The 72089-nt window shown below is 34.6% G+C and overlaps 1 protein-coding gene across 1 annotated transcript; it reads left to right on the top strand.

The window, feature by feature from the left end:
• Positions 1 to 17576: 17576 nt before the first annotated feature.
• On the top strand, positions 17577 to 70665 carry SLCO1A2 (solute carrier organic anion transporter family member 1A2). The gene is made up of 15 exons (XM_015536192.2): positions 17577 to 17665; positions 18006 to 18125; positions 23064 to 23205; positions 27612 to 27744; positions 31272 to 31378; positions 33210 to 33356; positions 36334 to 36432; positions 37000 to 37221; positions 39592 to 39756; positions 40959 to 41154; positions 47242 to 47407; positions 48347 to 48519; positions 54405 to 54469; positions 55014 to 55131; positions 69965 to 70665. The coding sequence occupies exons 2-15, from the start codon at positions 18066 to 18068 to the stop codon at positions 70182 to 70184; spliced, it is 2013 nt and encodes a 670-aa protein (XP_015391678.1). The 5' UTR covers positions 17577 to 17665; positions 18006 to 18065; the 3' UTR covers positions 70185 to 70665.
• The last annotated feature ends 1424 nt before the right edge of the window (positions 70666 to 72089 follow it).

The raw sequence follows: 72089 nt of genomic DNA, 5'->3' as shown, positions 1-72089 counted from the left end.
AGTCTATGCATTGGCATGACATAACTTTACATTATAGTTACTTCTATAGACATTTTATTTAATAACCCATAGGCCTCATGTAGATAGAAACTGCATTTTCTAAAGCTACATGCATCTAGAAGAGTGTTCTGTATGTATTAGGTATATATGTTTACTAACCAAATCTGTACAAAGCAGGATGGGGAGAGCTATATAATCAAGTAAAGGAGAAATAATTGTTTCCCTTAATAAATAAAAATGCTAGCATAGAGAACATTAGACAAGATGGCAAATTGGACAAAGGTGGTGGCAAAGGAAATAAAATGGAATTGATTCAAGGACTAGTTAGAAGGGAAACAGATGGGATTAAATAAAGCTTTACTTATAAATCTTTTTAACAGTCTCCTCTACCATGGTGGCAGATCTCTAAACTAAGAGAAGTGCCTCATATTTTTATCTATCTCGTCTGCATTGGTATGAGTGGCACGAATACAAGTAAGATGTAGGTGCAATACTAAGTAAGAGACAGCTCCATAGTTTCAGACATAAGATATGAGATAGCCCATTCTTTAGCTTGTATCATATTTTCAGATTTCTGGCCTTGTAGGAGGGAAAATCAGATCAGCCAACATTCAGATATAGACAAAATGGACACACAGAAATTAGTTTATATCGTAACTCACCTTGGCATGTTTTCATTAGCCCCAAGGAAATATAATTCTCTCCTAACCAGAAAATTGTGCTGAACAATTTTTCTTACGCAAATTCTATTTATTATTATCTGACTTATTCCTATTGGTTGACTTCAAAATATTTAATAAAGAAAAATACTTAGTTAATAGTGCCTTTTTAAATGGTATTCAAGCATGTACTTTTTCTATAAATTGCACAATCATATTTGTTATGTGTATTGACATCATATTTAAGAAATCCCATGACAGCTTATTTAATTTATGCATCTTAAGCTCCAAGAAAATGTGTGATTCACACTGATCTGTAGTATTTTGAACTTAGAATGTTTGTTTCAAAATACATGATTTTAAAGTGCTATTTAATTTATGGAAAGGATTTACAGTTTGTTATTCAGTGAGTATTTATGAACTATTTATTAACAGAGCAACACTTGTCTAGGTGCTTTAGAGCTTTTTCTATAGCACACATAAAAAATAACTATTTGTATTGTATATCGGTACAAACAAAAGTGGCTGCTCCCAGCTAGAGGTGACAGTCTTAGGGACTCTGGCTGTTCCAGGCCCAGAATGGCCCTCTTTTGGCTGGGCTATTAGCATCTCACTACACCTTTAACCTGTTCACTAAATAAGTGACACATAGTCTGGGAAGGCTTTTTGTACAAGAAGCTCTTTTTTATGAGTAAAATGTTGTATCTTCCTTTAAAGAGATTGTAATCTGCCTGGAGATACACATACCTATGTATTTTATAATGCAGAAACTGATTCAGTGAAAAACAAAAAAAATTGTATGAAAGTAAATATTGATGAAGATGGGATGGGGGAGACTTCAAAGAATGGTACTTTTGGAGTTAGACCTTGAAGAATAAGAGGAATTGGCAGAGAAAGCAGAAAAATTTTCTATTAAGATGGAAGAACATAGTGGTAGGTGAGTTTGAAAAAGTAAGTAGCAGATACAGATAGCTGGAGCATAGGGTGAGTATAGAAATGAATATGGATCTGACAGTTAGGGCCATATGACTTTTCAGATCCTCTGGCTATGGGTGAATATACTCTGATCCCTGTCCCCCATCACTGACTTGGCCATTTGGCATGCTCTGGCCAGTAGAATACAAGCAGAGTATACTGTGTAGGTTTAGCACAAAGCACTAAGGAACTCTGCAATAGCATCTCCTGCTTGCTTCACTTGCACTCTTGTCATCTAATGTGAGAAGAATATGCTTAAAAATAAAACTGCCCTATGACCCAGCAATTGCACTACTAGATATTTATCCAAGGGATATAGTTATGCTGTTTCAAAGGGACACATGCACCCCAATATTTATAGCAGCACTGTCAACAATAGTCAAAATATGGAAAGAGCCCAAATGTCCATCGATGGCTGGATGGAAAAATAAGATGTGGTATATATATATATATATATATATATATATATATACACACACACACACACACACACACACACACACACAATGGAGTATTACTCAGAAATCAAAAAGAATGAAATCTTGCCATTTGCAACTACATGGATGGAACTGGAGGGTATTATGCTAAGTGAATTTAGTCAGTCAGAGAAAGACAAATGTCATACGACTTCACTCATATGAGAACATTATGATACAAATGAACATAATGGATGAACATAAGGGAAGGGAAACAAAAATAATAAAGAAACAGGGAGGGGAACAAAACATAAGAGACTCAAATATGGAGAACAAACAATAGGGTTACAGGAGGTGTTGTGGGAAGGGGGATGGGCTAAATGGGTAAGAGGCATTAAGGAATCTACTCCTGAAATCATTGTTGCACTATACGCTAACTAGTTTGGATGTAAATTAAAAAAAAAAATAAACAAATAAATAAAAGAAGAATATGCTTCAGGTAACCTGTATTTCTAAGTGAAAATATGTGGAATAGAAATAAACCATGACAGAAGCCTAGGCTCCAGCCTGTCTCAGCTAAGTACTGCCTATGTCCAACCCACAGCCAAACAACAGAGCTATAAATGTGAAAATACTTCTTGTTTTGATGCCACTGAGGTTTTTGAGGTTGTTATGCGGCATTATTGCACAACACTGTATACATACAGAAACTGGTACTAGAAATAGAGTTCTTCTGTAACAAAAACATGAAGTATGCGTCACTGGTTTTCGAATCAGATGGCAAAAACCTATAATATGATTTAGGAAAATGGTGACTCATGTTACATGGTGGTAAACCATTTAGTCAGTTTGCCTGCAATAGCCTAGAAAATGAAAAAAAGTACCTAATGAACTTGTGGCACAGGCAAGGAGGTTTTTGTGGCAGAAATGATAGCATGAGCTGGTTGTTGCTAACTGGAATTGATAATAGGCACTACAAAAGAGAGATGTGCTCAGACAATGGTGTGTTTCCCAGCAGAATTCAAAGGAATTATTTAGGGCCCAGTAATCTATGATTGTAAAATAAAATTCTTTCCATTGAAGATGTCTTGGCCATTAAGGCAGGTCCCCAGGGGGAAAACTTTATATACTAATTGTTCTTTAGGGACAACTGCATCAAATTCACATATTGAGCTTACCCATCTATTTATTTTTTGTCTCAAGCTTATATTTTTTGTCTCCTCTCTCAGCTGATACTAAGGGACGTTGCTGATAGTGTAGATATGATCTGATGGAGAGATGTAGGTGCAATACTAATCGATGACATGGAGTATGGTCTATCTGCTTGCGCATGCCCTCTGAACTTGCTTGTGCCTGATAACAAAGGCATTACTTTTATCTTGATTGATTGCTTGGCTCTTACCTCACTCCATAGCTTGGTGAGTCTGACAGAATCCAGCTCATCATGGGTGTCTCTGGTCACACAGTCACTTGATGTGTTCTAGGCAGTCAGTCGCTCTTTCATTTTCAGGGCCTGGTAGTTGCAGAGAGCAAGGCCTTGCTTTAGAAACACAGGGGGATCAGTGCACCTGGGTGACTCGGTCAGTTAAGCATCCAACCTCGGCTCAGGACATTATCTCACAGTTTGTGAGGTTGAGTCCTACGCACCAGGCTCTGCGTTAACAGCTCAGAGCCTTGATCCTGCTTTGGATTCTATGTCTCCCTCTCTCTCTGCCTCTCCCCTGCTTGTTCTCTCCCTCCCTCTCTCAAAATAAATAAACATTAAACATTTTTAAAAATAAATAAATATCCTAAGAAACTGAGGGGCAGGAGTGTCTCTATTGTGATTCTCATACCAGAGCTTGCCATTACCTCCACACATTGTCTTTTCCCATTACAGCTATCTCTGTAAATGTGAATGTAAATACAAATCATTTTTTCTCCCACACAAATATGAGCAACTTCTGGTTCTTTTTTTCTGATAAAGATAGAAAAGAATATATTTTACAGATGAATGGTTGCATAATATACATGTATAACATGTACCTGAGACCATGTTAATCTTCCCTAGAAAAAATAACACACTTTCACAGCAGCTGTAAATGGGATTACTGATAGTTTGAGTTTGTGATGATCTATTGTCATTCTCCAGAATTTGTCTATTTATTGCAGGGACAAGAGCAGTGTATAAATGGGGCATAGGAAAGGAATCCTGCACTTTTGGTCTTTTAAGGTGGCATTATTTTCTGCTGTTCTCCACAGATCACTATGATAGATCTTACCCCATAAGCCAAGGAACAAATGTGGGGGTTCTACCATTTACCAAGAATATCCATTCTAATTATTGATGATCAAAAAAAAACATGGCCATGAGTCTCTCTGTGGACCCACTGCAAGCTAGACCTGGACTAGAACTCCATTTATTGTCTGCCCACATGTGGCCCCAAACTAACAAGAAGCCTGTAATGACTATTATGATCTCTAGGTATCAATGTCAATTCAGATCCTACATACTAGTCCCTGAAATACTTGAGTATATCCCTTTCCCCAACATAAGAATACTCTAATAAATGTTTAAATAGCTCATTTAGGAAGGACTGGAGGAAACCATATATATGTGTTGAGATGTCACAATCTTTTCCTCTTGGGGACCTGGCCTCGCCTTCAATCAATAGTTTCCAGTCTGAAAAATGGCTCATTTGGGGAAAGTAAACAAGATATTATAACATTTTCTTAGGGATGGCTTCTTTCAACCTCTGGAGAATCTATCCTTGATTTCTTTTGATTGTGTAGGTTGAGTAACATTCATGTTGGTTACCATCTATCTTGCACCTATGGTTGTCATGTTCTGTTAACCATCCCCATAACTTTCTGCAGTTCAAATCCCACTGATTACTACTCCAATGTTGACACTACTTAAAGTTGTTGTACCAACTTTGCTTCTGATATTTAAATGTTACCATTTGGCCTCTACTGTTTTATGATTTTATCATCCTCTTTGTTCTTAGAGACCAATATTCTATAATAGCATCTCTTAATGTTATCCCAGGTAATCATCTCTGAATTTCTCAAAAAATGCTTACCAATGAATTCCATAATGCTTGGGCAAATACAATATCCTTTGGAGTCTCCTGTGTAACACAGCTGACTGGTGGGGTTTTTGGCCTTATGTGACATATCTACTTTAGCATGCTTGCTTCTTTGAGCTTTTTGATCCCTTCTCCTACCATCTCCATAGAAGTTCTGGAATGTCTATTTCGCTTATTGTAGGCTATCACTTTTCTAAGGTTCTAAGAGACATTATAGAAGCATACTAACTTAACCCTTGTCAACTATTAAACCTTAAAAAAACCTTTATATGTAAGGGGTGCATCAGGAAAGGAAAGGGGAAAATAGTTATAGATTGTTTTAAAATGTCAGCTAGGAGAATTTTTTTTAATGTTGGAAGAATCCATAACCTTGCCAAATACTAATTATAGATTTTACCAAAATTTTTAGAAACAGTGCATTTGAAAATTTTTTGATGTATTTGAGAACATTTTTGCTTAGCCTGGGAAAATTTCACATCCTGTATCAAGCATTCAAACCTTGGTGGTGTTTTTCTGAGTACTCTTCTGATATCTTGCACCAGGAAATGCATCTGAATTGTTTTCTTTAATAATAATATTTTATTTATCTAACTCTCTAACCTTTTAAATTAGTCAACTTTTCATCTGTCTCACGTTACTCATAACCTGACCCACCCTGTGGTTTCAGTCTGTTTCTTCCTTCCTTCTTCCCTTTCTTCTGTACTCAAACTTGGCTTTATGGTACATAATTTCAATTCTATACTTACTGGCCTCTTAACTTTCTTTACTCCCCTAACCAATTATTGAATCAAAATTGCCAATTCCAAATTCTAGATAAGCACATTTTTCTATTTATCTCCCTATTTTTCTATTTCTATTGAATATTTCTGGCACTAATTACACAATGGTATTTATGATCTTCTATAAAATTGTATCATCAAATCTTACTCAGTCTAGCAGTCAGTGCTATTCACCAATCTTTTTACTCACTTCCATTTCACCTTTTGTTTTTAACCTCAACAGTGACCATTTTTAACTTGTTTTATTCTACTGTGGTCTTCCAGCATGTCCCTGACCCATTTGCTTTCTACTGACAAACTTAATTCTCCTCACTGAGAATGTGGTAGTCATTCCACACATATTCTCTTAACTTCCTCTTACCTCAAAATTTCTTCAGATTTCAATCAACTGTGCTTTTTCTAATGTGCCCACATATCCTTCCTCATACAAAGAACACCCACATGAATAGACAAATACTTGTATAAATACGTGTAGGCAATGTCATTTAATAAGGAGAAAGAGTTAAACAGCAAAACCATCCATTGGTGTCTGTATCTGCTGAATGGAGTGAGAATGTGTTTGTCTTGGACTTAGTACAGAGGTTAAACTTCTAGCAAAAAGCAAATAAGAAAATAAAAAAAAAATTAGAAAACAAGAAAATACAAAAAATACAAAAACAAACAAAACAAAAACAACAACAACAAAATAAGTACAATAAAGACTTTTCCATTGCTTAAGCTCAGAAAACACAGAGGCAATCAGCCAGAGGACAGAGTGCTCAGAACAGATAAATGAGCAAAAAACAAGGCAAAAAAAAAAAAAAAAAAAAAAGAGAGAGAGAGAGATACTTGTCAGCCGGGGAAAATATTTAAAAAGTAGCAAGCTATTTTAGAAGTTTAGTTTTACTTTAAATTATTGAACTAAGTAAGGACATGAATTTATTGACAAATAAATCCAAAGACATGATATTATATTAGCTTTTGGAGTCAAGTATATTGAGGAAAAATAATGCCTTGTTATAAGAACTTGAGATAAAAAATTATCTGCAGTTAATAACAGAGAGGATGAATTTTTTTCCAAGAAGAAAAAAAATGATTATTTCAGTACAGATCAGTGTTGTCATCATGGAAAATGTTTTGGATTGGAATTGGAAGTATCAGTTTGAACCTGTGTTCAGTATCTATGCATTTTCCTATATCTATATTACCTATCTTTACTTGTTGATATAGACATCTATTTCCTGGGAGTACATATGTATATATCTCTATCTTGGTTTGTAAATATTATTTCCCCCTAAAGAAACTGGGGTTTCTTGGAGAAAAAGTTAACCCAAGAGCTGTGCCAGGGAGAATGAAAATGAGCCTAGAATATTTTCAAGAGCCAGAAAAAAAGGAAATGCCCAAACAATGATGGAGACATAGCCAAAAAATAGAGTAACCAGTTGGAAGGGATTTCTATTGGGAAATTTGAACATGAATATATATAATGAAGGCAATAGATTATAACTCATCAAATAAAATAAAACTCATGAGTCCATATTGAAGTAAATGAATAAATAAACATTGAGAGAAAAATGATAGCTCTTTTTTTTTTAATACCAGAATGCCTACTAATAAATTTAACAGGAATAAAGGGATTAGAAAACCATCAATGGATACTAAAACTAGAGGATCAAAATCTGAGGAGAAACAGGATATTTACACAGGTCTCAAAGTATCTCCACAGAAATTATTTATGAATTACAAAAGGAAAATAATAATTATATAGAAAAAATGGCAGCTATACTTTCACCAAGTGATCAAAGCTAAGGTTTGCAAAATTGCAACAAGCTGACATCATGTGCCTCAAGATTATATGCCCTGAGGAGGACACATCACTTCAGTGGTATTCCTATCTAAAATGTGTAACCAGAACTTAAGAAGAAACATCAGACAAACTCATTTTGAGAAATATTTTACAAAACAGCTAACTTATGCTCAAAAAAAAATTCAAGGTCAGGAAATACTTAAAAGAGGGAAAAAATGGAAAGAAAGAAAGAAAAAGGAAAAAACTGAATAACTAACTGTTTCTGATCAAAATAAACTAAGATATGACAATTAAATGCAGGGTATGGTGCTGGATTGGATCCTACGTTATTAAAACAGAAAAGTTATAAGACCTTATTAGGACAACTGATGCAACTTGAATACAAACTATGGATTAGATAAGAATATTGAACTAATGTTAAATTCTCAGGCTTTGATAATTGTGTTCTGGTTATATAAAAGAATATCTTTAAGAATATCTTTGTTTTTAGGAAATACACACAGATATCTTTAATAAGAAAGGATCACAGTATCTCCAAAGTATTCAAGCGGCTTAGGAGTGGGAAGGGAAGAACATATACACAAAGAGAATGAGAGAGAAAGAAGGGGGTAGAGGAAAAGGGAGAAAATGTGGAAGCAAATGATGCAAAATGTAACTAACAGGTGAATATGAGTAAAAAGTATATGGAAATTCTGTATATTCTTGCAACTTTTCTCTATGTTTGAAGTTATACCAAAATAAACACTGCTAAAACAATACTGCTGCTTAAAGGAGCAGATCCAATAAATGAAACTGTTCATAAAAGCTCTGCTTTAACAGCATTCATTTCTGGTGGGGAGTGTTAGATCATAGGAATAGGTAAAAAGATAGACCAGTAGGTTGACTATTATGATATGTTCTGGCTAAGAACCATGGACTTTGGCAATATTTTGGCTTTTAGTCAATCACTGTGTAAAAGTGTTTTATTAGGTATTTTGTGTGCATAGATACATATGATGTCTATTTCCATATTTTCCAAGTGAGAACTTGACTGGACCAGTGTTCATCCATCTCTTTTGGCTTATATAAGATTCTTATTCTCCTTCACGATAATGCATAATCTTTTGAAAATTCTTATAAATTAAAAAAAGCTTATTTAATAGTAGACAATTATACCTAAATGTTTAATTTAATTTTTTTATTTTATGTTTTAGAGCGAGGGAGAGAGCATGTGTGGGGAAGAAGGGCAGAGGGAAAGTGAGAGAGAATTTTGAGAAGGCTCCACACTCAGTGCAGAGCCCAACATGGGGCTTGATCCCACAACCCTAGGATCATGACCTAAGCTGAAACCAAGAGCTACCCAGGTGCCCCTAAATGTTTAATTTTAAATTGATATTGGTAGGCAATTATTAATTTTATTTAATTATGATATTTGGTAATATTAAGTATGAATGCAAATTTCTTGTCATGTACATCATATTAACAAAAGGTGTACACTCTTAATTTTAAACTAATATTGTGAGTAAATGTTTGATCTGTGAAGAAATAAATCCAAAAATGACATTATGTTGTCTTTGGCTGTGGGGAATCCCATATGAAAATGTAGATTTTTGTGTTTATTATATTTCTTAAGGTATTTAAAAAGCTGATATGATGTTAGGAATTTCTATGCTTAGATTGTTTAAAAATTTTTTAAAAATCAGACAAGTTAGTTTTATAATGCTTGACTTTTTTTCAAATTGAGGAAATAGGGGAATGGCTTTTAAGTTAATATTTGCAGATATGTCTCTGAGTGTGAAAAAAAAATCTAGGTTCAATTTTCCACCTATTATTCCTTTTCAAAATTGATTTTGGAACAATAAGGCCATAAGATAAGGTCCTAGGTAAAATTTTTGATTAGATGAATGAAACTTAATGATCCAATGAAACTAACCTTATGGGAAATTTATAACATTATTATTTTGGGGGGCACCTGGGTGACTTAGTCGATTGAGGGTCTGACTCTTGATTTTGGCTCAGGTCATGATCTCACAGTTCATGAGATCGAACACCACACTGGGCTCTGTGCTGATGGTGCAGAGACTCCTTGGGATTCTTTCTCCCTTTTTCTCTGTTCCTCCCCACTCTCTTTCTCTCTCTCAAAGTAAATAAATCAACTAAAAAAATTACTATTTTTTAATGCTCCTCATTAGGTTATATTTTAACATTAGTGCTTCTCAAGCTTCCTGTGGCCCATTCAGTGGCCCATTAGAAGTATAAATAAAAAAGCATACGGCCATGAATAAAGATAATTTAAAATTGTCTAATGACCCAAGCCACCATGCTGACAAATTCAGCTGAGGGGTAACTTGAAGGAGATGCTAGTCATGTGCACATTCATGTGACTGACACTAGCCCCCGAGCCTCTCTCTTGATATTTATTCAGGCCTCTAAACTGTTCCCTTTGTATAAAATTGTTTCACTTACTAATCCCAGAGTAGAAATAGGAATGGATACCTTCATGGCCTGTGCCAACATGCAGCCAGTGTGAAGTGCTAAGTAGTGAGCCCAGATACCTTCTAGCTCTTTCAGTGGCTTCAGTCAGGAAATTTATAAATGCATTGGGCTGAATAGCTAAAATAAATACCAAATAATCAAAGAGAAGGGAGAGAAAAGGAGACAAAATATATTAGTGAAAGCAAAATAATTAAAGAAACAAGAAAAAATAGAAGTAGTTAGGAATACAATATGAACATGAAGTAGAAGTGTGCTACATTCTTATTACATTAAAAAAAAATCAATTCCAAAGATGGGTGTTCTTTTTCTCTATTTTTTTTAAATAAAAAAAGTATAACCATTCTTGTGGAAAACAGCACAGAAATTTCCAAAGGAAAAACAAAACAAAATCAGCCATAACGCATCCAGAGAGAACTGCTTTTAAGATTCTGGTTTAGGTCTTTCAGTATTTTATCTAAATGAATACCACAATGAACACACACACACACACACATACATACCCCACATCCTAATGGAGAGGCAGCCTAGGTTAATAATCTCAAAGGCATACTGCTTGGATCTGAATCCTGGCTCTGACACAAGCTATATGTCCTTGCACACATTACTTGACCTCTCTGTGCTTTAATTCCACATCTTTAAAGTTGGGATGATATTATTGATGTCATAGAGTTTTAGGAAAATTAAATGGATTGACATTTATAAAGCTTCTAGAGAGGGCCTACAATATAAAAATTATGTACAAAGTTGATATTTTTTATTATCTCCAATTATATATAGTTTTACAAAAAATGGTATCATATTGTATATATAATAATAGATCTTGTGTTTTTCTAATCTGGTCATAGCCTTTTAGGAAAACTGCTTCTCCATGCTTTCTTTGTTTGTTGGGACCTTTGAGAGTGTCCAATAAATATCAATAAATACCAGATTTCCCCCATCCTAATTTGAGTCAATTGAAAAACAAGACAGAAAAGTATAACACACAGAGTCCAAAACATCACTTTTAGCACTTACCAAGCTGATAGGGAATGTAGCTTACTTCTGTTAGCACACTTTCTTACAGTTGACCTCCAAATAAATAGGCTTTCCCAAGTAGTCTTTCAATCATATCAGCCATCTCACATGGAGTAGGTGAGGTTACAGAGAGAGGATTTGGTTGTGAATTCTATCCACATAGAAGGAAATAATGAGAATAAGGAATAATAATAATGCTAGTCTTTTACCTTTTTCTTATTCCACCATTGAAAGGTTTACTTCTGACTGTACTTTTAAAAATCTGGTTGTTGAAACATTCTAACAAAGCACTTAGTGGTAACTAAGAGTATATAGCTCAGTTTTCTTTGGACATTTTTCCTACATATAACTTAAATAAGAAAGCTGGATATGTACCTTTCTATGTGAAGATTTGGTGACTGAAACTGTGTTTACATAATATAAAAATAATTGATTTATGTATGAGTCAGCTGAAAATCAGTTCATTTGATGACAAAGTCTCATGTCTTACTGGTTATCACATATAGATTGCAATGTCTACATATGTAAAGTTGAGAGCTGGCCAATTATGGAACTAGTTAAATCTCCTGAGTCTATTACTGAGAATTAAAAAGACATTGAGGGGGCACCTGGTGGCTCAGTCAGTTAAACATCTGACTCTTGATTTTGGCTCAGGTCATGATCTCATGGTTCATTAGTTTAAGCCCCTCATCAAGCTCTGCACGAATGGTGCAGAGCCTGCTTGGGATTCTCTCTCTCTCTCTCTCTCTCTCTCTCTCTCTTTCTCTCTCTCTCTCTCTCTCTGTAGCTGCCCCTCCCATATGCTCTCACTTTCTCTCTCTCTCTCAAAATAAATAAATAAACTTAAAAAAAAGAGTATTGAGGATTGAAAGTATATTATCCAATAATATAAATAGCAACCCTTCACTGCATGTTGATTATCCTCTAGCATCATATTACACTTTTATTACATATTATTTTAATTCTACTCCAACTGATTGTGGCTGTCTTGGTTATTTGTTTTTCTGCCTCCCATCCTCTGATCCTCTCTGTATCCCAAGAGACTGAATCTCCCAGGCACCCTTGCATCTGATTTCATGTTAGGTTGTCAGAGGCAAGTATTGGTGTGAGACTGGAAATGTTAAAATCAAAACAAACAAGATCAGCCTTGGAAATTCCTGAAGCAGAGAAAACCAGTTTACTCATTTAATTTAGTTTATTTTTTACAAGACTAACTGGATGTGGGTTATTTCTTGCTTGTGCTTCTGGAAATCATAAGCAAAACTTAAACTATTTCCCAAAGTTGATATGAAATAACCACTGACCAATTCACTATCACTTAAGAAAATTCTAATATTCTGACCAACCATTGTGAAAATAAAACAGTCACTGTTTTCTTACTATGCTTAGATGCTTTATAATAATATACTGCTGAGCCACATTCCATGTTTTCGTTTGTGTGATAAATAAGCCCACTGACCCAATCAACAGAGTAACACAGAGACTCAGAGCACAGTGAAGTGAGGATTTAATCAACATTCTTACAAGAGTGGGTGCCTGATGAACAAGCACACTTGGTACAGTTACACAGGCAATTTATCTCATAGCATGCAGTTCCCTCTCCTGATTCCTCATCGGCTGAGTACTATACAGGTTACAGCCTTACCTGGAAGTCACCTATGCCCGTGTAAGGCAAAAAGTAGTCTGATTGGAACAAATGTACATTCCTTGAGGTGATGCAGAGACTTCAGTTCTTTGCCGCATACTCATTGCAAAGCCCACGAAAAATAAGTGAAATGAAGAGGGGAAGAAGAACCAGGAAGTGAATTGTCTAAGGGTTTGGGTTCCATTGCAGGGGAGCGGTTCGTACATATTCCCAATAGGTTGTAAGCTTATTATTAACTACATAGCACAGCTTTTATTTGGTATTTCTGAAAATTAATCATCTCACTTCTCACAGTTTTAGTGCTCCTGGTTTTGCAAACTATCTTTTTTGGTCTGTGCACAGTAAACTTTTATTAATTACTACTCGAGTGATTCATTGGTCTTCTGTTATTTCTGAACTTTTGACAGGAGTGTAAAGAGAAAAAAACAGCCAGGGCATATCCACCCAGTTTAGGTAGAGCCTCTGACAGTGGCTGTGTGTCCTTGAAGGACACCAGCTCCTGCAGCGCAGTCTTTTTCCCTTTTTGATAACAGCGTTAGGCATGGGAATGACTTCCTACTGGTATATGGCTTTTTAACTCTTCTAATACCTTTATGACACTTTTTCATATTAAATTCCTTTACTGAACTACCTGTCATGAGCTCTGTTTTTCTGTCCGAACCTTGGCTGATACAAAGGTAGAGGCTATCTTCCTTGTGTGGATAGATTAAGGTAACCTGTAAAAATCACACAGCTAGTTTAACACCAGGCTTTCAAACCAGTTGTGCTTCACTTCAGAGCCCAAGTACTTAAACTGCTGTGCTGTATTCAAATGATATTCCAAATGAGTATTCAAAAAAACAGTTTTCATGAATCACTTCTTCCCATTAGTTCAAATTGTCTGCATTATGGCACTAACTAGCTATGAGTATCATTTAATTGTCTATCCCCCCAACCCCAATAGCTTATGAGATCTCTTGAGAGCAAGAACATATGTTATTCATCTCTGTATCCCTAGCATCAACTACTGTGCTTGGAATGTAGTAGAGTCTTAATAAATATTTGGGGAATGAATGAATAATAATCATTGCCATTTATAAAGTAACTGTTTCATTCCAACAACAAAGCCAGGGATCTTATGTAAATTTTATAACTCAATCTTCATTAACAATCTTGCAAGATAGGCATAAATAGTCCAACATCATTGTTAAGGAAAAATAGGCTCAAGAGATTAAACAACTCACAACTAAACTAGGATTAGCTAAATGGGCTTCATGTCCTGACATTTTTATTATATCTAGCTGTCTCTATTAATATGAATGGACAAATACATATATCAATGGTTTGGGGGGGAAAAGTAAACATTTTATTTGGGGAGCTTTATAAACAGACAAAATATTATGTCTATGAGAAAAAGGAGCAGCTCAGTATTTACTTGCCATAATTAAACGAAGGAACACATTTTTGTATACAAAGTTATGTCTATGAAGGCAAAAGGAAAAGAAGAATTGGAGTAATAATCTAAATAAATGAAACAGTTTATATGACAAGTGTGGAAAGTGTTAGCTATTCCCATAATTATCTAGTCATTCTCTAGAATAAATTGGCATGAGGTAACAATGATGATATTTACAATCAGTTCTCCTAAAGATTTAGAAGTCAGGTTTCAGTTTTACTTTTTCCACATATTGGTCTATTACCCAGAGTTAGACAGTATGTTACCCAAAGTAACACGGTAGGTATATTTATTTCTGGATTGCTAATGGAAGCTTTTGTTTGTGTTTTTGTATGTTCTATTTTTCACTTTGCCTGGTGAAATCCATGTACGAGTCTATGACCCAGTTAAGTTTCTACCCTACTTTGTCTGCAGTCGTGCATTTCTTGTACCTCCTCTGCATGTAGGAAGGAAAATATAACTATATTTATGATGCTGATTTGCAGAACCCATTATCTTATTTTTTGATTTCTGATGGAAATGAACTAATAGAAGAAAAATAATTTGGTAGGCATCATACAAAGAGTTATTGTTGCTTCCATACATGCCTGATTGGCACTACTTGTTGTGCTATTGGTTGAAATTATTTCAGCTGGACAGCACCAAGAGGCTGTTCTCTTCTTGCAGGGCTAGTAGGAACCATTTGAAGATTCTGGAAATAAACAACTTTCATAAGATTTTTGCTGGTGCAGCCCTCTCTTTTTTTTTCCCGGGAAAGGATGTTCTCCTAAGTCTTCTTCATGTATGTATTGCTAGTTTTGTCATGATAAAGGAAAGCCTTTATTTTCTTAATAGTATAGAATAATGTAAAATTAAATGTATACATGTTTCTTCAGTGATTTATAGTAACAAAAAACTGTGTCTAGATACTTAACATTGGGGGGAAAGCACAAACAGGACCATTTATTCATTTTGTAAAAATTGCACTCTTTTGTGACTGAAACATATCATTAAGGGCTGACAACCAAGGGGTGCCAAAACCCCCAGGGTGTTGCTATTCAATGGTTATAGAATTTCAGTCATGCAAGATGAAAAAGTTCTAGAGATCCAAATACCAAAAATGTGCATTTAGTTAATTCTATAATGTGCCTTTACCACAACTAAAAAACAATACAAAAACAAAAACCCCCAGAGTCATGACCGCTAGGTATGGAAGACACTCAACCACATTTGTATGAGAACACATACTAAAGAATTACCTGCTTTCATTTGAATGCTGAGAAGGAGTTAGTGAAAGAAAATGCTTCTCCACTTAATAAAACTCAAGCAAGTTGTTTTCATTAACAGTAATGATTGATGGAGATTTATTGGTGACACTGTAGTCCCAGGAGCAGAAGTCACCATGTAAACAACACTGTGCTAACAAAAAGGGACTGTTCACATGGCTGGCACTTGCAGGGCCATGAGATATGAAGAAACAACACGTGCATTCCCTGATTCAGAGCCACGGTGCTCAAAAGTGATGGTGACATTAACCATTGGATTTCATGAATTTTGTTAAACAAACAGAATAAATTTTATTCATTCCTTTGTTTATTTTCCTTCATTAAAAGTTTTAAACATATCTGAAAAGCCAAAAAATTTTTAGGGAAAGTTTACTATTAACTCAATCACACTTAATTTCTTCCAAGTGCTTAGCTTCACACACTACCTCTTACCCCAGTCAAGACAACTGTTTATAGAACTTCTCTCAAGATAGTAAACACATTTCAAACAAATCTTTGAGGCATGGTGATAAAACCTGCTCAAGATGGTTACATAGTATCACAACACATAGAAAGAACTACAGAATTCCCCTTTGTAGTGACTTTCTGTGTCACTAACTCCACCTTCTATGTTCTGTGGCTGCATAGGAAAATAGGCATTTAGAATAGTCATGACTTTAGCCACTAAAGAGTAAAGCCAACTTTGACATGGAAGAGGAATAAGTTTTCTCCCTCTTGTACTGTTTCATTGGGTGACCATAATTGGGCTCAGATATTAGCAAGGAGAACAGAAGGAAAAAAGACAGAGGAAAGACCAGATTCTAAATCATGAGAAGGAAGGAACGAGAGCAGCTGAGAGGTTTATAATACAGGTATAAAATAAAAAGCAGGTATAATACAAATGAGAACCAAAGAATAGCAGTTCCCATTCTTTCGAAAAATTAACCCTATCTATTGGTTTTTCCAAAACTAGGGCCATGTACTTGTTCTATAGTTAAGGTGATTTGGCATTTTAGGTGGGGGATTTCAGCATGAGTTCATGTGTATGCCATTCAGATTTGCCAAGATTGTCTCTAATAATTTTCATGTATGATCTATGAATTTCTCACCTCTTACATACCAAACAATTTGTATTTGATCTGATGCTATTCAGTTCTATTCCACTGTGTTTTATTTTAAAGTTTTATGTTTTTCAATAAAAATAGAATTTCCTTGGGATCTGGGTCCAAGTACTTTCCACAGAGACTCATTAACTAGGTTATAACTAGTTTCTGTTGTCTATAAGACAGCCTATCTGTCTTAAACACTGCTGAAATCTTGTGATTAGCACTATGTCTGGTACATAGCAGACATATTTGTTGTCTGTGAGAGAATGAGTAAAGAAAACTAAGTTCATACATAATTGTTTAGACTGTTGCCTTCATGCATGTAGGGAAGTGGGATTCAGCAAATGTATAGAGGTAAGACAATTAAGTTTTGGAAAATGGGAATCATTGAGGATCACTTGTTAAATGGATTTTGTTCAGAGGATTTTAATAAATGAACATTGAAGATACTACTAAAATATCATTCTGGCAACCTGAAGTGGATTTATGAAAATAAATATTGTCAGAGTGAAACACTTTAGTTTTGGGGCAAAATAATGCCCTAGTTTCTTTTTTTTTTTTAATATGAAATTTATTGTCCTAGTTTCAAGACACAAATAGACAAAATCTTTGAGAAGGGGTTAGTAGAATTTAATAGAGTTTAACTCATCTTCTTGTTTTACATATAAAAATGTGTGCCTATGTATTATATACAAGTACACATATATCTGTATTTATTACATATGTAGGTATATTGCTCTCCACTTATATATTTGGTCTTCTTATACACCTCACATTCTAACTTGCAACTGTAGGATTCTTTTCCAGATCACAGAATTATTTGTTATTTTTACTTAGACTATTTCCATGATTAAAATTCCATATCTCCCCAGGTTTCCTTGAATCAGCAGTGCCCCAGAAAGTGTTTCCCTTCCTGAGACTCCAGGGAAGTCTTGGAACGCAAAGAACTTGAAGAGGGAGCCTGGCCAAATAGAGATTTTTGAGCCTTGGTAGGCTTGCTGAAGCAGATTTTTAGCACAAACACAAATCAAAGTCTTTGTGTTCTTAAAAGCAGCATTTTCATGTAAGTCCAAAAAGCTCACTTTGGTTCTATTTGTTCTGGCTAAAGAAATGAAAACCTTTGTTTTAACCACGTGGTCATTATTTTGCAAGGGGACCATAGCAAATTATTATAATATCTTTAATCTAGCTAAAGACTAACTAAAGTTATTTGATGTAACTTTCTCAGTGGAAAATTAGCAACTAAATCTTCTCTAACATCGTTATTTTCTAGATCTGAATAAAAGCTTCTAAGGTATTTTTGTAATACAGCAGAATCTGGTTGTTACTCAGATTCTATATTTTCTTCAAAAGAATGACGACTTATGATTTTGCCAGTTAACAGATTTTTGTCTTCTTAAAAGGATGAACTAAGAAATTTCAAGCTTTGAAACATAAATATTTGGAACACTCAGAAGAACAACATGGCAGAAAATGAGAAAAGAATTAAAACCCATAGAATAAGATGTCTTTCCAAGATGAAGGTATGGACTTTTGTGTGTATGGATATATGTATGTGTACTTTTTTTTTTTTTTTAGTTTAGAGTTTGTAAAGCTGCTCACATGAAGTGCTTTAATGTTAATGTCACGTTACCTAATATATTGATAATTTCTTGCTTTAATTAAGTTGGTTTTATAACTGAGGGTTAAACAGGGCTACTGATTCAGGTAATTTAATCAGAAATGATTTTGAGGAACTTAAATGGAAGACAAGTTCTTAAAAGTTTTCAGGTGATAATATGTTACAATAGGATTTGATCTTCTGGATAAAATGGCCAATTTAATGTTCACTCTTTTGGGGTTTTTAGTCCAGAGGAGTGTGGGGGTCTCACCTAGAAAACGGTTCATTGTACAGAAATGCTTTGTTGGTCTGTTTGTAATGATTAATTCACAATGACCTAGTAAAACAAATATTTACTTCAAGCTTTGGCAACATATCAACCATTGTCTGCAAGAATAATGCCCATTTTGTTAGCTGTTTCTGGTACTCTTGACCATTTCAGAACAAATTCTTTTTGTATAGCTTCAAAGCCATTTGCCTTCAAAGAAAATTTTAATTTGTTTTAAACCAAGGGATCTGGATATTTGTCTTGATTCTAAAGCTAGTGACTGCAAGTGGTTTTTAGACTAATGTCACCAATATTCTCCTTATCAAAGTTTGTTTTCTCTTCATACATGTATAGGGAAAATCTATACATGTGCATAAAAGTGGAGAATGATGATTTAGATCTAGCAAGCTACATTTGCCTGAAATGCTGTATTAATTATTTATTTAAAAAATTCCCCTTACAAAAAAAATTCCCCTTAAATTATCCCTCAATTCTTATGCCCTTATCCTAAAACTGAATGGTTAAAAATAAGGATCTAGGCTCAGGCTCCCCGTGTTCATGCCTAGGTTCAACTGCTTTCTTGCCATATGACCTTGGACAAGTTGCTCTTTGTGATTGCTTCAGCTTTCTGATTTGAAAAAGGTAATAACAAAACTCCTATTTCATAGGATTTTTTCCTTTTTACATACTTGGAAAATGACTAGAATATTATATACATTCTATAAATATTAGCTATTATTATTAATAGTACTATATTTTCACTAACTGGAATTTAAATAAAAACTTGGAAGTAAAAAATTAGTATTAATAGCATTTGCGTATAAAAGTCAAGTGTCATTTATTTAAAAAAAGGTTTTAATGTAATATTTGCTTACTTAGGGGTATGACAAGATTAGACATTGATGTTCACATTATGGTAAAATGTTGCAAGGACAAATTTATCAGGTAAATTGGGAAGCAACTGCTTAATAGCCAGATTTTTTTTTTTTTTTGCTTCTCTGAACTTAAAAATATGCATGTTAAGCAAAATTCTTTTTTTTTTTCAGTAGATAATCACATGGTTTATTTAAACTTGAGGATAACTGGATACTCTTCATTTTTTATTATTTTTCAAAGCTCATTAGCTCCTAAACTTTAACTTGTGCCCTTATGGTAGTAAATTTTAAGCAAAATTCTTAAAAAAGCATCAGTGGACTGTCCTCAGTAAGTTTGCTTCAAACTCTGTGGCATTACTGTTAACAGCTAGTAGGACTAGCTTCACAAGTAGAGAGGTTATTTCGTACTAGACATGAGTCAGAATAGCCACTGATTGCTTTTACTTTGTGACTAGAACCAAACAGTTTAGGTAACCCATCTAGGTGTTTTAGGAAAGAACACTGGGGCCATGATTCTTCTAGCGTCTGTTCTTAAAATATTAAATAAAATAAATTATACCCCTAAATATGATTTGTACATTATTTGGTAGACCTTGCTTTTAAATATAAAACCTGAAGGGGCACCTACGTGGCTCTGTCGGTTAAGCGTCCGGCTTCAGCTCAGGTCATGATCTCGTGGTTTGTGGGTTCGAGACCCACATTGGGCTCTGTGCAAACAGCTCAGAGCCTGGAGCCTGCTTGGGATTCTGTGCCTCCCTCTCTCTCTGCCCCTCGCCCACTCATGATCTCTCTCTCTCTCTCTCTCTCTCTCTCTCTTTCAGAAATAAACACTTAAAATTAAAATTAAATATAAAACCATGTGAATTTTTTTTATTCTCAATAATGTGCTCTGCAAAGATTTATAGTGTGGAGACAGTTTCTACAAATGACATTTACTATAAAAGAATAAACAGAGATATAGCCATATAATGGTTTAGCTCATATTGAGCTTCATATGTAAATTTCTCAGGACTTTTTCCACATAAATTTCTATTCAGATTTCTCCAAATGAATTGGTACAGCCAATTCATCTCAGTTGTATTTAATTCTATTACATTTCATCTTATATTCAGCTTACTTTCAGCTCTGACCACTTCTTCAAGATGTTTTTGAATACTTATTCTGTTATTAATTCAGCAAACCTGTATTAAGTGCCTAGACACCAATGATCTAAAGATAAATAATATATGTATCCCATATTTGAATTGTTCACAGTACAGTGAAGGAGGCATCCAAGTACATACATAAAGCGCACGGCGATAAGGGCTATAATAGAGGCAGTACACAGCAGGATGAGAAGGTAGAGTGAGTGGTCAAGGCTACTTGGGGAGCAGAACAAGAAGTCTCGACGATAGAAATGATGATAGGGTTGACTTTTAAAAATTGAGTATATATTTATCATATACACAAGAGGAAGAAAAGTATTACAAGTGGAACACTATCCTGTAAAATACACTGAGATGTAAAATGGCATGGTGAATTAAAGAAACTTTATGTAGAATATTATGTATAGGGATAAGCAGCAGGAATGTTACTGACATATAGATGAAACATGGTTTGCCATCTAAAAAAGTATAAATGTTTGTTTTTGAGAAGTCATTAAAACATTTTAAGAAGTGAAATCACATGCCAGTTATGGTGGCAGGTGGAGGGAGTTTAGGTGTGGATAAGACTACAGGCAACTAAGGAATGCTGACAATTGTCTCATCTAAACTGTTTGTACATATGAGGGATTTCAGCATTTGGGTGATAGGGAAAGCTATGGGAATAAATAAGATTTCCTAAGGAGAGCACAGATAGCACAGAGTAGAGGGTGCAAGACAAATCCTGAACGAGCTGGCCAAAGAGAAGACTGAATAGAAAGATGCTAGCAGGTAAGTGGACATATAGGTGTGTGGGGGCAGGGGAGGGGTGGAGGGTGGGAACCTCAGGAAGAAAAGAGGGATTAATGGAGTCAAATGACTCAGAAACATCAGAAAAGCTGAGAACTGAGATGTATCTATTGAATTTGGAACTCAGGAAGTTGTTTTTGACCTTTAATGGAGTAGCTTCAGGAGAGGCTATACAGTAGGAAAGTAAAGGGTGAATGGAAAGTTAAACAGTCTAGGCAATAAACTTAGACTGTTCTTCCAAACATCCTGTTGGTAGCTGGAATTGCAACCATCAGGGGGTAGGGAAAAATACCATATATATATATATATATATATATATATATATATATATATACACACACGTATATCACACACACACACACACACACACACACATATATATATATATATGAAGACAGAAGTATTTTAAATACATTTATAAATTAGTAGAGAGGTGGTAAAGAGTGTGAGGTTGAAAATAGAGGAGAGAGTAGTAGTTGATGAATCAAGATCTCAAATGGGAAGAATGGATTCAAAAGCATGGGTAGAGGGATTCTATTGTACTGGAGAAGGGACACCTATCCTTCTAAGGTAGGAAGGGAATTAGAGAGGCAGAGATGGGGGAAAGTTTGATGGTGATGTTGCTGAGATCATTTGCTGGTCATGACTGGTTCAAAGACTGAGAAATAGAAAAGATTGTGAATAACTGTGAAGGGAATGTACAAGGTGCAATATAAATTGTGGGGTTGGTTTAAGATTGAGAATTTGGAAGATGAAGGGGTGAGGATTTTACAGATTTGAGTCTGCTGGCTAGAGAGTAGATTGAATGGTCTCCAGGATGGAAGTTTCATCAGGAAACATCTTTAAGTAAGACCAAGGAAAAAGTCCTTTGGCCTAAGGTTGGAAAACCACCATTCAGGATGACCTAAATCTATTTATCTCTATTGTGTATTTACTTAACTATGCTATCACTCAGTATACAATACTCCTTTGCCAAATCTTCTACTAAAATCTAAGTCTGCTTCTTCCTAATTTAATAAAACTGTCAAAATTGTGACTTTTCCACATTTTCAGTAAAACCATACTAGCTTTTGGTGATTACAATGGTTCTGTTTGTTAAGTTGTCCTTGGTTTTTGTTATGGATCACATCAACCTGACTGTCCTCTAAAACTGTATCAGTAAGTAGGAAATGTGATTCAATATATAGAAATTTATTGTATTCATACTTGTTTCTTATAGCAAATACCTGTTCCATTTAGAAACATTTTTATAATGGTTTATAATTACTTTATAATATATTTTATTATAATATATATAATATTGTTTTAAATAAATAAACTGGTAGTGAGCAGCAATCTAATGTTGCATAATTTGCATATTACTTTGGAGACAACTTGAACAAATTTGCTACAGAAATAATGTCTTTGTGTAATGCTGTGTTCCTTTTTTATCATATATGTATTTCTTGCACTACAGATGGCGGTGTAGTGTTGAAGATCTATTTAAAAGCTATCTCTTATTTATAATGACTGTTTCTGCATATGTAAAAGAGGTACCTATAAAATAATGAGGCTACAACTACCCACAAAATTCAATATTACTAATCAGTCCTACTTTGAGTTTTCAGAGACAACATGGCATGAAAGACCAGATGAAAAGACTGCATTAAAAGTTTCTTGCAAATTTAAGGGTTACTTATGTTGGAGATGATCAGCCTTGTGTTAGAAGAAATTTTGTCAACAAATGGCAAATATACAATTTAAAAATAATTTTTTTTCTATGTTTTCTTATATTCTTTTCTCCCTAGATGTTTCTGTTAGCAATAACATGTGCATTTGTATCCAAAACACTATCTGGATCTTATATGAATTCCATGCTCACACAAATAGAGAGACAATTCAACATTCCTACATCTCTAGTTGGATTTATTAACGGGAGCTTTGAGATTGGTATGAATTATTTTTGTATTACTCTTTTTTATATTTTATCTATAAAGCTAGCCTGAATTTTATTCTTCTCATTTGCAATTTTAGGCCATCTAATTTGACTGAATAATATGTTTTCCAAAATGGATGAATAGCCTTGCTAACTTTGGATTATGCTTAGAAACAATTCATTTAAATATTATCTCCCAAATAACACCTAAGTATTGCCACATATCCCACCACTGGACTTTTTATTCTAATAGTTTTTTGGTTAGCTAGGGTAAGTAGCAGAGTATTTAAATTTTTTTAATTTAATCTATCATTTGAGAATTCGTAAAAGTTCTATCTTCCTATTTAGAAGACATATGTCATGGAAAACAAAAGAATCTGTTTTCCAAAGGAAACATGAATATTTTTATTTTCCTGCTGTTTCTGGGAGGTTAACAATTCTTCTAAGTGCAGAAGGAAGAAGAAACTGTTTTTCGCATCTCCCTGAATTTCTTTCAGAAACAGACTCTAGGAAGGAATAAAGTCTGTTCTTACTCTCTGAATTTTGTGGAGGACTGGGAAGATGTGAACATAGGGGAGGACTGAGGAAGAGAAAGATTTCTCTTATAAACAAAGCTACATAGAAATACGAATGCCATTCTTTTACAGTTTTAGAGTGACTTCTATTTCCTCCAAGGTGAATTTTTCTTTTAATATACTTAATATCTGGAAGAAAAATCAGGATTGAGGGGAAGCAAAACTGAAACAGGTGATGCTTGATTGTATATTCTAGCACTTAACTCCCTGAAACTAAACTCGGCACCACCTGTGTGCTGGATCCTGGTGATGGAGTTAGATACAACTCTTTATATAGCCCTGCCTAGACTGTGCTCACAGTCAAATGGAGGGCATAGAGACACAATAATAATTTTAATTGAATGCAGTACATTTGGTGACATAGATAGATGCAAGGTCCTATAGAAACATACAGCAGGGACATAGCCTTACTGAGGGAAGATCTTGACAGATGAGTAAAAAGTTGTCTAGGTGAAGAAACAGGGTTAGATGAGCGTGAAGGGAATTCCAATAGAAAAAGAAGCATAAGGGTGAGTCAGAGTAGTAATTTGTGTGGGGAGTAACATTCAGCCCAATATTGTTGACTCACAAAGCTTATGTGGGAATTATTAAGATATGAGTCTGGAGAAATGGACAGGGGTGAGAAATGGAATATGGTTGGTCTTCTGTGCTAATTATGGCACTTGCATGAAATAAAAACTATAACAGTAAAAAGGGAAAAAAAGGTAAAAAGAAACCCAGTTTTATTTGAATAAAGTTACCAAAATATTAAAACAACCTGCCATATAATAATATTTGTGCTTGCCAACACACTAAATACAATATCTACCCTAATTTTGAAGTAATGAGTAGTGTCAATATTTTGAGGTATTTACAACAATGTAATGTCATATGCCAATATCTATAACTTTTATTGGTGACAATCTGTGACAAAATCGTAGGTACTGTTAAGGCTACCATAGTTTGCGTCTACTCTCACTATCAAAGAAAATGCTAATATAACTTTAATTATAAGTTAGTGAAAATAAAGACGCATTTTTTTTTTCTCACTCAAGATCATAGAACCCCTGATTTCTATCCATGGACTCCATGGGTGTTTGTTTATATATGGCAGGTTAGGCGGGCCTATTTAAAACAAAGGTCAGATGGGGTGCCTGGATGGCTCACCTAGTTGAGCCTCTGATTTGGGCTCAATTCATGATCTTGCAGTTTGTGAGTTTGAGCCCCACATTGGACTTGCTGCTATCAGCACAGAACTTGCTTCAGATCTTCTGTCCTCTCCACCCCCCTCCCTCCTCCACTCCTACTCGAGCTCTCTCTCTCTAATATAAATAAAATATTAAAAAAAAATTAAAACAAAGGTCAAATTTGCTTTCTAGCAGGGCCATGCTTGTGGCTGTGTTGGAGATAGATTTGAAGGTGGCCAGCCAGCCAGAGAGGATTCTAGCATGGCAAAAGCACAAGAGAGAGCTATCTGGATCTGAGTCACGGATCATACTGGTAGGAATAGAAAGAAGAGAGTGACCTAAGAAATATTTAGGAGTTAAATTCCTGAGAACTTAGTGACAGATTGGATGTGGTGGATGAGAAAAGTAGGCATCCCCAGATTTACAGCTTGGGTAGTAGAGTGTATAATGGGGAAGGGGGACAAGATTGTGGTAGTGGCTATGGGTATGATGGTGAGTTCTGTTTAGGAAAATTGTGGTAGTAGCAGTGAGATTTTGAGTAGTGATGTCCATGTTGCAGTTATAGGAGTTGGAAGTATTGGAGGAACTGTCTGAGCTGGAGGAACTGATTAGTGAGTAAACAGGTAGTTGTTAAAACTAGAGAACAGATGAGGCTATTTAAGAAGAGGGTATATGGTGACAAATACCATGGGCAGAGTGCATCCTTGAGGTACACCAATATTTCATGAACAGGTGGAAGAAAGTAACCCACGAAAGTGTTAAGAGAAGAAATAGAGAATTAAGAGGGGAAACAGGAGAGAACGTATAGATACCAAGGGAGTACAAGTTCCCAAAATAAACATTTCTCAACGGTCTCAAAAGCATTAAAAGATATCCCATTAGATAAGGATAGAAAAATATTCCCTGGGTTTGATGAGATAATTGATGATCTTTGCCAGGGCATGTTTAGCTGAATAGTGGATATACAAGCTAGGAGGAAGAGAGAGAGCAGTGACTTTGGGAAAGAACAAGAGGGAAAGAAGTGGAATCTGCATCAATTTGGAGAGAAACTAGAGAACATCTGTAATTAAAATGCATCAGAGAGGGAGACACTTAACATATACAAGAGAGATTATAATGAGTGGAGTAACTTGTTGGAGGGAATGGAAGTGCCCAGGTTGTGTGTTAGTCTGTGGATGGTAGGAGGGGCACCACAACCTCTGAAACAGAAGGAAAGTGGTAAGGCCATAACCTGGGAACTGGACTGCCCCAAATTTCTTGACAAAGTAGAAAGTATTAACTATGGAAAGTGAGTGGTGATAGGTGGCTTGAGAGCAATGATGCAGATCTGAAATAATCGCTGAAGAGAAAAGGAGAGGTAATTTACAGATGCCAATAAATGTATTACTTTGCTTACCTTTCCTCAGTAATGTTTATAGATAGCGTTCTCCATACCCTTGACAAAATCTTGTCTGTCCTTTCCTATTCCCTCTCATGGTAATTATTTTATTGACAGAGAAATGCAATTTGAAATATCAGCTTACCCTTATGTGGAGTGAAGTCTCTTCCTTTCTTCTCCTTTCAAAAATGGATATGGATTTCAAACTGTGGCTTTCTAGAGATGATACTGTCAACATGGATGGCTTTGATGATAGGAATTTTAGAGACTTAGGTAGGACAAGGTGGTTGAACTTGGTGAGGCACTGTCCATATAAAATAATGTAGGCACTGACATCTCTTCTACTTACAAGGCAGACTAGAGAGAAACAGATATGGAAAGAAAAGTTTTCAAAATATACATTACTACATAGAAAAGTATTAACAAATTGAGGGAAAGTTTTTAAAACTTTTATAATTCTTGAGCTCATCATAGAGGTTTTCCTTATGCATAATAAGATCAGGGAAAATATTGATTACTGAATTTAAGATGTATGATATGAGAACTTCCTCATGTGTTTGGTTCTTTTGACCCTTTACACCATACTTATCAAGGACCTGTTCATCATAATGAGGCCTCCCCAATTAGTTTCTTTATCCTTAAAATTCATTCTAAGACATGTGGATAAATTTTTCACTGAATTATTTACTCCTCAAAGCAAGTGTTATTTCTAAAACTCAGTGGAGAAGTGGGTATCTACTCTTTTTTACTTCTAAGGAGAGAAAAACAAACATAGATCTCTGGCTTGATTATATTGACCAATACAAAGTTATATCTAAACAATGAGTTATAAAACATATATATATATATATATATATATATATATATATATATATATATATCTGAATTTGACTTTTGCTTCTCTTTTCCGACATAGGAAAACATTATAATATTCTCTGGAGCAGGAATGGAGGGAAAGACCAGAGGTGACACATCTAAGACTAGATAATAACACACAAAGTCTTTAACATCTCTCAGAACTATCCTTCAATCCCTTCTACTCACTTCTCTTCTGCTGTTCTCTTTAACCGTTGGGGTTCCACAGATACCTGTTTGTGTATTTGTTGACATTGTAAAACAGAGTCCTTCTTCAAGGCAAGAATTGTGTCTTATTCATTTATTGTTTCCTGCATCCCTAGTACCAGTTCTAGTATTTGGAATAGGTTTTATAAAAGAAATGCTAGATAGTAAATGATTGAATGAAGATAAGATATTGTTCATGCTTAATTGAAATATTCATTTCAATATCAATTTTCTCCTAGGAAATCTTTTGTTGATTATCTTTGTGAGTTATTTTGGAACCAAATTACATAGACCTATACTGATTGGTGTTGGATGTGTGGTTATGGGTCTAGGGTGTTTCTTACAATCTCTACCTCATTTCCTCATGGAGCGGTAAGTACTCAAGTTTCTGATTATTTCATAGATTCAACTTTGGACTGTATGGAATGAAACTTGAAATTTCCTTTCTAGGAGTAAAGTTTCCTAAAAGCACAGAACACTGCAATGGGAACTGGAAGATGCAGATTCCATTCCACTGGTCCACTGTGCTCTTGGCTGCCTCACTTCATTTATATAGTCATATTTTTCCATATATGAAATAGAGATTTGGGATTTTATGGAGTGAAGTCTGATGAAATGATTTTTAGGACCAGGCAAAATTATCATATTGCACAAAGAGCTGTCCCCTGCCCCTTCACCATTGTCCATCTTACTAGTTTTGAAGAGAAGTTACTTGCAATTCTTTTAGTTCTTTCTTCTTCAATTTGCCTCCATAGTTCTAAGTAAATATTTAACCTTTTAGTTTTTAATACTTTCATGTTATGTCATATATTTTGATATCTTACTATAAAATTATATTCACTATTTCCATGTGGACGATTATGTAAGTATCTTTCACCACTGAACCATGCTATTATTTTCTTTTAATATTTTTCATTTTTATTGGACTTCATAATTGCTCCTTTTTTATTTGATTCATTTTTTTTTTATCTCTCACTAATCATCAGCAAACTCTCCACTGGCAGGGCAACATCTCAAAATACTCATACATATCACAAGTTTTCATTTTTGCCTTAGAGATACCTCTATGTCACCAATTCTCCATTTTCAGTCTGAACTGGAATCTCCTTAGGCTTGGTGCATGGCTCCTTCCTTGAAATTTTTCCTCACCATTATCCTTGGGAATTTGCTTTGCTTCTTTCCTGTATTCAGTTAACTTAGATCCTGGATATCATATCTTCTACTTTTTTACTCCTTTTTTTTGGAAAACATAATCTAATAGGTTCCTGAGAAAATGTGTAAGAGACATAAAAATTTTAAGACCTTGAACATTTGGAATTCTACTCTCACACCTGATTAATATTCTGGCTGATATAAAATTCTAGGTTGGAAATATTTTCCTACGGATTTTGAAGACATTGTTCCAATGTTTTCTAGTTTACAGTAGTACTGTTGAGAATCTTGTGCCACTCTAATCCCCATGACCAGTTCCTTTTCTCTGGGAGCTATTGGGATTTTCTTTTAAGCTACAGAGTCTGGATTCATGATAATTGTCTTAGTATAGATCTTTTTCCTCCATCATGCTAGGTGTATTCAATCTGGGCATTTGGAGAATTTGTATTGTTTCTTTGATAATATGTCCCCTCCCCATTTTCTCTTTCTAGAACTTCTACTGCTTGAATTCTGCATATCCTGTTATATATTTCTCATCATTTTCTCCAATTTTATATCTTCTTGTCTTTTTGTTACTTTTTGGGAGATTTCTTTAACTTTATCTTCTAAAGCGCTGAATTAATTTCTAACTTTTGCTATCCCATTTTTAATTCCCAAGGACTCTTTTGTTCTTTGTATCTTTTGAAGGAATATTTTGTTCTTCTTTCAAGAATATGATGTCTTTTTCCAACTAAATTTGTTCATCTATCTTCTTTGTCTCTGTCTTCTCTGAGTGTATAATTTTTATTTGTCTCTGTCTTTACTATTATAGGCTTTCCTCATATATCTGGTGGTTCTTGGTTATCTATACATATTTAAGAGAGAGGAATAACACAAGCTACCTGGAACTTCTGTGTATGTGTGTAAGACTTAATTAATGGAAAATTTCTTTGTAGGGTGATTGTACATGGCCTGGCTGTGTATTAAGCGACTCATAACTGCCCATAAACTATCTTAGGCAGGGATTCTCCAATCTGTTTTCCGGGAGGTAGAAGCTTGGTTACCAGCACATGGGAGTGGAAATCTCACTTTTTCAGTATATGGATTTTTTAAACCTAATATCCCCAGTTTTTAGTATATCCTCCCTATCCTCAGTGTGTTTATTCAGACTCTAGAGTCAAAAGCCATATTCAGTTGAAATGACAGAGGATGTCTAAAAAGGCTTAACTGCTCCTTATACATACTTGAAAGCAATCCCCTTTTTGGACCATGCATCCTCTCACCTTTAGAAGTATCTTCTCTCTTGACTGAAGCTTTCCAGGGATGTGTGGCATGTGTTCAGTTGCTCTCGTACAGGCAATTACTCAGTTTTATGTTTCTCATATCTACTAATTCAGTGATCATTCATTTATCTACTTTTCCATTTTCAAAATCCTATTAAACTCTCTCTTCTTGTCAGATGTTCCCTTTTCTTTATCCTCATGGCATTATGTCTTTTCCTTTTCTATTTTAAAATCCAGTTACTGCCATTTTGCTGATGTTTTGGGAATGAACGGACATGTGATGTGTTATTGGGTTTTAACTCAATAATCTAAATGAAAAAGATATTTTAGCTCTCAGATATTTCTGAAGGGATCAGAGGCATCAAGACAAAGAATATCTACTGTTCTTTTATTTCCTATCATATCCTATCCTGTTCAAGACAATGTTGAGTAATATTCAGCAATTTTGTCATTTCTTTCTATACTCTGCCAAAGGTATTATTTATTTTGTCTGAAGCTTCCATGTCTCATGGTACCATGGGTGTGGAAACAGAAGCCTTAGTCCACAGTTCACAGCCAAACTCTATGGGTATGACTGGGCAGTGTTTCTAAGGGGAAGGTATTTTAACCATTTTTATTATGTTCTGTAACATATTAGGACTCTTGGTGACATCCAAGTATAACACTCTTGAGCTCATTTGAAACTCAGAAAGGCAAGTTTTCTTTTGGCTTTCTCTTATCTAATAGAAATATAGAAACCAATCCAGTGTAATTTCTAACAAAGAGAGACTTAGCTGGACATATTTCCTCCATTGTTGCAGCATATAATTTACTTTCTGAGAAAGGGCATGTGGATCTTCTGGTAATATGCCTAAGATAAATGGTCACAGTTTATTAACACTTTTGTTTTCATGAGAAGAGAAAAAGTCATTAAATTGTGCTGTCACAGTGTTTAAGATTCTTCTATGGTTTCTCATGATGGGTAAATGCTTTGTTTCTTTTAGAGGGTTAATGAACAGGTGAAGGAATTATTGTTTGGATTCTCAGAAAGTGAGAGTATATTTCTTATTAGGAAACCTTAGAGAATCCAAAGTTAGAGAACTGCTTTATTGTGCTGTTTTTTCTCTCCCCGAAGCCTTTATCTTCTTAATTATGCTTTGTTGAGTCTATTATTTTTCTTGGTTCTTGTTTCTTATCACACAGTAATTAGTTCCAGGAAATGATCACCTAAAAACCACCAAAGGTCGATGTCAGATGATTTGGAAGGTAGATCATCCACATACAGATAATTGCAAACTAGCTATCAAGGGATTGTACATTGAGAGTGAGTGGCAAGTTCTTTTCAATAATATTAATTTATGATGATTAGGTGGCAAAGACAAAAAGATACTTTCTTTTCTGGATTTGGATGTTGTGTCTTAAGTGAAGCAGGAGTTAATCTGCACAATGCTCACATTGTCATCGTTGGCTCCTTAACATCAACATGTTTTCCCTGTGTTCATACAGATATGAATATGAATCTACAGTTTCAGTTTCAGGCAATTTGTCCTCAAACAGTTTCTTGTGTATGGAAAATGGAACCCAGGTTATCAGACCAACAGAAGATCCATCAGGTTGTCCACTTCATTGTATTGCTTTCTGTTCAGTGAATTTGTAACTGGACACTTTCTGCTGGGGAGCTTTGAATGTTATTAAGTTTGGTTAAGTAAGCAAGTAAATGAACAAAACATATTTTATTTTTTTCAGGGATTTTGGAGGAGATCGTGGAGGGGATTAGGAATGGCTTATATCCATTGGCTTATATCCATCCAATAACATTATAAAATGTTATTCCTCTTATATTTGAATATATTTAATAACAATGCCTTATCTATTCTTTGAAATGGTTATTTAAAAATAAGCCAAAGACATCCATTCGAGGACCACTTAGAGTTAATTCCACAGAGGAAAACACGTTAGAAAGATGGATTTATGCTGATGATTTGTAAATGAATAATAGAGATAGAAACAAAAAGATTTGTGTTATATCACTGATCTTCTATAGCAGAGAAAGGAAGCAAGTATGCTCTAACTCTGATTTACTCTATTCTCTTTCTGCTGAACTAGGAACTTGTCTTTCTGCCCTACTTCTTCCTCCCTACCAGAGATACTACTTTACAGTCTGACACAATAGTGGTGCTTCTTCTGGCTTGCTGCAATCCCAGGCACCAACATGCCAGCTTCTGCTCCTTCATATGCTAAGAGACAAACAAACAAACAAACAAAACCAAAACAGTGACATCAAGAGTGGCCTATATACTCTTCTTTTGCCAAAGACTGACTAGGTCCTATTTTCTATTTTTTTCTTTAAATATGCATTGTAGTGGATAAATAAAAATTCTTTGATCACCAGATATTTTATATTTTGCCCTGTGGTAGGCCTAGAGTTTGACTATGACCTCTAGATACAACTTGCTATTCTCACCACAGAAAAAAATTATGAATACCCAGAAATTGACATTATGATTTTCTGGATAGGAATGACTGAGAGATAGACATATAGATAGATATATAGATAGATATTTCCAGGCCCAGCTGTGCTCAGGACCCTCACATCTTTGGGTACCCAGCCAGATTATAGAAGATGAAAATAAGTTGTCATTCACGTTCCTGAACATGACCCTACAGAGTGTCCTCCTGGCTTGGTAGCTATTTTGGCTTAGAAAAGAATTGGCTGTTTTCAGACATGTGCTTATCTTCATCCCTTTCAATAACCTTTGGCCTAATATTTATTATTCTACTAAGCAGTGCTGCTCCAAGGATTGGGGTGGATTTCTTTGTTAAAAGATTATTTGGCGGTTACAGTAAACAGTAGATTCTATAGAGAAAATGTGATTACTACCAGTTAAATATTTTTAGTTTTTGTGAAGTGGTTAGAGCTATAGAGAATTAAAACTTCAGTGAGATTATTATTTAAATCATATAGTATCAGTTCTAGGGAGAGATATTTGTAGGTTTATTTTCTCTTCCCAAAGTTAGTGTAGAAATCGGACAGCTCTCATAGTAGCTAACTGGGTCTAGTAGCTAGTGGCAAACTGTTTCTTTGGAGGGAAAAATAGTTCTGGTTTTTAGTGTTTGTCAATTTCCATCAAATACTGCCATCAAACTGCCAATATGTTGTCACTAAATACTAAACTGAAGAGAGATGTGTATACTACTCATCTCTCCCAACCTAGTAGTAACTGGCTCCAACATACCATTTATATTTGCCATACCTAAGTACACTTTCAGAAAATGCAACTGGAATGGCCCAATGATTCACTGCTGACATAGTAATACAAGTAATTGAGAAGATGCCATGTCACATAAGAACTGTGAAATGTTTAACAAAAATTTAGAATTAAGTATTACTAATACTTTACTACCAAACCATGAATACAATGTATCTTTTTTCTTTTAATACAGAGTGTGTGAAAGAAGTTAAATCATTAATGTGGATGTATGTACTAGTAGGCAATATTATACGTGGAATTGGTGAAACTCCCATCATGCCTTTGGGTATTTCCTACATAGAAGATTTTGCCAAATCTGAAAACTCTCCTTTATATATTGGTGAGTTTGAAAATCTGCCTTAGCCTCCTTTCAGGAAAGTTAGTTTCTTAAGGGTGGATATCAGTTATTTGGAGTCAGTGATTTCCAGAATGACGAGCAAAGTACCTCGGCACAGCTGGCCATCAATGAAAGTTTGCTGAATGGAGCAATTACATGCTAACTCCAAATAAGCCACTTTGCTAATTCTGCTTCTTTCTATTGAAAATACTACTAATCTAGTGCCCCAGGAGTTCTCTTTGATTTGTCCATTTCTTTGGCACCATTCTACATCAAATATATTAAGTGATTTACCAATATTTTCTTTAAAATGTCCCTTATTATTCAAAACCTTTCTTACAATTTTCATTACCTCTATTTTTTGTTCAGGTCTTCATTACTCCATCTGTAGATTATTATAACATCTCCATTGGTCATTTTATTGCTAGGATTTTTAATATCAATTTCTTATCAATGTTTTTGCAGTACAATTTTCTCAAACATTGTTTTGATTATGTCTTCTCTACCAGTTTATATAACATACTGGCTTTTTATTTACTATCTCTGATCTCTCCACTTATTACAGCTCTGTACTCTATTTAGTTTATTTAGTTTTTTGTATAGTTTCTCTTCATCACAGTCTCTCCATGCTAGTCAGATTTTTCAGATTCTTCACAAATCTCTGGTTCATATTCTTGGTTGTGTTTCTGAAAATTTTCTTTTCTAAAATTGATCAGTGTCATCTCCGACAATAATCAATTTAAGATCTACCCTCTTAGGTTGTCTTCCAATCTCCTAAATAGTCTTCATTTATTATGAATAACTTATTTATATTTTTTAGTTATTCCATCTGTTGTTAGCATAAAAGCATAACTTTTAGTACAGGAACAATTTTGCCATTACTGTAGACATATATTTTAAGAACTGGCAATGTCAAAGAAGGTCAAAGAAGACAGGAACAGAGCTACTCATAATTGGAAAAGATCAAAATATTTACAGATCCTTTACCCCAACGAACCTTTGGCACTTTTTGATGATGCACTGATTTTGCAATAACTTTTTTCAATGTTTTTCTTTTTGGTACTTTCAAATCCCTTCACATACTTATCTTGAAAGAATACAAATGCTTTCCTGTAATAAATTAATGAATACCTTTTTATATGTATTTCTTTATTCAATAAATACTAGGATGTATATTATATAGAAATAACTGTGATAATATCTATATGTTCTAAGGTCAATAAGACAGTCCATATGAGGTTTAGTATATAAATCGCTACATAATTATAAATCAATCGAATTTGATAAATATCTCTGTGTAGTTAATTTTTTTAAATAGACTTAAAAATTAAATAAATAAATGTGTGTGTGCATGTAATTAAATAACTATAAATCAGTTAGCTATACAATTGAGGAAAATACTTCCATGTATGGCTCTGAAGTTTAGAAGAGAACATAAAATCTAGAAATGAATTTTGAGAATCATATATAGAGAAAATAAATTAAGAGGGAGAAATGAGTTTTCCAAAGGAAGCCATATATATAGTGAGAAATCCTACATTAAAATACTAGAGAAAACTTTTAGTTAGTGAGTAGAGTATAAAGAAGAAAAAGCAGGGGCACTTGGGTGGTTCAGTTGGCTACTGTCCGACTTCAGCTTAGGTAATGATCTCAGGGTCCATGAGTTCAAGCTCCGCATCAGGCTCTTTGCTGACAGCTCAGAGCCTGGAGCCTCCTCTGGATTCTGTGTCTCCCTCTCTCTCTGACCCTCTCCTGCTCACACTCTGCCTCTCTCTCTCTCTCTCTCTCTCTCTCTCTCTCTCATATAAATAAAAATTAAAAATTTTTAATAAAAAAAATAAAGAAGAAAAAGCAAAGGAGTGGTCACATGGGGAGAAAGTAAAACAATAAAGGCATAGTTTTATGAAAGTATTAGGAGGAAATGTCAAAAGAGGAGCTAGCAAGCAATGTCAAATAACATGAAGACTAGGAGGATGGAGACCAGAAAAGGACACTGAATTAGTGACAAAAATAACACTGGTCTTGCCTGCAAGTGCTTTGAGAAGAATGTGGAAGAATTTGGGTAGATTCAGTGAGTGGTGAGGCCATAAGTGTAGAGTGTAGTGAAAGGAAAGAAAGCAGGGTAGATGTGAGATAGTATAACCAGAGGGTAGGAGAGATTGAACAAACACAAATAAAGACATGTTTAATTGAGCAAGATCTCTGAGAAGATAGAAGGGGATGATGTCAAGAAATGTGGTGTGTATACTGGGTGGGCTAGCCTATGGAACGGTGGAAAGGCAGAGACACTGGTGGAGACATATTTTGAAGTAAGGAGGAACAAAGTTGAAGAAGGTCATGTCTTGGTTTTCAGGAGCTGCGAGAGCTCAGCCTTGATTCTGAATTGTAGATATGCTAAGAACTAATTGATGATGAAATTCCAGATGAGTAAGCAGTCGTGAGGAAAGAGGGGACTGATGAGTATGGAAGATAATGTGGAGAGTAAGAAAGGAGATCATGATGAAAGTGAAGAGAAGGATCAGTGACAGTGAGGACACAGCCAGAGGAGGCTTCAAGTTGGAGATGTGAGAGTAAAGCTTTCCTGAGGAATATGCCACAAGAAATTTACAGGGTGTTACTTTAGAATTCCTCCAAAAATGTGCCTATAGAAAGCAGTAAAAGAATCTTGCTCTGTATTGTGGCTTTGTCAACAGCACGATCCCAGCCTATGCTGCCACAGCAGATTTTTACCTGCAATTCATCATGAAAGAGAATTTAGAGGCCTAGAGAATGTAGTTTTACATTTTGAGGCTCTTTTTTTCCACATTTACAGAACAAACTTGTTACTTATATGTACACTAAGCTTCATTTTCTTACAAACTGAAAGTTTAAGGCAAACATATCTGAGGCAAAAACAAGTCAGGCTCTAGACTTATGGAATTAGGACTCTTTATGGGGGTATATAACTATATTATAACTTTATATTTTCATTTATTTTTAGGGTTTGTAGAAACAGGAGCTATCATTGGTCCTTTGTTTGGACTTTCATTAGCATCATTCTGTGCCAATGTTTATGTTGACACTGGATCTGTGAACACAGGTAATTCAATACGATTATTTATAGTATCAATAGTAACAGAAAGTAACGTCAGTTGTTATCACAGTTAGTTGTTGCCTTATTTGACCCTTGGTTAGGTAAATTGATTCCACTTTTCAGGTTCACAAATTGGAGTGAAAGAGTTTAAAGAATTTTTGAAATATTTCAAACCAGTGATCAGGAAAATAAGTTAAAATGCTGACCTTCAGACTCAAAATCCTGTGCTCTTTCTATGGCACCACAATCATGTTTCTTATTTTCAAGAGATTTAAAGATATAGGTCTGAATTTCTTTTAATCAAATAATCATTTGTTTATAATTAAATAGAGCTTGTAGTTATTTAATAAGTATCTACTAATAAGTTCCTTATAGGATAGGCCAGATAAGCAAAATAATTTATTGCTAGACAATACTGTAATACCACATATTGTCAGACAAATGTTATGAATGTCTAAGTTGCATACAAATTCTGAACTTGAATAAAACCTGAGAACTGTAATATTAAGAATTTTCTACAGTTCATGAAGGAAATAGTGACAAGCTAACAAAAATGTGTATATTTCTTTACAGATGATCTGACCATAACTCCCACTGATACTCGTTGGGTTGGTGCATGGTGGTTTGGCTTTTTGATTTGTGCAGGAGTGAATGTGCTCACTGCCATTCCGTTCTTCTTTTTGCCCAAATGGCTTCCAAAGGAAGGACTAAAGAGTAATGCAGACATCATTAAAAGTGACAAAGAAGAGAAACAAAGAGAAGAGGTCAAGAAGAAAAAGGATGGAATCACTAAAGGCAAATATAAATACTATATAATTTATTTTTTATTTTATACAGATGTGTCTGTATTTCAGTCTAACACTATAACATGCCAGACTGCGTTAAGACAATTTGTCATTAATAGTGAGTAGTCAATAATGTCTAACTAGTCTGAGTCTTCCTGTGCTACTATATGGAAATAAGTGATATAATTTCAAGACAAATTATCTGTGGTCAGCATTTATATAAAATTTTATATCAATTCAGGCACTAAATAAATAAATAAATAAATCCCCATTTGCCTTTTAAAAAATCTATTTTATACAGGACATAAGTCTAATTAAAAAAAATTCAAACAGAACAAAAGGAGGAAAAAATATACACTATTTCAAAGTGTATACTTCTGAAACAAAAACTGTTAGCTTAACTTGAGCTTCCTGGAAGTTAAGGCATAAAAAGAATACATGAAAGGTCATATAATTCTCTATATTTGATACAGAGAGGAATAATAGTTCTTAAAGAGAAACTGTTCTCAAGTAACACATTGCAATTAAAGAAAAACATTCTCATATGATGTATGATACAGTAATACTGAACCACATAGTAGTTCTTTTCCAGCAAGTGCAAGTGCATATTTCATAGAACAGTTTTTTTTTTTTTTTGGATAATCTTCAATAAAAACTCAAAGAATAATTTACAGAAAGTGTTTCTGTGGGAAACTAAGCTAAGGTAGTCTAAGTATTTAGTGTTCAAGAACACTGATTCTCAAACTTGGCCATATATTGGAATTACTTGGGAAATTAGAAAAAAATATTGATGCCTAAAATTCTGTAGTATTCCCAGGTGTGATTTAATTAGTATGAGTTATCACCTGGGCCTTGGAATTCTTAAAGATTGTTCATTTACAAGATGAAGAGAGACTCAGTTTACTTATCTGTAAAATGAGGTAATAATAGTACTTTTAATATAGAGTTGTTGTGTGAGGGTAAAAGGAATTCTGGCACATTACTGTTATTACTGCTAATAGTATTAGTGTCATTACTGTTGATGTTGCTACTTCTACTATCACCCATAAATTATAATACCAATTTGCACAGAACTTTTATTAACGATTACACATTAACTTAAGCTAGTATTAAACATAATACTTCTTAGATCATTAGGAGTCAATTCAGAACCTTTAAATTTTCAGTGATCATGATTAACAATTCTTTTTGAAAGGTTGATGTGGACTCATAGAGGATTTTAACATAGAATATTGTTTGTGATCTGCAAGGTCCATTTTCAAAACTAGGAAAGAGGTGAGCTTAGTATGAGAGATATAGAAAGGAAATTTGAACTACTGAGACTCGTTTACTAGGACAGAGATGTCAACAAACACGTACAACTTAAAAAGCTCCAAAGTGCTCTGAACACAAATCTCTCACCCACCATGTACTTTATTCATATTTGTGATATGAATTCTACAGCTAAAATAGTTTTCTTTGCATCGAATTGTTCTTCCTTCTCTCCCAATTTATTTGTTCTTTGGATTTTGACAGTTTATTGAGAAAAAAATACACAATAAGGAAGGAAATCAAGACAAAAAAACATGAAGATAGGAAAAGTGAAAAGTAACTATACATGAGACTTTGATCCCAAAAAGGTGGCAGGGCAACCCAGAATATTTGCAAGAGATGGGCCACAAATTTGGCTTCGAGCTGTGTCAGTCCACACCGACAGGGGAAGTTTGGGTTATATCATTTACATAACCCTTAGTATGTTGTACCAAATGAATCAAGATCTCAGAGAGTGGGACCTGGGCGTTTGTATCTTAAAAGATCCCCAGGTGATTTCATTGTGTACCCAGTATGAACCACTGGCAGGACCAAAACTGTTGTTCTGAGGAAGAAGAAAAATATCCGGTACTTGACAAATTATATCCCATGAATACCCACATATATCTTCATTTTGAATGTTGAGGAATGATAATATCAATATTTGAGTGTGAACTTTATCAAGTTTACCTCCTTCTAAACTTTAAAGAACAGAACAAGCATCCTTCATTCTAGATGATCTCTAGAGAAGAGAGGATATTCAGAGAAGGAAAAAGAGAAGGAAAAAAAAGGAAATGGTGTGAATGCAGACAATATTTTCCCTAAGACACAATAGTAACTTAATGATGGCAAAACCGTTGTGTTCTGATCCCTACCCAGTCAACTGCATTATTGACTTGCAGAAGGTACCAAAAGGATATAGCTTTAGCTTTCAAGAGGTACAAACAAAACAAAACACACATTTAAAAAACAGTATGAGCATTATAAATAGAAAAATGTAATTTGGAAGGGAAGTTGATGTTTTAGAAAAAGTAAATCTTAAAATGCAAAGCCAAGCTAGTATAATACTGCTGTCATTCTTTCATTTCAGATTTTTTGCCATTCATGAAAAGTCTTTTATGCAACCCAGTTTACATGCTTTTCATACTAATAAGTATTATACAGTTCAATGCATTTGTTAATATGTTCACCTTCATGCCCAAATATCTGGAACAGCAACATGGAAAATCAGCTTCAGATGTAATCTTTCTAATTGGTATGTTTATTCTCCTCTGTATTAGTAGCCCACTTGTTTTTTTTTTTAAACCATGAAATGGTGAACAGTGTGATGATGTGTCTAGGAGACTCCTAAATTGAAATACATTGAGATGTTTCTGTCTCTGGTACATTTCCCCCTTCCATTCTTCCAGGAAATCAACAAAGGGAAGGAAGGAAAGAAGCCAGGAAATCCTGGCTTTTTTTTCTTCTGCTCTCTCTCCAATCAGAATGTAAGTTCAAAATATTTGTGGAATTCTTGGGGAATGTACCAATTAGAGAGAGTTTTTAGGTAGGCAAGCCATTAATATGCAAAGGAAACCAATGCTAATTCATCAGGAGTCTGTTTTACTTTTTTAACTCCAGTTTATGAATTCTGTCTCTCCTTAGTTCCCTGGCCCTCTGGTGGTGTCTTTGCAGCACAGGCATTCTTATTTTCCTGTGACCACATTAACTTCGGTGGTATTCCTCTACCTTGGGTTTCTCCTGAGATCTTTTGATTGATCTGAAAAGTGAATTTCTTAGACTACCTGGATCCACGTCACATAGAGTGCTTGTTAGAAGTTAAGATACCTGGCACCCACCTCAGACATACTAAATTAGACAATCTGGCGTGGGACTCTGGAATGGATTTTTAAACACTCTCCCAAGTAGATGTGATGTACTTCTGTGACAGACCCTGACATTAAGAATGCCATCAAGGGCTGTCTTTTTCTTGTTTTTTTTTTTTTTCTTTTCTTTTTTTAGGGAGAGGGACATGAAATGTAAATACACTTGACAATCACAGGCTCAGCAAAGTAACCTTCTAAGGTACCTTGAATGAAGTCAAATTCTTAACAACTAGAGTCGGTACAAACAATGCCAAAATCATATTAATCATAAACTACTGGTTAACTTTGAATTGCCACTCCTGCCTGAATCATTAGAAAAGAGATGTAGATCATGATCCCTGCATATAAGAAATTTACAACCTACTACAATAAATTAAATGAAGGACAGTGATAAGAGTCTTAATATACTTTGACATTGTGGAGCATTTAAAAATCTCTCTGTATGTAATATGTAAATAAGTGGAGATAATAATCAATCAGCTTTCTTCACTGTGAGTTGGACCTAGATGTTTTCTTATGTAAGACATATTAGATACCATATTTGTTCTTTTGCTAAATCACTTTGTAAACAACATTTTACTTACATTTATAGGTATTTATAACTTACCTCCAATATGCATTGGATATATAGCTGGTGGTTTAATTATGAAGAAATTCAAGATTACTGTCAAACAAGCTGCCCACATAGCATGTTGGTTATCTTTAACTGAATATCTTCTTCATTTTTTGTGTTTTCTCATGATCTGTGATAATTCTTCAGTTGCTGGCATAACCACCACTTATAAAGGGTATGTTGTTTTCTAATGAATGTCATACTTTTAGAACAGTTAATGACATATTTTATTCAATGATTACACAATGACCAGATCATTTGCTAATTGGAATTGATAGCAATAATCCATGGTCTTTCTCTTTCCTCCATCTGTCAATTATAAGCCTATCCCTCCAGGCTAATAGGGTTAGTTAGTTTATGAGTGCACATGTATGTGTGTGGGCTTGTTTTTGGATATCCTAGTAGACATTAAAGTGGATATCAAAGAAACTGCCAATAGTTTTAGGTTGCATTAGGGTATGTTGTTCATATATTTTATACTCTCATAAATGGGTAAAATTAAGAATTAACTATACAATCTTAATCACCTTTATATGTTTCCACGATGGGCTTAAATCCAGCATAACTGAATCCGAATACACGATATTTTAATTCATATGTAAATTCATACATTTGTGTAATTATGTCTCTATCATTGAATAGTTCTAGATTTATATTTGAGGGTAATCTGAATTTATAGGAAGGTTATGCATACTGATATCACCTCTTGTATTTTGAAAATACATATCCTAACAGGTGTGAGGTGATATCTCATTGTGGCTTTCATTTCCATTTCTCATAACTGGTGATATTAAGCATCTTTTCATTTACTTATTGGCCATTTGTATGTCTTCTTTCAAAAAATTTCTATTTAATTCCTCTGCCCATTTTAACACTTTATCTTATCCAAAAGACCAAGAAGCAATCTTCTGCCTATTTTAAAATCATATTGGTGTTTTTTGTTATTGTTGTTATTGAGTTTGATTAGTTTTTATATATTTTGGATATTAATCCCTATCAGATATATGATTTGTAAATATTTACTCGCATTCCATAGGCTGCCTTTTCACATTGTTCATGATTTCCTTACTGTCCAGAGCTTTTTAGTGTGATGTAGGTCCGCTTGTTTATTTTTGTTTTTGTTACTTGTACTTTTTGGTGTCCAATCCAAAAAATCACTGTCAAGGAGTTCCCCCACAATGTTTTATTCTAGGAATTTTATGGTTCTGGGTCTTAAATTTAAGTCTTTAATCCATTTGAGTGTATTTTTGTGTATATAAGTTAGGGATCTGCTTTAATTCTTTTGCATATGGCTGCCTAGTTTCCCAACATCATTTATGAAGTGAGTATCCTTTCCCCACAGTAAATTCTTAGCTTGTCTGTTGTAAATTAATTCACCACATATGCATGGTTTATTTCTGCATTCTTTATTCTGTTCCTTAATCTTTGTGACTCTTTTTTATGTTAATACCAAACTGTTTTTATTACTATTACTCTGTAAAATAGTTTGAAATCAGGAAGTGTGATATCTCTAGCTTTGCTCTTTCTCAAGATTGCTTTGGCTATTTTTTTGTGATTCCATACAAGTTTTAGAATCGTTTTCTATGTCTATGAAAATGCCACTGGAATCTGTATAGGGACTGCACTAAATCTGTAGAGTACTTTGGGTAGTATGAACATTTTAGCAATAATAATTCTTCCAATGCATGGCCATGGAATAAATATCTTTTTATTTATTTATGGCCTATTTTGTCTTTAACAGTGTCTTATAGTTTTCAATGTAGAGATTCTCACATCCTTGGTTAAATTTATTCCTTAAGTATTTTATTCTTTTCATTCAATTATTGGATTGTTTTCTTTTTTCTTTTAATAGTTTGTTGTTACTGTATAGAAACAGAACTGATTTTTGTATACCGATTTCCCATCCTTTAACTTTACTAAATTAATTTATTAGTTCTTGCCATATTTTGATGGAGTTCTTAGGGTTTTCTATATATATCATGTCACCTACAAATAGAGATAATTTCACTTCTTCATTTCTGATTTGAATGCTTTTTATTTCTTTATCTCACCTAATAGCTCTGACTAGAATTTCTTGAATAAAAGTGGACAGGATGGACATTCTTATGTTGTTCCTGATCTTAAAGGAAAGCTCCCAGCTTACCATCATTGAGTATGTTGTTAGCTATGGACTTGTCATAAATGGCCTTTGTTATGTTGTTAAATTTCTTCCATATGTAATTTGTTAAGAGTTTTTATCATGAACGGATGTTGAATTTTGTCAACAAAATAGATGCTTTCTCTGCATCTATTGAGATGATCATATGATTTTTATCCTTCAATTTGTTAATGTGATGTATCACATTGATTGGTTTATGTATGTAGAAACATTCTTGTATCCCTGGAATAAAACCCACTTGATCATGGCATATGATCTTTAGAATGTGTTGTTGAATTCATGTTACCAGTATTTTATTGATAATTTTTTGCATTTTATATTCATCAGGGATATTGTCCCATAGTTTTCTTGTAGTGGCTGCATCTGACTTTAGTATTAATATGATTCTGGCCTCATAAATGAGTTTGGGGATGTTTCTCCTCTTCAATTTTTGGAAGAATTTCAGAAGAATTGGTGTTAATTCTTTAGATGTTTGATAGAATTCACTAGTGAAACCATCTAATGCTGGGCTTTTCTTAGTTGGGAGGTTTGTGATTATGATTTAATCTCCTTGCCAGTAATTGATCTATTCAGATTTTCTATTTCTTCATGATTGATCTTGGTATGATATGTGTTCTAGAAATTTACTCATTTCTTCTAAGTTGTCCAATTTATTGTTGTATAATTAATAGTTTTGTCTTATGATCGTTCATATTTATGTGGTGTTGGTTGTAATATTTCATCCTTAATTTATAATTTTATTTATCTAGTTTTACTCTCTTTGTGTTTTTCTATTTCCTTGATATGTAAAGTTAGGTTGTTCATTTGAGGTCTTTTTTTTCTTCTTAATTTATGTGTTCATACTATAAACTTTCTTTTTAGAATTCCTTTTGTTGCATCCTAGAAATTTTGGTATGTTATGGTTCCATTTATTTGTGTCAGAATATTTTTTTATTCCCTTTTGATTTCTTCTATGATCCAGTGGTCATTTAGGAGTGTGTTGTTTAATTTCCATATATTTGTGAATTTTCCAGATTTCCTTCTTTTAATTGATTTCTAGTTTCCTATCATTGTGGTCAGAACAAATACTTGATATAATTTCTATTTTCTTGAATTTCTTGAAAATTGTTTTGTGGACTAACACATGATATATCCGAGAAAATGTTTGTGTGCTTTTTAAAAGAATGTGCATTCTGTTGCTATTGGATGGAATATGTTGGATTTGTGTATGTCTTGTAGGTGTCTATTGTATCGTTCAAATCTGCTATTTCCTTATCGATTCTCATCTAGGTGATCTATCCATTGTTGATAGTATGGTATCAAAGCCTCTATTATTGTATTGTTGTTTATTTCACCTTTTAGTTATGTTAATATTTGTTTTATATACTTGGGTACTGCAATATTGGGTACATAAGTATTTACAATTGTTATATCTTCTTGATGAATGAATTTCCTTTTCATTTGATAACTTTTCGTGGCAGTATGTCTTCACAACTTTAGCATAATCTTTTATGTATTACTATAGTTCTTTCCTTTGTATGAGGCTTACATTAAAGTATATTTATAGCATCCTATTTTATGTTAACAACTTGACTTTGATAGCATATGGAAAATATATTTGTATTTCTCCCCACTCACATTTTAGGTTAACATTAAAATTTACATCATTATTACATGGTGTATCTAATAATGTATTATTCTAATTATGGTTATTTTTTTTTTAACTTTAAAACTAGAGTTGTTAGTGAATTAATTATACACCATAATCATGATGTTAGAGAATTTGACTTTGACTATATATTTACCACTACCAGTGAGCTTTACACATTCACATGTTTCTATAATGTTAATTATCATCATTTTATTCCAGTTTAAAGAATGTCCCTTAGCATTTCTTGTAATTCAGGCCTAGTAGTGATGCACTCCCTCAACTTTTGTTTGGGAAAATTTTTATCTTTCCTTCATTTCTGAAGGACAGCTTTGCCAGGTATAGTATTCTTGATTGAGAGTTTTGTCTTTCTATATGTTGAATATATTATCCCACTCTTCTGACCTGCAAAGTTTCTGTTGAGAAATCTGCTTATAGTCTTATGCGAATGCACATGAAGTGACAAATAATTTTTCTCTTGCTGTGTTCAAAATTCTCTCTTCATCTCTGACTTTTGTTAGTTTAATTACTATGTGTTTTTGTGTACTTTAGTTTTGAATTCAAACTATTTGGGATTCTTGGCTGGGTTACACATTCAAATGAGGCTACCGGTGGGCGTTTTGATTGGGAAGGGCTTCTGACTGTGCTCTGCAGTTCAGTGGGACCACTGATAGATCTTTGCAATCACCTCTGGTTGGACAAGGTTGTAGGCTATATTCCCTGGCAGGATGATGCCACTGGTTGGACTTTACCACTGGTCAGAGCAATGGGCTGGGCTTGCAATTGCTCCTGGTCAGCTTGGGTCTCTGGCTGTGTTCTGTAATCAGAAAGGGCCACAGGTATGCCCTGAAGTTGGGTGGGCCATAGACTGGGCTTCATAATCAGGTAAGCTGCTGACTGTGCTCTGCTGTTGGACAAAGTTGCTGGCCAGAATCTCTAGAGGAGAGAGGCTTCTAGTTGTACCCCAGAATAGGGTGGTACTAGAAACTGCATCTTCTGGTTGGGCAGAATTGCTCTCCAGGTTCTCTCATCAGGTGAGGCTTTAAGTTTGTTCCATGATTTGACAAAGTCACTGGATAGGTTCCCTGCCTGATCAAGGCTTCAGGCTGTGTTCAGCAATTGGCTAAGGCCAAGGACTGGGCTCTGTTGCTGGGTGGTGCTGTAGTCTGGGCTCTGAGGCTTCCCAGGGTTACTGTTCAGGCTCCTTGGTTATGTGGGGCCAGAGGTTATGTTTAACAATGGGGCAGGGCTATTTGCTTAGCTTCCAGACTGAGCAGGCTGTAGGATGGACTCTATGACTCCCTAGGTTCTTTGGCCACGCTTTCTGGGTGGGTCGAACATGAGGCTATGCTCAGCAGTTAGGGAAGCCTGTGAATTTGCTTCCCTGCCCAGATGTGGCAGCTGAATGGGCTCCACAGCCAGTATAGTCTGTTGACTGTAAATAAAGCAGAACTGCCAACTGAGTTTCTTGGATAAAAGGAGCCATCATTCAGCTCTGTAGATCAGTAGAACTACTGGCTGGGATCTGTACTTGGGTAGTGCTGCAAGTAAGGATACTGCCTATCAAGAGCTGAGTGCTGGTTGTAATCGCTGTCCCCCTTCTCTATCTAATCCCTAATAAGTGAAGCCTGCAGATTCTTCTAGTCATCCTCATGAAGTGAGACCTGAATGAGCCTCCTGGGTAACATCCCACAATGCTGAAGGTACTTGATGTCCACCTTGGGCTCTCTTTTCCCACTGGAGAAATTGTAGACCCAAGGAGGTCTTCTCAGTGTGGTGTTGTGCTGACCTGGGGGATGCACAATTTTATCAGAGTCTAACTGTTCCTCTTACTCTTCCAATGTGGTCCTTCTAGGTCTTTGTGCTCCAGGAAGGTGCGTTAGCCTCATTCCCAGATTCTGGGATTTTCACAATGGTATCTTGTCTATAGATAGCTGCTAATTGGTCTTCTTATGAGGGAGATTCATCAAAAACAAACTGTGTTGCCATTTTGATAACCCCTGGACACTCTTCATACTAGAAGAATGTCTTTATTTACTCAGTTAGATTTCTGAAGCTAAATGTAATTAATATCTGCATTATAAACTGAATTTATAGATTTTGATCTTCAAGCTTGCTTTCATAACATATGATCTCTTGTTAAATGCTACCATATGGATCAGCCACAGGGATTAGGTCATCTTCATTTTTGAGTGCTAATAATACCTGGAAACATACCTTCCATATGGTGGACACTCAATTAATACTTGTTTATCAGCTATTTGTTTATCTGAAATAAATCATTGATAAAGTGGCTATGTGATCACCAAAGCAGGTATATTTTATGCCAGAGATATAGTATTGAGGCCACACATTGGTGGTTGGAAGATTTCTGTTTCTATTTTGGGAAGGAGAGGAAATATAATTTTGGATTAAGATGAAAAGAAGAAAAAGAAAATGATCTTTCAATAGCCATGAATTATTTTAAATTATTTCAGAATGCAACAAGATTTATATATGGAAAACGCCATTCTTGCTGACTGTAATAGGGATTGCAACTGTCCAACTAAAACATGGGATCCTGTGTGTGGAAACAATGGTGTTTCATATATGTCAGCTTGTCTTGCTGGTTGTGAGACATCCGTTGGAGCAGGAATAAACATGGTAACACATTCTGTTGGCTTTCTTTTTCCCACAAAACTTTGTTTTTATGTATTGCACTAGAACATTCCCACATGAACTGGGGCCACATTTGATAAAAGTAAAAGTAAAGTTTTTCTGTATGTTCACTTGATTTACCTTTTATTTCATAAATCTTATTTTAAACCTCTGACCACTGATCTTATTTTTAATCAAAAAAATTTTTGAGTATAGCAGACATCGATCACTGAAATTTAATTTCATAGCTGTTGGCAGTATTACTCAGGTAATTTGTTTTAAAAATACTCTGGATTGAAATATTTTTATCATGGAGATAAAGTTGGTGGTTTTGATATCAATTATTTACCTAATTGCTTTTTTCCCCTTTTTTCCCTGTATGTATGCTTGCATGTGCTTTCTGTGTTTTTCACATTCTGACAGCTCTTTTAAGAAAATGTAACTAGGTTTTGTTTTGTTTGCCTAAAAACATATTACAACATTTAAATGTTGGTTGGTTATAAATTAAATATAACTTTTAATTCCAATTAAAACCTGGAAACATAAAAACTTTAAAAGGACTTATTTTACTCTGTTTTTGAAATAAACTGTATTTTTGAAACAAAGTTTTATTAGTAAGTATCTAAATATTTTAACTGACTTCCAAAACAATTTTGTTTGTCATACTTCATTTTGTAACAAAAGAATATGTGTTTTTAAAAGGCTCGTCTTTAAGGTAGCTGAGTTACTGCAAATTTACTCTATTTATTTAGAAATAAATACCATTTTTCTAAAACCATCATTCAGTAGTTTGTTTTGCTATAGTCCTGAGAAGCACCACAAAGGAGATGAGAATAAAGAGAATAAATGGTCTCTGCCTTGATCCAGTTGCCTATGTACAAAATATTTGTGATTTGTGTTCAAAATTTTACTTTCTTTAAATAGGATAATATTATTTTCTGATAGGTATTCCAAAATTGTAGCTGCATTCAAACATCAGGAAATTCATCTGCAGTTCTTGGGCTGTGTGACAAAGGACATGACTGTTCCATGATGCTCCAGTACTTTTTAATCTTGTCAGCAATTGGCAGTTTCATTTATTCCTTATCTGCCATACCTGGATATATGGTTCTCCTAAGGTACAGAAAATATTTTCTTTATTTATATTCCTTTTGGATCCTTTATTAAAGAGCCTTTTTCTAAGAAATCCCCCTGGAGCCCACATTATCTAAGAATCCTGTGCTCATATATATCATTTATTAAGAGTTTAACACTAGGCATTGTCAGATTTTACAAAATTTTAAAAGTATAGGAATATAAATATTCATATTTTGCCATTTTCCTCCCTATCTTTCCTTCCTTATATTTTGCAGTTAAATTAGTGACCCTCTCATTGTTTCACACAAAAGGAGACACATTTATATTTTAGTGTAAACCATATGAAATGGTCATTTTGATGGGTAAAGAGTGGTTGCCTTGCAGTCATTTCAGATGGTTCAAAGTACTGGGCAGCAGAGTGCAAAGCTGTCAGAGCCTGTGTCACCAATTCCTATCTACAGGGACTTAAACAGGTCCCTTGATTTATTTGAGCTTCACTTAAAATAAACAATAGGCATAATAATAAATGCTTGAGTCTTTTACAAAGCTATTGTTAGATGCAAATGATGAAGGGCTTTGCAACACTAGGAAATTGTAGAGCTAAAATTCAGACTTAGGTGTGGCATACATGTGTTCTTGTTATTCCAAGATTCTTCATGTCTAGTAAACGATTGTAAACATCCCTAGTAAATAAAATTTGCATTTTCTCCCTTTTTTTCATCATATGTCATTGGAACTTAGAAGCAGAGTTAAGTTCATTGTGATTCTCAGTTCACAGCACATTATCCTCATAGGCTGGGATAAGTTTTCACTCTTTCTTGATTTTGCTTTTTTTCATTCTATTTTTCACCTCCTCTCACCATAGCCACCCATATTAATATGATAGCTACACGAACTTAAATATGTATTTTCTTTTGTAAAATACTAACATCTTTTTGTGAGTATGTGTTGCTATATTCACATGTGTGGTGTTGTGCTTTAAATCTTGCTTTGGTTCATAAGACTCACGAGTACATACATTCACCAAATACTGCTTAGTATGTATATGTATGAGTTCTCACACATTCCTCACTTGAGAGTACCTGCCTTCTTACAGCCTCACTAACACTTGACATTATCTAACATTCTGACTTAGACTAGTCCAATGACTGTAAAATGGTAGTTCACTGATGTTTCAATATGTGATTTCCTGATCCAGTGTGTTTAGGCATCTTCAAAATTTATTTTTTAGCTATTTAGGCTTCTGATTCAAGATGCTTATTGATTTTCTTTGCTGATTTTCTATTATATGTCATATATTTTTCTTGGTGATTTTGCTGATTATTGTCTAAATTATAAATGTTAATGTAATATTGCTTACATGATACAATTATCTCCTAGTCTCTCATCTTTCTTTTAATTTCTCCATACTCTCTTTTATGAAATTAAATCCTAAATATTGTTGTACTGAAATCTTACAATTTTCTTCCCTTAGGGTTTGTGTGTTGGGGAGTCACATTTTAAAAATGTTTTTATGTTCCTAATCTATACAAATATTCACCTAAATTTTATCCTAATAGCTTTATAACTTTACCTTTTACATATGGTATTGTGTTGTTTTTTTTTAACATTTATTTATTTTTGAGAGACAGAGACAGAGCACAAGCAGGGAGGGGCAGAGAGAGAGGGGGAGAGAGAGAATCCTAAGCAGGCTCCGTGCTGTCAGCACAGAGCTCAACATGGCACTTGAATTCACGAATCGTGAAATCATTGCCTGAGCCGAGGTCAAGAGTTGGACTCTTAACCAACTGAGCCACCCAGGTGCCCCTGTCTCTTCACTTCTAAACCTTACACATCTTAGGCTTTTAAATTTTTCTTAAAGCATCAACGTGGACCTCCAAAGCTATGTGAAATGATAGTGATGATAACGAGTATTCTTGTACTTTTCTAATCTTAATGGAAAACATACACATTTTTCCTTGATGATATTTGCTGTAGATTTTTCAGTATACAGTTTTCATGTAGTTTCTAAGTTTTTAATAATGAAATAGGTATTAAATGTTATTAGATGTATTTTTCTGCATCTATGATTCTATAATTTTTCTACTCAGTATTTTTGGTGTAGTAAAATAAAATGGTAGATATTTTCATGTTGAACTGTTTGCATGGATGAAAAAAACCATACTTAATTATATTTTTATATATGATTTGGTTTGTTTAAATAATACTTTATTTAAAACTCTTACTTCTATGTTGATAAATAAAATAGACATATTTTCTTTTTTTTCTTTTTTTTCTTTTTATTCTTTTTTTGTTTTGGAATCATCATAGGCCCCACAAAATGAATTAATAAATTTTCTATTTTTTAATTTCTGTCACTACTTACACTAAATATTTGTTGAAAGCTATATGAATCCATCTGTGAAAGTATTTATACTTTGGGATTGTTGGGACAGTGATGCTATTTATTATTTTCATTTATTTAATATTAGTGCCTATTCATATTTTCAATTTCTACTTAAACCTGTTGTATGTAGGTGTTTACAATATTCCTTATCTGATATTCTCTGATGTATCTGAAAGGATTTCCCTTTTCTTCTTACGTATTTTTTTATTTGCCTCCTCTTTACTTTTTCTTGATCATGGTTGTCAGAGGCTTGTCTATTTTATTTTTCTCTTTTTAAAGAATGAGTTTTGGTTTTGTTAATCTTTATTTCATGTAATCCTGCTCTTCTTGATTTTTTTTTCTTTTAGGCTTGCTCTGTTTTTCTTTATCCAACTGTTTGAGTTTAATACTTAGATCATTTGTTCATTCTGACTACTGTACATAAATCTATACATTTCTTTCCAAATATTGATTTAGCAATGCCTCAACTAGTATTTTCTGTGGAGTTTATTTCTATTTCATAGTGATTTGCCCCACCAGATCAAAGATTATTTATTAATGTGTTATGTAATTTCCATATCTTTAAGAACTTTCTATAGGTATAATTTATTATTATTGTTCTATTTTTATGTTCAGACAACTTAATCTGAAAGATTACAGGTTGGGGAGATGGAATATCAAGGTTTTATTTGGGGCCTAGTGCATTTTTTTTTAGTATTTCATGTCTTTTTGAAAAGAATGTGTAACTGAATTTTGGGTATATAGTTCCATATCTCTTGCATTGAAGTAAAGCATTGTGTTATCTAAATTTTGCAAATGTATTCTTGTTTTTGTCTGCATTAATTCATCAGTTTTTCAGAGATGTTCAAATCTATAAATATTGCTGGTGTATTTCTCCCTATAAATCTCTCAGTTTTTTAATTCATATATTTGGAGGCTATATTATATGATGAAAATGTGTCTTTGATCATTATATTTCTATTGTTAGCATCACTTAATTTTCTTTATCTTTTAGTTATTTCTTTTAGGGAATTGTATTTTGTTTTTCATTAAAATGGAAGTTCTAGCTTTCTTTTGGTTCGTTGTTACCTGTTATATCTTTTCCCTTTCCTTTATTTTCAATCTTCAGTCTTTCATTTTGCTTCATAGGCAATTTGCTAGGTATCATTTTATAATCTGAGATAGGTACATGTAGCTCATTTATATTTATTTATTTTTAAAAGTTTATTTATTTTGAGAGAGAGAGAGAGAAAGAGAGAGAGAGAGTGAGAGTATAAGCGGGAGAGAGAGGGAGAGACAGAGAATCCCAAGCAGGCTCTGCATTGACAGCACAGATCCCAATGCAGGGCTCAAACTTATGAACTGTGAAATCAAGGCATGAGCCAAAAGCAAGAGTTGGACACAACTACTCAGCAACCCAGGCACCCCTCACTTAGATTTCTTGTAATTATTGTGGTAAGATTCTTTTTGCTATTTTATTTAATATACTCTATTTATTTGACTTTCTTTTTACTTCTTTTTTTTTCTTTTTTTTTTTCTTTTTTTTTTTTTTTTTTTTTTTTTGCTTTCCATTGTACAGTGGTACCCCTTTATCTGCAAGGGACATATTTTAAGATCCCTAGCAGATGCCTGAAGCCATGGATAGTAACAAACCCTAAATATTTGATATTTTTTCCTAAAGATACATAACTGTGATAAAGTCTAATTTATAAATTAGGCACAGTAGAGATTAAGAACAATAACTAATAATAAAATAGGACAATTATAACAATATACTACAATGAAAGTTAAGTGCATCTGGTCTCTATCAACATATCACATTGTGCTGTACTCACCCTTTTTCTCCTTGAGATGATGTGAGATGATAAAATGACTACATGATGAGATGAAATGAGGTGAATGATGGAGCTCTTGTGATATACAGACTGTAGCATTCAGCTGCTATTGATCTGATATGTCAGAAGGAGAAATATTTGCTTCCACACCACAGTTCAATGTGGGTAACTGAAACTGTGGAAAGTGAAACCATAGATAAGAGGAAAGTACGGTATATATTGGATTTTCTTCTGCTACTTTGATTATTGAAATGGTCAGACTGATTATTGATATTCTTAATTATACTTATATTTTGCTCATCAATTTTAAAACTTTTCAGTTAATATCTACTTCCTAATAAAACAAGTACTTAATCATGCTCTCTTCATGTCCCTCCTCTCTTCCCCCACCTCCTTCCAGGGTCATATTGTAGAATTTAATACCTGGATTTTTGTTAATATGCTTGTGTTGTCTCTATTTTTGCGGGATCTCCCTGGATTTCCTACCATGATGGCAAAGGGATGCAACATCATTGCTATTCTGCCAATTTAAAGAAAAATTTGAATTTCTCTCAGCATTTTCCCATGATGTGCATGCTAACTTTTCTGATTCCTGGATTCTAGAAATTGTTATTATCAATGCCAATCAATGATAGAGTTTGTAGAATAGTTTAAACTGTTTCAACAGTTTAAATAATAACAGTTTAAATTAGTATTTCACATTTCTGTGAGATCATTCAGTAGTATATTAGATATAGAGAGGAAAGAAAAATTCTTCAGTAAAACTTAAATGCCTTATTTTCTGTATTAAATGGAAATCATGGGACCTAGAGGGTCATGCTGAGTCTCTTGGCTTCTCTTCCTTCTGAGTAAAATCATTGATGTTGTCTAAATAACCTATGTGTCAGGTAGATAATGTCTAGATCAATCTATAAGGTTTCTGAAAATTCAGTAAAACATTTATGTTAAGAAAATGCCAATAAGATGACATTTTTGCTAAAAATGTATGCTTTTGTGAAGAAAGCTACTTTTATTTTCTCAGCTTTGAGTTAGTCAGGGAAGAAAAGGGAATACAGTAGAACTCTCAACGTGAATTCTTTGAGGAGCTAGCCATGGTGATGCTGGAGTGAGTGGGACACATGAAAGTCCATTGTAGAATTATAGTCTCTATTTCTGCATATAGGAATTTCAGGCAACAGTGCAAAAGAGTGGGGATTTTGGAGAGAATGGAGAGATCTTTGTGACTCTTGAAATGATACCAAATCACTTAAAATATGTTTGCCTTGGATTTCTTCATCACATTCCTTTGAAAATTTCTATCCTTGTTTTCTTTCTGCCTTTCATTTATTTATATAATTCTTGGCTTTTCTGTATTTTGTTAACACAAATAATTTAAATACAGCTAGGGTTGCATTATTCTTGTTTTAGGCTGAAGGTTTAATCAAGAACTACTGCTTCAATAAATGGATACTGGGGTAGAAACTGATATGAAATATTTTCTTCTTTGATAATTTTCTGATAATAATGAGCAAAAAAATGATAGGTAAAATGCCAAGAATCAAAAGTAGGGCTCGTGTGTAGACTACAAACTGGATAATCAGGCCTTGGATAACCAAGATCTGAGCATGCAAAAAAAATGTTCTAGTGCCCAGTGTGTTACCAGCATTTACAAACAATTTTTTAAAGAAACTACAACAGCGTTTAAATCTCTATTTTCATTTTATTTATGAATTTACTTATTTTTTAGGTGTATCAAGCCTGAAGAGAAGTCTCTTGGTGTGGGGTTACATACATTTTGCACAAGAGTATTTGGTAAAAATTGTTATTTTTTTCCAGCATCATATCAGGCCACTATTAACTACCAAAAAAATGAAATCATTCTCTCCAAGTCTAGCAAATATCCCTTCTGTTTGCAGCACTTAGTAATTTGTATGAGAATAAGGTACAAGAAGAAATGGAGAATTTCCCCTTTTTCTTGAAAAAGACCTATCTGAACTTAATTTTGCTTTTCAGCTGTTAGAAGATTTGAAAAGCAAATGAACGAAAAATACTTTGTTAAGGTAAAATGTATACATGATTGGTACAAAAAATTGCAGAAAAAATATAAAGAGTCATTAATTCAATGATTTTCAATATCAGTGATTTTTATGTTGCATTTATCCATCACATTACTTATCCTTTATAACTTAGAAATGTTATAGTAAAAGTAACAACTTCTGATATGTAAAAATAAAATCAAAGCATTCTATTCATACTTTATTATACAAATAGAGAAAACGGAAATGTTTACAAACAAAATAATGTACCTTAATTCTTACCTTGTTGATGTTTTTTTTTCTCCCCTCTTTAACTGTAGCTGGAATTCCTGCACCTATTTATTTTGGAGCTTTAGTGGATTCCACATGTTTACACTGGGGAACTTTGAAATGTGGTGAGTCAGGAGCATGCAGGATATATGATTCAGCCAATTTCAGGTAAATATAATAATCTTTTTTTTTTAAAGAATTGCTTTCTAAGCACAGACTGTACATAAAATGACAACATTCATGTATAACACTTTCTTTTTCAGTTACTAGACTACTTTTGGCTATGCTTCCAGAACATATGCTAATACTACATCTCTATTCCTTATTTATATACCAGAATTTTATTTCCTCAATATTTTCAAACTACTTGGTAAATATAAGCATGGATAACTCCCTTAACCTAGCCTTTCAAAATAATCTTTGTTAAATTGTTTGCAATCAACGCATTATTGAAGGTAATAGCTATACATAAACTACCTTTAAAAATTATATTACTCTTTAAAGTATCCTCATTGCATCCTACATCATTTCAGCATCTTACTAGCCTGAATCTTTACTTCTTTTTACATCTACCTCTACTTTTTGAAATATTTTTCCTTCTTCGTTAAATTTTGCTGACACAAAATTCTTCTTGTCTCATAAAGTCTTATTCTTTTGTTAGTATAAATCTGATTTTAAACAAAACTCAACATAATGTGTTTTTGAACAAAATACTTCCATTTGCTCTATTTCCATGTTCTTTTTTATCTGGAGACCTGAATTTTGTTTAGATCTGTATCAATTTCTCTTGATCGTACAAAATTGAAAGTACAAAAATTCATTTACTAAAAAACAATTTAGCATTGTTTAAAACATTCTAAGGTCTTATTTTGATTAGTAAAAGGATATATGGCAAGTACTATGAAGAGATCAGACAGCATGAGATTCATGTTTTCATCAGTTCTCTGTTCCCCAAAAGCTCTTCAGAGGTAATGTGAAGGTGGGCCCGCGTACATACCTTCACAGTTGAGAAACACTGAGGATCACTGATATAGATTGGCCTCATCCTGCTACCAAGATTCCTGTTGATAGTAGCCTTAATTAAATGCTATTTTAGACAAGATGATTTTATTTGTTAGCATCCTCTATCAGTCAGATTAATTAGAGTGGCTGATAAAGTGTACTCGTGAGAAAATTTACCAGATGGTGTAGAGTAGAAACAGGAGGTGGATATTGTTGGTAAACAGTTCTCCATGGGTCTCTTACATTTCTGCATATCTTATTAGCAGAGGATTTTGTTTTGGACTATCTTTTCAAGGATGTTTGAATAGTAAATGATCTTGGAGTATGTAGATGATGTTTTCCTATGGAGCAGAGTTTGCTGTCTAGGATGATAAAAGTAATAACTCTCTCTAAGGCTGGCAGATTTTCTTCCAACCCATTTAAAAGAATGGGATTTCCTAAGTTCAGGCTTTCTTAGCTGTGAACCAAACCCATTGTATGCACAAAATTCACATAGGTTTCCCATGGTGTGATTTCTTTGGGACTTGAAGGTTAAGGAAAACCAACCTGAACATGAAGCTTGTGATGATTGTTGTACTGTGAGTAAAAATGTCCTTTGTCTCTGGCCTGGAAGTCTCGTATCTCCAGCCAGCATCCATGCAACTATGTCAGGCTAAACTGTCAGTTTAAAATCCAGGGAAAATCTAGTACTCTTTTACAGTTCGAAGAATAGAAATACTAACTAACTAACTTTAAGTTATGCCAAAAATGTAAAGATATAAGGATGGCCACTTACATTTATTCCAAGCTAGTAGAAAGGAATAAAAGGATTAAGGAAAATTCAAGGAAAGTAAGAAATAGGGAAATAAAAGCACACAAAATAAGTTGAAAAAATAAGCCTAAATACATCAGGTTTCATAATAAATGTGAACCAACTGAACTTGCTTAAAAGATACTTTCATGTGAGTTTCAGTGTTTTCAAAATTCCAGCTATATGTTGCTTACAAGACATAGCTTAAAATATATATGTGAAGAAAGATTGAAGATAAAGGTCAGGAAAAAAAACACCAGGCAGATATTAAATCAAGCTTTTGTGATTATATTAATGACTGTAAGACAAAATAGAATTTAAGGTGAAAAGGATTAACAGTTAAATAAGGATATTACTTAGTAATAAAAAAACACTTTATCAATAATATGTAACAGTCATCAACCCATATATATTTATCGACCTAATCTCAAATATATAAAACAAAAAATTTACAAAATTACAAGAAGAAATCTACAGAGTAGAAAATTTCAACACACTTTTCCAAAAGGAAATATAAAATATAGGCAAAAAGTTACTAAGGATACAGAAAAATTTGAATCGCCAAATTGTACAAGAGTTATCTAATAGATATACAGCAATTTAAAAAACCCCAACCAATAGAATATATATTTTTCTCAAGCCTATAAAAAACATTACAACTAAGTCTAATGTCACAAAGTTTAAAAAAAAGTTTGATACCTTACAACCATTGTTTTCTGTCCATAATGCAATGCAATTAGAAATCTATGATAAAATGTTCCCAAAACCTCACATTTGAAATTACTTACAGGTCAAAGCATAAATTATAATAAAAATAATGAAATAACTAAAACTCTACATCAGTGAAAGCACTGCAGAGGAAAATTTGTGGGACAAAGCTAAAACAATACTCAAAGGTATATTTAGAACTTTATATGTATATATACATATTTTTTAAAGACTAAAAATTAATGAACTAATTATTTATAAAAAGGACAACAATGTAATTTCAAATAAGGTAGAAAAGCCTGATAAGTAGCTCAATAAGTTATGTATTGATATATTTCTTATTTCAAATAAGAACAATAGATATAATTTTAAATTTGAAAGGGATATATCCGGGTTCAAAGATAATACATGGGGCGCCTGGGTGGCTCAGTTGGTTAAGCGTCTGACTTCAGCTCAGGTCGTGATCTCACGGTTTGTGGGTTCGAGCCCCACGTCAGGCTCTGTGCTGACTGCTCAGAGCCTGCAGCCTGCTTCAGATTCTGTCTCTGGCTCTCTCTGCCCCTCCCCCATTTGTACTCTCTCTGTCTCTAAAATAAAAATTAAAAAAAAAAAAAAGATAATATAAACATCATTCTGGACATCCAGTTTTCCTGAAGTAGAAATTGAACAGCAACATAAAGGAATAAATAAAAGCTGAATACAAAGGCTAATGCAAAGCCTCTAAGCCTAGAAACAGGAAGTGGTTTCTGGGTGATCAGTTTCCAAAGAAAAAATAAAGTACTTCCAAGGAGTCAAGAGATTAGATCCAGATTCAGTGCTTAATCCATGAGGTGGTGTTGAACACCCATGAACTGGGTTGAGTAGTGTCCCTCAAAATTTCATGTCCACTCATAACCTCAGTATATGACTTTATTTGGAAATAAGTTGTTTGTAAATAAGTCTTTAAATTAGTGAAATTAAGATGAGGTCCTTCTGGATTAGAGTGGGCCCTAAATCAAATCACCAGTGTCCTTATAAGAAGAGGAAAAGAGGCATAGAGACACGTATATACAGGACGAATCCTGTGTGAAGGCAGAGGTAGAGATTGCAGTGTTGCATCTACAAAACAAGGAATGCTATGGATTGCTGCCAGTAGATAGGAAGAGTCAAGGAAGGATTCTTTCCTGGAGTCTACTGAGGAAGCACACTTTGGCTTTAAATTTCTAGCCTCCAGAACTGTGAGAGAATAAATTTACTTTGTTTTAAGCCATCAAGTTTGTGGTGCTTTGTTACAGAGGTCCTAGGAAACAAATACAAACCTCTTTGTAAAAGAGGTTTTAAAAGAATCTCTTTAACACATCATTGTTGTGTTACTAAGGAGGAACTAAGACATAGATATATCCAAGAACCAGACCAAACAATCTGTTCTCCTTGTGATTAATCCCAGTATCACTATAAAAAAATCACCCTTATAAAAACTCAGTCTGGCCTCAGGAACAAAGGGAAAGCTATTAGATTTAGAAGAATAAATACAGAGAAAGAGCAAACAGAACAAATTTGGGAGAATAAATACACAGGAAGAAAACCAGAACAGGCAACAAAAACAACAACAAAACATTCAAAATTGTTTAGTTTTGCAAGCTAAAACTTAAAAACACATGAACAAGAGGAGCCAAGATGGCAGAAGAGCGTGGAAGTTTTTTGAGTGTCTTGCATCCATGAAATACAGCCAAACACTAAACCATCCTGCACACCTAGAAAACTGATCTGAGGATTAACACACAATCTGCACAACCTGAACCACAGAATTCAGCAGGTATGTGACATGGAGTGGTGAACTTGGGAAGACAGAAGCCACAGAGGGCAGGAAGCTGCTTTTGCATGTGGAGAGAAGACAGAGACGGGGAAAATATGGGAAAAGCACCCCTCCCCAAAAGCAGCTGGGGGAAAAGAGGAAAATTGGAAACAGCCACAGGGACTGAAGTAAAAAGAAATGAGTAAGGAGAGGGTTTAAATTCCATTAAGACTGTAAACAGGAGGAGCACAGAGTCTAAACTCTGCAGCTTGATACCTGACGGTGCTCTGGTGGAAAGAGCAAATCCCAAGGAGCAGAGTGGGGTCCAGGAGGTTCTCAGGCCACACGGGGAGAAGCAGTTCCACTGCTGGAAGGACATTTGGTAGAGGCTGTGAGACCACCTGGGCCCAGCAGGCCCCAGAAGGCGGCCACATTCGCTGGTGTTGGAACAAGGTCATTAAGGGTGAAGCCTGGTGCCAGATGTGTGTTGTGATTTTCCATAATCCCTAAAATGCTGCTGCTACACTGTCTTGTGAACTTTTTCTGGGGTGGGCTGGCATCTGGCCACAGTCTCAGGGCACCAGCAGCAGCAGGGTCCAGCAAGCATTCCTGGGTGCAGCCAACATTTGGCCATTGCTCGGTGAGACCCTCCCGCAGAGGGGCTGAATGGGTCAAAGCTGCACAGAAGTAAGGGGCCTGGGAAAACAGTCGCATCTGAGATAAAACTCAGGAGAGAGGTACTGCCTGGGGCTTGGTCAAAGACAGTGAAAAAGCAAGAAATGGACAAAAGCTGAAGACAGAGGACGGATGAATGATTGCTGGTTGCAGAAAACAGAGTTCCAATACTAGAGACTGGGTAGCTGGGTGACACCATTTTCATCGCTTCCACGTATGTGCATACGCACCTGCAAGCACCACAACAATCGACCCCAGTAGGCTAACAGCGCCATCTAGTGGAGAATGGAGCCAGTACACTAAGCCCTGCCCAACCGGGCCAACCTCTGTCTTTAAGAACGCAAGCCTCACTGCCTACTTAGTTTATGAACTATAAAATGCTTCATAGTTTGACTTCTAGCGGAAAATGAAGTAATTTCAGTCGTATTTCAGTCTGTTAGTCAAACTATTCAATTTTCTTTCTTTTTTCTCTTTTTCGTTTCTTTTTTCTTGAATACAGAAAGAGAAAAAAATCATTTTTATTTTCAATTTTTATTAAAAATATTTTTCTTTAAGTTTTTTCTACTATTTTTTTTTAATTTTTTCTTCAACGTTTTTTATTTATTTTTGGCACAGAGAGAGACAGAGCATGAACGGGGGAGGGGCAGAGAGAGAGGGAGACACAGAATCGGAAACAGGCTCCAGGCTCTGAGCCATCAGCCCAGAGCCTGACGCGGGGCTCGAACTCACGGACTGCGAGATCGTGACCTGGCTGAAGTCGGACGCTTAGCCGACTGCGCCACCCAGGCGCCCCTCTACTATATTTTTTACTTTAATTTTTTTTCAAATTCTATTTTACTTCGATCATTTCATTTTAGTCTACTTCAGCATATTCATTTTTTCAAATTTTCAAATGATTTCTTTTTTTCTCCCCTTTTTTCTCTAATCTATCAAGCTACTTTCAACACCAAGACCAAAACACACTTAGGATCTAGCATCATTTATTCAATTTGTATGTATGTGTGTGTGTGTGTGTGTGTGTTGTTTGTTTTTAATGTCTTAATTTTAATACTTTTTTAATTTTAATTTTTTCTACTTCATTAATTCCTTTTCTCCCTTCAAAATGACTAAATGAAGGAATTCACCCCAAAAGAAAGAGCAGGAAGAAATGACAGCCAGGGACTTAACCGGCACAGATACAAGCAAGATGTCTGAACCAGAATTTAGAATCACGATAATAAGAAGACTAGCTGGAGTGGAAAATAGATTAGAATCCCTTTCTGCAGAGATAAAAGAAGTAAGCTAGTCAGGATGAAATAAAAAATACTATAACTGAGCTGCAATCTCAAATGGATGCTGTGGCGGCAAGGATGGATGAGGGAGAACAGAGAATCAGCGATACAGGACAAACTTATGGAGAAAAATGAAGCAGAAAAAAAAAGAGGGAGATTAAGACAAAAGAGCACGATTTAAGAATTAGAGAAATCAGTGACTCATTAAGAAGGAAGAACATCAGAATCATAGTGGTCCCAGAGATGAAGAGAGAGAAAAAGGGGTAGAAAGGTTATGTGAGCAAATCATAGTGGAAAACTTTCCTACCCTGGGGAAAGACAGAGACATCAAAATCCAGGAAGCACAGAGGACTCCCATTAGATTCAACAAAAACTAACCATCAACAAGGCATATCATAGTCAAATTCACAAAATACACAGGCAAGGAGAGAATCATGAAAGCAGCAAGGGAAAAAAAGTCCCTAACCTACAAGGGAAGACGGATCAGGTGTGCAGCAGACCTATGCACAGAAACTTGGCAGGCCAGAAAGGAGTGGCAGGATATATTCAATGTGCTGAATCAGAAAAATATGCAGGCATGAATTCTTTATCCAGCTAGGCTGTCATTCAAAATAGAGGCAGAGAGGGGCACCTGGGTGGCTCAGTTGGTTAAGCGGCCGACTCAGCTCAGGTCATGATCTCGCAGTCTGTGAGTTCGAGCCCCGCGTCGGGCTCTGTGCTGACAGCTCAGTGCCTGGAGCCTGTTTCAGATTCTGTGTCTCCCTCTCTCTGACCCTCCCCCGTTCATGCTCTGTCTCTCTCTGTCTCAAAAATGAATAAACGTTTAAAAAAATTTAAAAAAAACAAAATAGAGGCGAGATAAAAAGTTTCCCAGACAAACAAAAATTAAAGGAGTTTGTGACCACTAAACCAGTCCTGCAAGAAATATTAAGGGGGGCTCTCTGAGGGGAGAAAAGATGAAAAATACATACATACATACATACATACATACCAAAACCAACAAATATTAGAAAGGACCAGAGAACACCACCAGAAACTCCAACTCTACAAACAGCATAATGGCAATAAATTAATATCTTTCAGTACTCACTCTAAACATCAATGGACTAAATGCTCCAATCAAAAGACACAGGGTAACAGAATGGATAAGAAAACAGGATCCATCTATATGCTATTTACAAGAGACCCACTTTAGACCTAAAAACACCTTCAGATTGAAAGGAAGGGGACAGAGAACAATATATCATACTAATGGTCAACAAAAAAAGCCAGAGTAGCCATACTGATATCAGACAATCTAGACTTTAAAATAGAGACTGTATCAAGAGATGAGGAAGGGCATTATATCATAATTAAGGGGTCTATCAACCAAGAAGACCTAACAACTGTAAACATTTATGTGCCAAATGAAGAAGCACCCAAATATATAAATCAATCACAAACATAAAGAAACTCATTGGTAGTAATACCATAATAGTAGGAGACTTCAACACCTCACTCACAGCAATGGACACATCATCTAATCAAAAAATCAACAAGGAAACAATGCTTTGAATTACACTTGGACCAGATGGACTTGACAGATATATTCAGAACATTTCATCCTAAAGCAGCAGAATATACATTCTTCTCCAGTGAACATGGAACGTTCCCCAGAATAGGCCACATATTGGGATACAAATCAGCCCTCAGCAACTACAAAAATATCGAGATCATACCGTGCATGTTTTCAGACGACAATACCACGAAACTCAAAATCGACCACAAGAAAAAATTTGGAAAGGTAACAAATACTTGGAGACTGAAGAACATCCTACTAAAAATGAATGGGCCAACCAAGAAGTTAAAGAGGAAATTAAAAATTATATGGAAACCAATGAAAATGATAACACCACAACCCCAAACCTCTGGGACACAGCAAAGGCGGTCATAAGAGGAAAGTATGTAGCAATCCAGGCCTTCCTAAAAAGGAAGAAAGGTCTCAGATACACAGCCTAACATTACTCCTTAAAGAGATGGAGAAAGAACAGCAAATAAAACCCCAAAACAGCAGAAGACAGGAAATAATAAAGATTAGAGCAGAAATTAATGCTATCAAAACAAAAACAAAAACAAAATGCAGCAGAACAGATCAATGAAACCAGAAGCTGGTTCTTTGAAAGAATTAACAAAATTGATAAACCACTAGTCAGTTTGATCAAAAAGAAAAAGGAAAGGACCCAAATAAATAAAATCAAGAATGAAAAAAGAGAGATCACAACCAACACAGCTGAAATAGAAACAATAATGAGGATATTATGAGCAATTATATGCCAATAAAAAGGGAAATCTGGAAGAATTGGACAAATTCCTAGAAACATATACACTACCAAAACTGAAACAGGAAGAAATAGAAAATTTGAGCAAACCCATAACCAGTAAAGAAATTGAATTAGTAATCAAAAATCTCCCAAAAAAACAAGAGTCCAGGGCCAGATTGTTTTCCAGGGGAAATCAACCAAACATTTAAGGAAGAATTAATGCCTATTCCTTTGAAGCTGTTCCAAAAAATAGAAATGGAAGGAAAACTTCCAAACTCTTTCTATGAAACCAGCATTACCTTGAATCCAAAACCAGACAGAGACCCCACTAAAAAGGAGAACTATAGACCAATTTCCCTGATGAACATGGATGCAAAAATCCTTAACAAAATATTAGCCAACCAGATCCAACAATACATTAAAAAAAATTATTCACCATGACCAAGTGGGATTTATACCTGGGATAGAGGGCTGGTTCAATATCCACAAAACAATTAACGTGATTCATCACATCAACAAAGGAAAGGACAAGAACCATAAGATCCTCTCAATAGATGCAGAGAAAGCATTTGACAAAAACAGCATCCTTTCTTAATAAAAACCCTCAAGAAAGTAGGGATAGAAGGATCATACCTCGAGATCATAAAATGCCATATATGAACGACCCAATGCTAATATCATCCTCAATGAGGAAAAACTGAGCGCTTTCCATAACGAGACAGGGATGTCCACTCTCACCACTATTATTCAACATAGTATTAGAAGTCTTAACCTCTGCCATCAGACAATACAAAGAAATAAAATGCATCCAAATTGTCCAGGAAGAGGTCAAACTTTTCACAGATGACATGACAATCTATATGGAAAACCCAAAAGATTCCACCAAAAAACTGCTACAACTGTTTCATGAATTCAGCAGTTGTAGGATATAAAATCAATGCACAGAAATCGGTTGCATTCCTATTCACCAACAATGAAACAACAGAAAGAGAAATCAAGGAATCAATCCCATTTACATTTGCACCAGAACCCATAAAATACCTAGGAATAAATTTAACCAAAGAGGTGAAAAATCTATACACTGAAAGCTATAGAAAGCTTAGGAAATAAATTGAAGAAGATACAAAAAAAAATTGAAAAAATTCCATGCTCCTGGATAGGAAGAACAAATATTGTTAAAATGTTGATACTACCCAAAGCAATCTACATATTCAAGGCAATCCCTACCAAAGTAACACCAGCATTCTTCACAGAGCTAGAAGAAATAATCCTAAAATTTTATGGAACCAGAAAAGACCCCGAATAGCCAAAGCAATCTTGAAAAAGAAAACCAAAGCAGGAGGCATCACAATCTCAGACTTTAAGCTATACTACAAAGCTGTAATCATCAAGACAGTATGGTACTGGCATAAGAGCAGACACTCAGGTCAATGGAATGGAATAGAGAACCCAGAAATGGACCCACAAATGTATGGCCAACTGATCTTTGACAAAGCAGGAAAGAATATCCAATGGAATAAAGACAGTCTCTTCAGCAAGTGGTACTAGGAAAACTGAACAGCTACATGCAGAAGAATGAACCCAGACCACATTCTTACACCATACACACAAATAAACTCAAAATGGAAGAAAGACTTCAATATAAGACAGGAAGCCTCGATCCTTGAGGAGAAAGCAGGCAAAAACCTCTTTGATCTTGGCCGCAGCAACTTCTTACTCAATACGTCTCCGGAGGCAAGGGAAACAAAAGCAAAAATGAACTATTGGGACCTCATCAAAATAAAAGGCTTCTGCACAGTGAAGGAAACAATCAGCAAAACTAAAAGGCAACCGACAGAATGGGAGAAGATATTTGCAAATGACATATGAGATAAAGGGTTAGTATCCAAAATCTATAAAGAATTTATCAAACTCAACACCCACAAAACAAAAAATCCAGTAAAGAAATGGACAAAAGACATGAATAGACACTTCTCCAAAGAAGACATCCAGTTGGCCAACAAACATATGCAAAAATGCTCAACATCATTCATCATCAGGTAAATACAAATCAAAACCACAATGAGATACCACCTGACACCTGTCAGAATGGCTAACATGAACAACTCAGGCAACAATAGATGCTGTCAAGGATGCGGAAAAGAGGATCTCTTTTGCATTGTTGGTGGGAATGCAAGCTGGGGCAGCCACCCTGGAAAACAGCATGCAGGTTCCTCAAAAAATTAAAAATAGGACTACCCTACGACCCAGCAATTGCACTACTAGGTATTTATCCAAAGGATACAGGTGTGCTGTTTCAAAGGGACATATGCACCCCAATATTTATAGCAGCACTACCAACAATAGCCAAAGTATGGAAAGAGCCCAAATGCCCATCGATGGATGAATGGATAAAGAAGTGGTGGTAGATATATACAATGGAGTATTACTAGGCAATTAAAAAGAATGAAATCTTATCATTTGCAACTACTGTTGCCATTTGCAACACTTATGCAAAGTGAAATTGATCAGTCAGAGAAAGACAAATATCATATGACTTCACTCATATGAAGACTTTATGAGACGAAACAGATTAACATAAGGGAAGGGAAACATATAATATAAAAACAGGGAGGGGGACAAAACAGAAGGGACTTTTAAATATGGAGAACAAACAGAGGGTTACTGGAGGGGTTGTGAGAGGGGGGATGGGATAAATGGGTAAGGGGCATTAAGGAATCTACTCCTGAAATCATTGTTGCACTATATGCTAAATAACTTGGATGTAAATTTAAAAAAAATTAAAAATTCTGAAAAAAAAAACATGAACAAATCTAATGGTAAAAAAGATAAGCATATAAATTCCCAATGAAACATGACTTCGTTCCTGATTAAATTTCATATAATGTAGGAGTTTGACAAAGACTTTAAAATAAGTATGCTTAACCAGCTCAATAGGATTAAAATTAATAAATGGCATAATATCCATTAAAAGTTAACAAGAAATGATAGGAAAAATCAAGCAGAAATAAGAATATTAAGAACTCAGAAACATTATAGATTAAATGCATGTTATTGAGATAATAAAAGGAATCCTAAGTATATAATAAATTTGAAGGCAATACAGTTGAGAATTGGTGAACTAGAAGAGAGTACGGAAGAATTTATCTAGAATGTAGATCAACAATATGAACTGATTCAACAAAAATAAACACCTATGTAATATTAAAGACCAGTTAACAATTAAAACATACACCTCAAAAAAAATTTCTAGAAAAAGAATAGAGGAAATGGCAGATATAAATTTAAAAAAATTAATGGCTTAGAATGTTCTACAATTTGAGGCATGAATTTTCACTTCAAAATACTTTTTTTTATATTTATTTATTTATTTATTTATTTATTTATTTATTTAATATATGAAATTTATTGTCAAATTGGTTTCCATACAACACCCAGTGCTCATCCCAAAAGGTACCCTCCTCAATACCCATCACCCACCCTCCCCTCCCTCCCACCCCCCATCAAGCCTCAGTTTGTTTTCAGTTTTTAATAGTCTCTTATGCTTTGGTTCTCTCCCACTCTAACCTCTTTTTTTTTTTTTCCTTCCCCTCCCCCATGGGTTTCTGTTAAGTTTCTCAGGATCCACATAAGAGTGAAACCATATGGTATCTGTCTTTCTCTGTATGGCTTATTTCACTTAGCATCACACTCTCTAGTTCCATCCACATTGCGACAAAAGGCCATATTTCATTCTTTCTCATTGCCACGTAGTATTCCATTGTGTATATAAACCACAATTTCTTTATCCATTCATCAGTTGATGGACATTTAGGCCCTTTCCATAATTTGGCTATTGTTGAGAGTGCTGCTATAAACATTGAGGTACAAGTGCCCCTCTGCATCAGTACTCCTGTATCCCTTGGATAAATTCCTAGCAGTGCTACTGCTGGGTCATAGGGTAGGTCTATTTTTAATTTTCTGAGGAACCTCCACACTGCTTTCCAGAGCGGCTGCACCAATTTGCATTCCCACCAACAGTGCAAGAGGGTTCCCGTTTCTCCGCATCCTCGCCAGCATCTATAGTCTCCTGATTTCTTCATTTTGGCCACTCTGACTGGCGTGAGGTGATATCTGAGTGTGGTTTTGATTTGTATTTCCCTGATAAGGAGCGACGTTGAGCATCTTTTCATGTGCCTGTTGGCCATCCGGATGTCTTCTTTAGAGAAGTGTCTATTCATGTTTTCTGCCCATTTCTTCACTGGGTTATTTGTTTTTTGGGTGTGGAGTTTGGTGAGCTCTTTATAGATTTTGGATATGTCTGATATGTCATTTGCAAATATCTTTTCCCATTCCGTTGGTTGCCTTTTAGTTTTGTTGGTTGTTTCCTTTGCTGTGCAGAAGCTTTTTATCTTCATAAGGTCCCAGTAATTCACTTTTGCTTTTAATTCCCTTGCCTTTGGGAATGTGTCGAGTAAGAGATTGCTACGGCTGAGGTCAGAGAGGTCTTTTCCTGCTTTCTCCTCTAAGCTTTTGATGGTTTCCTGTCTCACATTCAGGTCCTTTATCCATTTTGAGTTTATTTTTGTGAATGGTGTGAGAAAGTGGTCTAGTTTCAACTTTCTGCATGTTGCTGTCCAGTTCTCCCAGCACCATTTGTTAAAGAGACTGTCTTTTTTCCATTGGATGTTCTTTCCTGCTTTGTCAAAGATGAGTTGGCCATACGTTTGTGGGTCTAGTTCTGGGGTTTCTATTCTATTCCATTGGTCTATGTGTCTGTTTTTGTGCCAATACCATGCTGTCTTGATGATGACAGCTTTGTAGTAGAGGCTAAAGTCTGGGATTGTGATGCCTCCTGCTTTGGTCTTCTTCTTCAAAATTACTTTCGCTATCCAGGGCCTTTTGTGGTTCCATATGAATTTTAGGATTGCTTGTTCTAGTTTCGAGAAGAATGCTGGTGCAATTTTGATTGGGATTGCATTGAATGTGTAGATAGCTTTGGGTAGTATTGACATTTTGACAATATTTATTCTTCCAATCCATGAGCAGGGAATGTCTTTCCATTTCTTTATATCTTCTTCAATTTCCTTCATAAGCTTTCTATAGTTTTCAGCTTACATTTTAAAGGCATAGTCAAAAAATATATAAATGAGCATATCAGAGTAAAATTATAAACATTCAAGATAAAGAAAAATGAATATAAAAATTACCAGAGAAATAAATAGGTGACTTACAAAGAAATAACAATTAAACCAATAGTAGATTGGTTGTTTACAGCAACAACACAGCCACATATCTCTGATCCTTATTGCTTTGGGTTTGAGTTGAAAAAAAACCACACACAAACCAAAGAGCAAGAAATGAGCCAATATCACTAAATATAAATCTAAAAATTTTCTTTATGACAGAAGACACTATAGACTATAAAGAATGTTGGTAGTAGATAAAAACTATTGAAGAAAACGTCTGGACAATTGCTGAGTTGGGTACTCTAAGACCCTGAGACATTTTAGAGAAAATCTTGCTAACATACACAGGGAGACATGTAAAAGGAGGTTTACTGCAGTATTGTTGATAACAGAAAAAAAGTTAAACAATACAAGTGTCCAGTCTTGATATTCAGATTGGACAAGTTCAGCATAAGGAAAAAAGTATAGGCTGGCTTAACTTATAAATACACATGCAAAAATTCTAAAAAATAATAAATCAAATGTAATAATGTATAAAGCCTCACTGATAGAGGTTAGTCATGCAAGGATGGTTCAACATTAGAAAAATCTATTAACCTAATATACTCTATTAACACAATTAAGGGGGCAAAATCTTTGATGTTCTGCTAACTATAGGAACAAAAATAATCTGGTGATACTTTATGTATTCATAATTGAAACTCTGAGCAAATTCAGAATAGAAGAGGAACTTTCTTAATCTGAGTAAAATCATCCAGGGGCGCCTGGGTGCCTCAGCTGATTAAGTGTCCAACTCTTGATTTTGGCTCGGGTCATGATTTCATAGTTGTGAGATTGAACATCGTGTCAGGCTTCATACTGAGCATGGAGCCTGCTTGCGATTCTCTCTCTCCCTCTCTCCCTCTCTTAAAATAAATAAACCTTTTTTAAAAAGCCATGAAAAAGACCCCCACAGAATATATAATACAATTGATGGTTATTCTTTGGAAGCATTCTTATTAAATACTAGAATACAACTGCTGCCATTATCAGTATTGCATTCAAACCAGAGGTTCAATTTGTTGTAAAAAGATTTAAAAAAACCCAAAGATAAGAAAAGAAAATAAGTGTGAATTTTCTAGATGAAAATTTGCAAAAAAAATTTAACAAACAATTAATAAGTGAGTTCAGCAAAGTTGCTTATATAAGATTGACATGCAAAACAGCTGCGATTGTCCTCATGGGAATGAAATATTAATAATTAAAGATACTCAAAACTAGCTTGTACTCACCACACTATGTAAGCTTAATATTTAAAAACATTTTTTTTATAGATACATCTACCTTGGTTTGCCAGCAGCTCTAAGAGGATTAAGCTATATCCCAGCCTTTTTAATCCTAAATATTTTGAAGAATCGTCATCTACCTGGTGAAAATGCCTCTTCAGGAACTATACTTACAGAGGCAAAAACTACAAAGAAGGAAAATGAGTGTAAAGATATGGACCAAAATTCCAAAGTTTTGAATGATAATGAGTTGAAAACTAAATTGTAATGCCCTATTATATCATGCTTCCCAGAGTTGTGGACTACACTTATAACCGAACTGCTTTTAAAATCAATAGGGGTAAGTGTGTAACTTTTTCTTATCTTTATGAACCTCAATTTTTTTTTTACCCAAGATAAAAAAATGTTCACTGATGGTATTTCTGAGGCATCCACGGCACTTGAAATTTTCCTCAGAGGACATTTATAACAACCTTCAAAACAGGATATTAGACCCAGTTTTATTTTTTATGTTAAAATAGCAATTTCTCTTTTAACTCATGTGAAATAAGGGTATATATCCCACATCTCCTTTTCCAATTGATCTTAAAAATTTCCTATTAGGAAAATCTGTTTAATTTCATTGAATTTCTGCTTTGTTATTGGGGTTAGAGACTGAAATTCTTATCCTGCTTACATGACTATTTAAATACTTTATTCAAGTTCATCATTTTTATGTGAAAGAAGCTGATGTCTTCTAATTATTTAACTTTTCCTTAAAGAATTTTTCTTTTCTTTAACTGTTCTTTAACTTTTCCTATTCATTCCAGACATGATTGTTTTAAAAATAGATTACTCATTACTATGCCATCACCTACTATCAATTTGTTTTCTGCTTTATTACTCAAGTAATATATTTGCTCATTTTGTTCAGAATACTGAAAAACTGAGTCAGTTTATTAAAAATCATGTAACAAAGATTGTTGGAATTTTTTTTTAGCAGTTCAAACCTGGTGACTAAATTCTCTCTGAAAAACAAGTATCTGTGTCAAAGGATGAAAGTATAATATTAGAAAAAAATAATCCTTAAGAGTTATAGTGTCAGATATTGTAGAGGAACATTTTCCCAGAAGACAGAGGGATTTATCACAAATAAAGAAAACAAGCTAAGGCCACAGCCAGAGAGCTAAGCAAAACAAATATAAATAACCTTCCTAATGGAGAACTTAAAGCAATGATCATAAGGATAGCCCCTGGGCTTGAGAAAAGAAGACATCAGTGAGAGCCTTACAAAAGAGATGAAAGAGTTAAAAAAAAGTATCAATCAGAGATGAAGAATCAATAAATGATATTGGAAGCAGGCTTGATGTAATGAACAGCAGGCTGGAAGAAGCAGAGGGATGAATTAGTGGCCTAGAAGACAAAATAATGGAAAATAATGAAAGTGAACAAAAGAAAGAATTATACAACCCAAGAATAGACTTAAAGAACTCAGTGGCTCCATCAAATTTATTACCATTCATATTATAGAAATTTCAGAAGAAGAGGAAAGAGTAAAGGGGGGCAGAAATTTTATTTGAAGAAGTAGGAAATTAGGAATTAATTAATTAAAGCTTAAAACTTTCCTAATCTTGGGAAGAAAACAGATATCCAGATCCAGGAGGCACAGAGAAGTCCCACAAAAATCAACAAAAGCAGGCCAACAATAAGACATATTATAATTAAATTTGCAAAATATAGTGATAAAGAAACACTCTTAAAAGAAGCAAGAAAAAAGAAGTCTTTAACTTACAAGGGAAGACTCATAGGATAGCTGGATATTTCTCAACAGAAACTTGGTAAACCAGAAGCGAATGGCATGGTATATTCAACAGGCTGAATGAGAAAAATCTGTAGCCATGTATATTCTGTCCAATTATCTATGTAACTGTAGAAGGGAATTTTATAACGTTCCACTGACATCAATGGACAGAACATCTAAACAGAAAATCAACAAAGAAACAATGGCTTTGAATGACATACTAGAGCAGATTGACTTAAAAGATATATTCAGAACATTTCCTTCTAAAAGAGCAGAATCCACATTGTTTTCAAGTGCACATGGAACATTCTGAGAATATAACTTATATTAGGCCACAAAACAGGCCTTAAAAATTTTTGTAAAGAATTGAAATCAAACCACGCACATTTTCTG

This window comes from Panthera tigris, chromosome B4 (assembly GCF_018350195.1).
Source record: "Panthera tigris isolate Pti1 chromosome B4, P.tigris_Pti1_mat1.1, whole genome shotgun sequence".
NCBI lineage: Eukaryota > Metazoa > Chordata > Mammalia > Carnivora > Felidae > Panthera > Panthera tigris.
This window is presented reverse-complemented; position numbering and strand designations above follow the sequence as displayed.

Coding starts and splice junctions, on each gene's coding strand:
- SLCO1A2 (XM_015536192.2), top strand. CDS start 18,066: ATGGCAGAAAATGAGAAAAGAATTAAAACCCATAGAATAAGATGTCTT. Junction 31,379..33,209: donor ACCAACAGAAGATCCATCAG/GTTGTCCACTTC, acceptor CTTTTAATACAG/AGTGTGTGAAAGAAGTTAAA. Junction 36,433..36,999: donor CACTGGATCTGTGAACACAG/GTAATTCAATAC, acceptor ATTTCTTTACAG/ATGATCTGACCATAACTCCC.